Raw genomic sequence first — 72,089 nt, forward strand, 5'->3', positions numbered from 1 at the left:
GCAATAGGTTACATACCACAGCTAGTTTTTGTAGTTCTGTAGTTCCATGTTTGAGTTCCTTTTGGAACTCTTGGATTAATACCATCTGGTCCTGGTGACTCATTACTGTTTAATTTATCAGTTTGTCCCAAACCCTCCTCTATTGACACCTCAATCTGGGACAGTTCCTCAGATTTAAAAATATTAGCTCAGGTGTGGGAATCTCCCTCATGTCCCCTTCAGTGAAAACTGATGCGAAGAATTAATTTAGCTTCTCCACATCAGCCTTGTCTTCCTAGAGTGCTCCTTTAGCATCTTGATCATCCCGTGGCCCCACTACTTGTATGGCAGGCTTCCTACTTCTGATATAACTACAAAAAAAAAGTACTGTTAGTGTTTGTCTCTTATTGCTGTTTAAGTACTTTTTTTGGCCTGCCTAATTATGCTTTTACACTTGATCTGCCAGAGTTTATGCTCCTTTCTATTATCCTCCTTAGGATTTGGCTTCTAGTTTTTAAAGGATGTCTTTTTGCCTCTAACCACCTCTTTACTCTGTTTAGCCAAGGTGTCATTTTTTTGGTCCTCATACTGTGTTTTTTTTGTTTGTTTGGGGTATACATTAATTTGAGCCTCTACTATGGTGTTTTTAAATAGTTTCCATGCAGCCTGCAAGTATTTCACTTTTGTGACCATTCCTTTTCATTTTCATGTAACAAGCTTCCTCATGTTTGTGTAGTTAATCTTTTTGAAGTTTAATGCTACTGTGGTGGATCAAAGAGAGCTAAGACACGCTGCCTTCATATATGGTGGAGCAGTATTTGTGTGACTCATTTTGAAGTTTCATGTGTTGTATGGAGTTGTGATAAATAAAGGGGAAGGGGGTAAACAGCTAGTTAGCTATAAAATCCTTCTTGGTGTCTGTTATCTGCTTGCTTTACCTGTAAAGGGTTAACAAGCCTACAGGTAAAAGAAAAGAAGTGGGCACCTGACTAAAAGAGCCAATGGGAAGGCTAGAACTTTTTAAAATGGGGGAGGGAACTTTCCCTTTGTCTATTGTTCTCTGGAGAAGGAGCAGCAAGGCTCTAAGCAGGAATGCTGTGTAAGGTTTGAACCGGGTATGAAAATTCATCTTCCATACCTAGGAAAAATCATTAGACAGGGAATGTTTAAATAGACATGGTAAGGTTTATTTCATTATTTTGGCTTGTGGATTTCTCTGTGCTAAACCACAGGTGCTTTTGTTAGCTTGTAACTTTTAAGCTGGACCCCGAGAAAGCTATTCTTTGTACTTAATTTTTGGATTTGCTCTTTTAAAATCTAGCAAAAGCCTAAATTCCAGATGTATTTTCTTTTTTGTTTCTAATAAAATTTACCTTTTTTAAGGACAGAATTGGATTTTGTGTGATTAGCTGGTAGCTACAGCTAATTTTCTTTGTTTTCTTTCTCAGCTCTTCCCCAAATGGTGGTGAATGGGCTTGAGGGTACCCCACGGGGGGTGGGAATTCCCAAGTGCTCCCGTCCTAGGTTCAAAGGATTTTTTTTGCATTTGGGTGGTGGCAGCATTTATCAAACCACAGTCAGAGAAAAGCTGTAACCTTAGGAGTGTAATACAAGCCTGGAATGGCAAGTATTAATTTTTAAAATCCTTGCGGGCCCCCACCTTCTGTACCTGAAGTTCCAGAGTGGGGATTCAGCTTTGACAAGAGTGTATCAAGTGATTAAGCACAGTTTTTAGTTGATGAGCATCTGCAACACAATGAGAGCTGCAGGTGCTCATCTCCTCTGATTTTGCTGTCTAAATATGGATTTAAGTGATTAATTTTATACACTCAAATTTGACAATTCTGGACATAGCCTCTCTGCTCTTTGTGGTATGTAAAATTGGCATAACTACTTTGTGGCCATTTCGAGAGGCTTAATTCATGTTTCTCAAATACTTTGAGGCACTTCAGTTAAAATCATTTATCCTGGAGAAGGAATCTAGCCCAGTCTATTTAATTCCATTGACTCCAGGAGAGCTCTGCCAATTTACTTAGGTAGCCCTCAGTAACTAGATAGCTCAAACAACCCACTATGCAGAGAAACAGCACCAGCTATATCATCCTAAAGGATGCTGCAACCCCTACCACCTTCTTGATACTTCTTGCTTCATTTTGAGACAAGCTGAGCTGAGGCATAAAGACTTTGGTTGGAATAAGTCCTTGCACAAGTCACACAAGTAAAGGGTGTCCCCCCCCCCCCCGGCCCTTTAGGACCTTTGATAATGTTAATGACTTGAGTAAAGAATTACTATTTATATTCTTTCCTTGAGCAGAACCTTTAACTTTGTAATTGCTAGAGAATACAGTAGCCTGTAGGGAGATAATTTTTCCAGACTTCATTATACTAACTATGTACAGGCTCACTCACTAAATCAAAGATTTTCGTGCTCTTGTTTAAAGTAATACTACATAATTTAAAATTCTGCTATGATATATATTGCTGCATTGAAAAGAATGTTCCCAGGACATATTCCCATAAATGATAGAATATTTTTCTATATTAAAACAGATTTTAGAAAACAAGAATAAATCAACTCTGTCCCAGAAAATCAGTATAGATTTGGACATAGCATATGTTTTCAGGGTGGCTCAGAAGATCTCTCATAGCCCCTTCAGAAGCTGTATTCTAGCTACATTTAAAATTCCTCTTTTGTGGTCCTTTTTATAAGACTACTGGAAGTAACGTTTTTAAACCAAAGAGATTTCAGAAACCTAATATAAATTAATTCAAGGAGGTAGACATGATTTATATAGCTCATGGTGTTGCTATTTCTAGAACTAAATCATGTCTTTCTATTGGTAACTGCTGTTTGGTGTACATTGCTTGTTAGTACATTTTAAGGTAATCTCTTTATCTGAAATAATTTATAGTGAGTTGCTCTTTGTCATTTCCTATTAATTGCTATTTCAGAACACAGGGTTATCAAGCCACATCACCAAGGGCCCCGATCTATTACACTAATTCATGTTCAGTAGTACCTTACTCCATGTGTAATTCCACTGAAGTGAATAAGACTACTTGCATAGTAAGTTACTACTCTGACTCAGAGTGTCAGAATCAGGCCCCAGTATTTTAATGAGTACATTTTGATTGGACTATGCACCTTCCTTACTTTCTTGCACTGTCTGCCCAGACCTTGGCTTTGGCTATACAGAGGTAAGCCGGTTCTGATTGCCACTGACTAGGTGGGTGGGGAGGGTTTGGGAAAGGGTGAAGTCTTCCGGACCCCTCTCCCCAACCCACACCATGGGCACTCGTCAACAGAGATGACAGGGGTAGGAATAATTTTCTACTAGTATGGATCAGGAAGGTAGTAATGTTACTGGTTTGGACCAGCAGCAGATTACCCCTCTGGTGCAAGAAGGGATTTATGCCTGTCCCTGGAGCAGTTCACAATGTACCAACGTGCTGCCTCACACACAAATCTCATGCTAAAAACCTCAGTCTAACTCCAAGTGTGTGTGATTTTTTAAATGAATAAATTTTAGGCAAGGAATCCATTTCAGCAATCTGAAAGTCAAATATTTAGGCGCAAGTTAGTAAGTGTCTTAATTATTCTGCATTAAATATACCCCAGTGTCCTTTAAACACTTTTGAAAACCCACTACATTCATATCGTGTTTTAATTAAATTATCTTTTAAAAAGGTATTTAACAAAAAAAGTCTTTTCATGCCTCCTCTTGGGTTTAGTGACTTTTATTGCTGAAAGCGTGTCACATGGCAATTTATGAGGAAATCCAATGTTTGTTTTTATTCCCTTTGAAATGCTGGTTTTGATATCATTATTGAAGTACTGTTCAGCTTAATGGCTTTGCAGTAAAATTAACAACATAATGGTGAGGAAGAGAGATTTATTGGATCCATAATGCAAGCACAGTGATTATTGCAAAATTTAGATTATTCTATGCTATGTAAATATGATCTCCACATTTTGGCAATAATGGGCCATGTTCTTATCTGGTGTAAGTTGGTGTAGCTCCATACCAGTCAAGGATCCGGCCCAACATGATTTTAATCACATTTTAAAATACACACTTCTGGACCAAATCATCAACTCGTGTAAAATAGAGTATCTCCACTGAAGTCAATGGAGCTATGCCAATATATGCTAGCTAAGACCTGAATTCTCATTAACATGAACACCGCTATAGGCCACTCTGGCCACATAAGGAGGCATTAGTGTAAATAAGAATCTTGACCTGAGGATCAGGGCCTATACATTCAGGGCCCAATTCTACAACAGGGCATACAGTCCAAATTAAGCAGGCTGGGTACTCAGGGAAATGTACTCATGGCTGTGAAATGGACTCCTCAGCCCCAAGCTACTATATTTTGCAGGGTTGTATATTTCCATGCAGGTTATGGGATGACGTAAAGGGGGTGGCCTACTGCTCCACCCACTTTGCAAGGTTTTGAACTAGTGGATCTGCAAAGAATCCTGCATGGTGCTGAGCACCTTCAACTTTAGTTCACCTCACTGGGAGGCGTTCAGTGGTTAACACGAGGCAGTCAACACTGCAGAACAGAACAACAGTGCGGGACAACTGGCCGGCTTCCTGTTGTGCCCTTGGCCATCTTGGAATTCTCTCCTCTTATGGGAGAGCTCTCTAAAATATTTCTGTAATGTGTAGGAAGAGCAGTATAGAGTTACGGACATATAGCATTATCTCCTAATTACTGGTTCAGTATAGTTATTCTGCCCTGCAAACTATCCATTGTGCTCTTTACACCTTCTACTCTCCTGCACGGAGTGCCACATGAGAGCTTTGCTCTGCAGAACACAGTGGGTTGTATAGTCCCCAGAATATGTTCTCTGCTTTGTGAACCCTTCCTCTGTGCCATTGACCATGTGATATTTCCTCTGCATTTCAGGACTTTGCGCACCCACACAGAGAGCTGTAGGCTGTGGCTTCAGGCAGGCTCATGTGTCCCTGATTTACAAAGCCTCTTCAGAAGTGATATGTATGTTATATGGCTGAAAGCTGGGCAGCTCCCAATGGGTTAATCATAGTCTCAAGAAACATTCTGCCCCCAAAAAGTCCCCCTTTCCTAGAATAGTGATAATTAATAATAATTGGAACACCGCTTTGGTCAACTTAATATTCTCTCTATGCACACTCACATTATGCATAGTTTTGAAAGCTTATTGTGTCTAGTTTAAGATGAGGTATGATATGAAACTGTCAAGCGGTGCTGTTACCATAGCAACAGAGATAAATAATAATACAATCACATTAAAATGATCACTTGAAAATATTTGTATTAGTTTTTGTTTAACAACTATTTCAAGACGTAGAATGGGATTTCTTTGACCTCAAAGCATCACAACAATCTAATAAATTTGTATGGGTATAATTGAAATGTAATAGTGCAGGTGACACTTCCAGTCAACATCATAATCTTGTTCCTCCATTATGATGTATCGAGTGTGAGTGGATTACCACAGTCTTCATTGGCTTGGCATGTACACAGTTCTTTGCAGGGAAGATTGTTCTGACTACAGACAGAGTTGATTTTCCCAAGTACTTTTTCATGGCAAGTTAATTCTGAGGTGTTCTAAGCCTTCCAGATGCTACACACTGCATATGAGACTCTGATTGTCCAGGGAGAGTAAGTGACTTTACCATGGTTTAGTGGTATTTCTTGTGATGCTGGACTATCTGCAGACTGTTCTTGAAATACCACTCTAGCCCTTTAATGGACGGTATACAGTAGAGCCTCAGAGTTGCAACACCTCGGGAATGGAGGTTCGTAACTCTGAAATGTTCGTAACACTGAACAAAATGTTGTGGTTATTCTTTCAAAAGTTTGACTGAACATTGACTTAATACAGCTTTGAAACTTTACTGTGCAGAAGAAAAATGCTGCTTTACCTTTATTTTATTTTTTTAGCAGTTACATTCAACACAGTACTGTTCTGTTTGGTGGTGGTGGTTGTGGTTGTCTCTGCTGCTGACTGTTTGTGTACCTCTGGTTCCAAATGAGGTGTGTGGTTGACTGGTGAGTTCATAACTCTGGTGTTCGTATCTCTAAGATTCTACTATACTTTCCACCAGTGGTCTCTACATTGATGACTATATTATAATTTCCTTTTTGGATGAAATTTCCTCCAGTATGAAGTGGTACAATTCCATTTGGAATACATATTCTTCCCTGGAGACTTCCTATTTCAATGTTTTCAGCACTAGTGTTAAACTACCTCACCTCATCAGAATTGATGCAAATCCATGAAGGTGCAGTATGTCCATTACATTGTGAGACCCAAACTTATGGTGCAGCTGTGTAGCAAAGTTTATATGAAATGGTGTAATCATTTTGGAATTATTAAATACTCTGTACTCTAGTTCAGAGGCACATTCTTTAAATGTCTTCTGAAGGATGATACTCCTTGCTGGCTGAATAAAATGCTATTTTATCTGTCAAGCAAAGGACAAACTCCTGCATGAATTGGGGCACAAAAGTAGTTGACCTCCTGTAAACTATAATCATCTGGTTTTGTATAACATTCTGACACTTGTTTTTTGGCTATTGCAGACCAAAGGCTTGAAGTGGTATTGTACAAAACTGCTTGTTCACTTGAAAGCTGTTCATCGGGCTCACTTGCCTGACGAACATTCATAAAACATTTTGATGACATAAGTTCCTGCTTCAGATTACTAACAGCTTGTACAGCATCAGCTAATGTTATTGCACTGCATAGAACAATGGCAGATTTGCCTTGTCCATGCTGTGCATGGAATGAAATTGCAGAACCATAGTGTTTTTCTAATCTTGTCTGTAATTTGCTACTGGAATAGCTTGTCGTTTCCACATGTGAAGGAAGTAAGGCGTTATATCTTTGTAGCAGCTTGGACAGGAGAAGAGCTTTCTTCTTGTTTCATTGCATTTTATCAGCCGATTGAAGAGAGACCATGACATAAGGTGCAGTGCTTACAGTTGTAGTGTTACTAGATAGTTTTGCTTTAAGATATGTTTTACTCAAGTTGGAAGAAAGACGCATTGACTGATAAACTATATCCTAATTCTCTCCAGTGCTGATGTTTTTTACAGTTTTTTGCATTTTTGTTTTTTCTTGACAAAACACACTATTCAAAGTTTGCGGAGTGTCTTTCTCTTTGTAAGTTTTAAGGAGCTTGTATCCTCCCTCTTTTCATATAATGTAACTTCCCTGCAGAGGTAAAATTCTCAAAGTATATTGTTAGCATCACCACCACCATTTTTCATTTTTGTACAAGCATACAGACTTGTGCTAAATTAGGTTGGCATTTTTGTTTAGTGGTCACTTTGATTGAAGCCCAATATGATGCTGCTTATCTCTAACACGAATAATGACCTAGGCATAAGTGTCGCTGAATGGAAAAAGCTAGTTTCTAGATTATTTCAAAGGCTAGTACTGCATGCATAGGCAACTAGAAATAAACACCTTCTACCTGGCAGACTAGGTGCTACATTATATGTACAAAAGCTTACAAATGGGGATGTTACATTAGGAATTCATGTACATTTATATCTGTACACTGTACAGTACAAACTATATGGGCATGTAATCCGCTGCTACTGCTGCACAAGCTTCAGTGTCAGACTGATCTGGTCAGCAAGTTTCAACTGACAACATAAAAAATGATTGTAATCACTTGTGAGAAACTTTGACAATTAAGAATACTGCAAAATGTTGCTGTTTTGCCACATGCTAAACAGCTTCATCATTTTTTGAAAAAAAATATACTGGCCCAAGCAAAGCCATCTTTAATACATTAACATTTGGTAGGTTTGGTCCATAAACATTACAATAAGTGTTGAAATGGATTTAAACTCTAGATATTGCAGTGTTTCTAGACCTGTGCAAAAAATGACAGTGTCATTTTGGGTATCATTTTCCCTCGCCTAAACAATCGCAGCCACCACTTGACAACTCCACATCATACCTCATCTACATGTAAAGAAAAAGCTTTCCTATGATGATGTGGGGGTGTGTAGAGAGTACATTAAACTCCAAAAATATGCCCATTTTTGGACAACTGCTGCATGCCTGAGCAATTTGCTAATTATTTCCCTCTCTGCCATGGCTCAGCTGTGCTGACTGGTGTGTTAAAGGGGTGAAGTCAAGGCCCTGCCCACTCCCTGCACGCCTATGTGAAAGGAGAAGTAGCTGCCTTGCTGAGGCTGTTCTCCTTCCCTGCACTGTGACCTGCATGGTGAGTAGCCCACACAAGAGTGGCACACAGTGATCTTGCCCTTAGGTGCCAACTGAGGAAAACATATAAGCATGAGTCCTATTGTCTGAAAGTTGTGTGTACTTAAGTGCTTTCCTGAATTTGCAGAGAATAAGTGGAATGATCTGGAAAAAAGTGATAAAGGAAACCAGCTAATGCACAGAAGACGATTATGCAAGAGTTCAGCTACAAATTTGAACAAAAGTAAAATGCAGAAATATTTCAAAACACTGGGGCAGGCAGCCAGCCAAAATGTCTGTCTGAAAATGTAGTTTCTTTGGTACCATTCAGCTAGAATATTTTATGTTTTGAGCTCCCCCACAGTCTTTTTTTTTTTTTTTGACTTGAATGTCTTTTAGCTTTTGCCAGTGAAACCAGATAAAGGCCTAATGGATGTAGGCTGGGTGACTGGGCAGCAAAATGGCAGACGAAATTCAATGTTGATGAATGCAAAGTAATGCACACTGGAAAACATAATCCCAACTATACATATAGAATGATGGGGTCTAGATTGGCTGTTGCTCCTCAGGAACATTGGAGCCATTGTGGATGGTTTTCTGAAAACATTCATTCAGTGTGCAGTAGCTGTCAAAAGATCGAAGAGAATGTTGGGAATCGTTAAGAAAGGGATAGATAATGGGACAGAAGGTGTTATATTGCCTCTATGTGGGTCCATGGTACACCCAGGTCTTGAATGCTGTGTGTGGATGTGGTTGCCCCATCTCAGGAGGGATGTATTGGAATTGGAAAAGGTTCAGAAAAGGGCAACAAAATGATTAGGGGTACGGAACTACTTCTGTATGAGGAGAGATTAATAAGACTGGGACTTTTCAGCTTGGAAAAGAGACAACTAAGGGGATATGATTGAGGTCTATAAAATCATGACTGGTGTGGAGAAAGTAAATGTGTTTACTCCTTCTCATAACACACAAACTAGGGATCACCAAATGAAATTAATAGGCAGCAGGTTTAAAACCAACAAATGGAAGTATTTCTTCACACAACACACAGTCAACCTGTGGAACTCTTTGCCAGAGGATGTTGTGAAGGCCAAGACTATAACAGGGTTCAAAAAAGAACTAGATAAATTCATGGAGCGTAGGTCCATCAATGGCTATGAGCCAGGATGGGCAGGGATGGTGTCCCTAGCCTTGGTTTGCCAGAAGCTGGGAATGGGCGGACGGGGATGGATCACTGGATGATTTTGTCACTCCCTCTGGAGCACCTGGCATTGGCCACTGTCGGAAGACAGGATACTGGACTGGATGGACCTTTGGTCTGACCCAGTATGGCCACTCTTATGTTCTTAGCCCATCCCTCACCTCACTCAGTTTATGATGCTGACAACTTTTAGCTTTCTGGAGATGATAATATACAAGCTGGCTTCCTTCTATGATGATTGTGATGGTACCTACAAAGGATCCAGTGTCTCTTTTCTAGAAAACTTTACCCTTATGGTCATGTCCTCCTGGCAAAGAGGCCATGTGTGTCTCTGTTCAATATCACAGCTGACTTTTTTAAAAAAAGTCTATTCGGATGTTTATTCTAAAAGCTATTTCTATAAGAAAAGCTATCCTATCGCTCACATTTTTATCCTCTTAACTACAGAGAACAGTCACCATGCAAATCATTTATGGCATGATTAACATCTGCAAACCATTTGATTACTGTGGTCGCCAGTTCCAGTGCTTCTTGTCTATTCACTGCTTCTAATTGCTGGTGATATTGTAGTTTGCTGAGTAGATCTGCTTTTTGCAGTGCTGGACAAAAAAAAATGTGTGAGATTATGGCTTTGTAGCAAGAATTTTAACATATCTTAGAAGTTTAGCAGTAGCTGGTAAATATAAATGAGGGAATTCATAAAAAATGTATTACCTGTGACTTTCTAAATCTAATTGTGTTATGGTAAACTGAACACTATAGCATTTCATTTAGAAAGAGAAAATCCTGTTTCAGAGGTTAGGGAAGATTCAATCTTAACAAAATGTCTGTGTGGAACCAAGATATAATATGACTATAACTGAATGATACATGCTTCAGTAGCATGCAAGGGCTTAGGAATTAATTAGTTTCATGTTTGCAATGGAGAAAAAAATGAACCTTTTAAAATCACAATTAATTTTTTGTTTTTAAAAAAAGTTTTTCCCAAAATATTTGCAGGTATCAACTAGATCAAAAAGACAAAACAAACAAAACAACCACAGTAATTGAGCTATCAAAGATTATGAAATAATTATGAAATCATTTCTCAGTTTTGGTTTGTATGCTTTTTTCAAGCCTGTAGTTTCAGTCAGAATTGCCATTTTTAAGCTGCTATCTGGTAAAAGCCATGTAAATCCACAGTTTTCATGGTTACCTTGGTGTAATGACAGCAGCTCCCTGGCAAAAATGTTCGTCCTTTTTAGGAAATTGACAAAACCTGTTAATGTGACTGTCAGTCTTGACGTATGTATGAAATATGTCATACAGATTTAAAAGGCTGAGGTAACACTAAAGGGGAGCATATCACGGGGGGAAATTTAAGGCCAGCACAAGGCATCTACACCACTTGACCCCAATCTTGTTCAATACTATTACCATTTCAGTAATGCCTAGGAGCCCCAGACAAGGACTGGATGTTTTGTTAGGTGCGGTACAAACACATGTAACCCCTCCCCCAAGTAGTGTTGCTGTGTGTCTGGTTTTCGACCAAACATTCCGGTTGAAAAAGGAAACTGGCAGCATCCAGTCAGCTCAGCTGACCAATGCTAAAAGTCCAGTTACCTGCAGTACCCAGCCTGTGCCATCGGGGGTGGGATGAGCAGCAGCTGCTGATTGAGCCTGGAGGAGCAGATCTGCTTAGCAGTTGCTGCTCTTCCCACCCCCCAGCCTGACAGAGAGAACTGGCTGGCCCCCAGACTGGGGTCCAAAGTAGGTACTGGGGGAAGAGTGGGGGAGTAACCTGCCTGCCTCCCCCATGCTGCTGTGTCCCAATTTCCCCTCCTCAGCCCCTCGCTCCAGGGACCAACCCCCTAACCCACTGTGTCCCAAATTCCCCACTCCAGTGCCTCGTTCTGGGTACTGACCTCTGACCACATCAGCGCCTCCCAGCCTGGCTCTGCAAGTGGCAGGTGAGTCTTGGGGGAGCAAGCAATGCGGGAGGGGGTGGAGAGCGAGTGATTGAGGAGGGGGATAGAGGGGGCAGGGCCTCGGAGGAAGAGGCGGGGCAGGGGTGTTTGGTTTTCAGTTGGCAACCCTACCCCCAAGGTGTTCCTCAAGCCTTTTCCCTGCCTGGTGCTGGCACTTGCTATTTGGAGCAGCTGCTCCTCTCTCTTCATGTGGGCTGGGTTCTGGATTCTTTTTGTGATGCCTCTACACACAAGGTGATTCTTCACTGTGCCCAAGTGCTATTTCTGGGGGAAATGACTAGTGCTACTAACCAGCAGGAAGTATAAGACCTGGTACAAAAGGCATGATAAAGTACATCAGCACAAACCCCAAGAACAGAATGACACCCACCCCAAATAGGAGTACAACAAGAGGACTTTACTGAGAGCAGAAAAATAAGATCTGGGGAAGAAAAGGGTTAAGTTTAAGAAATCTGAACACATTCACAAATCAACCTGATCCCCACCTCCCAGCACTCTCAACTCTTCCCAACCCTGAGCTTCCTTTCTGGCACCTTCTCAGTAGCCCACCGAGGATGAATCTGGAGAGGAGTGCTACAGTGTTGTGAATGTTGTCCAGCTTACAGTGTGGTTTATCTTTGCCCTTGGATGGGGCAGGGTCCTCTCCTGACTCTGTGGTCTGGAGTCCTGTAGAGGTCTCAGCTGGCTCAGTAGCTGGCACCAGTTCAGATCTCCACCACTCTTGACTCTGGTCTCTGCAGGGCTGGAACTGCCTGACCCATGCACTAGATCCCACAGCAATTTGTAGACTTCCTGTGTGGGAAGGGGAAGTTAATCAGACTCCCTGAGCTGTTCTGCTTTTCTCTTGCAGCCCCATCTCCATCCCCAGCTCAAATCTGAAACCTGAGTCAGGCTGTCCCCTCCCACTGATGGGGCTAAACAGCCCTGTCTCATCATTGGGCCAGCAAACTGCTTATCTAGAACATCCCATGCAATTCCTCCCTATTGGTCTCGGCAGGGGTTTCTTGTCCATTCTGACCCTACCCCTGATTCCAAGCATGCTGGGAAATGTCAGAGGGCTTTGATAGCCATTATTGTCATAGTCCCTCAGGTAGGCCCACTAGAGGCTCAGTCTGTAACTCTAAGAGCTCAGCTGGCTAATTCCAAGTAGGGGTTATACACTGAACAAAGAAGATGGTTTTTACCATGAAGAATTTGCAATCCAGGATGAGAGACAACACACGCCTACAAGAAACAGGCTGGCGAAGCATCAGATAATGGTGAGACAATTATGAAGAGCAAGATAAACAATTATCACATTAAACATGTTTATAAAATAAGCCTTAACAGGATTGGAACTACAGGGATTAAAGTTATGTGAGAGTCTTGGGCTGGCCCTCTGCATATGGAGAATTTCACCCACAATGACAAAAGAGAATGTTGACAATGGAGACAGACAGGCAGGAGGGAGTCTTGCATAGACAGGTATGGTGCAGAACAATATTCATTCTATTCCTAACGGATAGCTGGAAGAGTGTGTGTATTAGAAGATTAAAATGCCTCACACAGGTAGACTAAGCAAATACAAGTTCCCTTGATCATTGTACTATTATTATTAGCAGTCACCTAAAATAGATATTTTTCTATTTCCCATATAGTATCAATAGATGTGTGCTGGTTTATTCTGGCTGAGGATCCATCCCTTGTTAATTTTTGCAATTACAAACAGATTTTAAGGGGACATTCTGCGTGCATTGTTATAGTTCATGGATGACAAGTGCAAATCCCATTTTCTCTTTTCAAAGGCAGGGTCAGCTCTCTGACCAGTAGCGGAGGAGTGTAAGCCAGCATGGAGCCCCAGTGTAATCCGGAATGAAGACATTGTGCCTCATTAGCTCCACAGGTATTTCTGCTGATGGTTTGAAGTTGCCTTTGCAGTATTTCACATGGTTAGATTGTTCTGTGCTGTGCTGCTCTGCCCTCCGGACCCTTATTTTCCTTTGACTCATCATTGACGTGGAGAACCTTTATGCTTCTGGAGAATAATAACACCTTACATTTAAATAACATCTTTAGGCTCAGCAGATCATCAGATTATTTTTAAAGTATATCCATGGGGATCATTTCACCCACTGAAGTGCAGCTGGTTATGATACTGGTTTTAGTGATGTGGGTCTGCCACATTCACTAGGTGCTGGACAGGGTCTGCCCATTCATTTTATATAGGCTACTATGGATAAAATTTCCAAAAGTGCCTATGTGGGTTAGGAGCCTAAGTTTAATTTTCAAACGGGACTTAGGCACCTAGGGCCAGATTTATAAAGCTACTTTGCTGTCTAAAGAGGCAGATAGGTGCCTTGTGGGATTTATAAAAGTTCCTAAGCAGGTTAGGATCTTAACTCCCATTGACTTCAAGTCGGGCCCTTGGGAGCCTGTCTCATTGACTTTCAGGGAGACTTAGGCTCCTAAGATACTTAGGTGCTTAGGAAACTTTTATCCTATAAAACTATCAAAGTAAATTTTGGGCATGATGGCCCAGTTCCACAAAGGTACTTACATGCCTAAGTCCTGTTTTTAGATGCCACAGCTGTGACAAATAGGAGGTTCTGTCTATACCAATTCTGCCTGATGGTTGATATTATGAAATTGTATCATAAAATTCCTGTGTCAGGGAAAACTTGTAAGTATGTGGATCCACCCTGAGTTAACAGGATTGTCTCACGTCTCTGCCAGGCCAGAGTGAAACTAACAGTCATCTGTTTAAAATAAAACACCTTGGGACAATGGGTTTGTTCCGGCTGGGAGAAGACACTTCCTCCTCTTGTCTGAAGGGACAGGGTTTCACAGCAGTGGGAAATTACCAAAAGGTAGAACAAAAGAAGCAGGTGACCCCAGCAGGCATCTATAAAGAGACTCATTGGGGGGAACTTGGAGAGAGCCATTTTGCACCTGACAAAGATGGAGGCTTCTGCAGGGTGAGGAAGGTTGCTGCAAGGTCAAGGTAGGCAAGGGGACCAAGGATCCTGCCTGCCTGCTGGATAGAACACATCCTTGACAAAATCTGAACTTTCTTGCAAATTCTGGGGGAGAATGGAAAAGGTCACTATTTTAACTGGTAGGAAGGTGCTGATTCTGCTAGGTGCTGATCACTCCAGCCCTGATCCAGACAGCACTTAAGTACGTGCCTAACTGTAAGCATGTGAGTAATCTCATCAAAGTCAATGAAATGACTGGTGAGCTGAAAGCTAGGCATGTGTTTAAATGCTTCCCTGGCCCAGGGCTAGAGCACTCAGCTCCTTGCAGGACTGATCCCAAGGTGAGCAAACAAAGCAAAAGATGAACTTGTAGAATACGAAAATCAACACCTAAAATCTTGCAATGCTTATGTATATTTTATGTAAACATAAAAATACTGCTAGTAGATTCAACAGTTTCAATTATATCTACTCCTTACTGAGTTTGCTATCATAGAAATTATTTAACTTTAGAATCATAATGTTTAAGTAATTACTTATTCTAATTACTTTCGGCAATGAAAGATATTTATACCTTTTTAACAGCAAATCCTTAATTAGCATATTTTCATTTATCAGAAAATGAATAATTTACAAGCACAGATGAATTATTCTAAACGAGGCTTTGTCTGCAAGGAGCAGTGCACCCAGTTTTGCCATGTAGCTTATTGAGCATAAACCCCATAGTTTTTTTTATATGCAGTACTGTCACCAAGGGAAGGTAATATCCTCCAGTTGGTACCTATATGTAACATTCGTTAATATAAAGGGCCCGACTCTCTGCCATGTCCAGCACCCTTCAGTTATGACTCTCTGATTCTCTGCATCAGTTCTGGCACAGGTTAGAGCTGCCTATAGGCTGCTCTACACTGCTTCAACTGGCATGTGGATTGCTGCAGTTTGGTGGAATTGGCTGAATCTCAATCTAGGGGTATCCTTAACTTAAGACTTATGGGCCAAGTTACGAAATTCACATCAAAACAGTTCCTAGACTCCTCGACTAGACCAGAGCTACTATGTATTAAGCACCGTACAAACATATTTTCAGTGTAAATGACAGTCCTTGCCTCTCAGAGTTTACTATTTTAAGCACAATTTTAAGCTGAGAGATCTGAACACATGGGACGATTGAGCCCATTGCCAGATTGAAATGAGTGGAGCTATGTCAATTTATGCCAGAGAATCTGGTTTATCATTTATTAAATATACAACTGAATATTATGTGAATCACAAAAGGGCCAGATAACAATCTCAGTTACACCAGTATAAACCCAGAAAAAATTCACTGGCCTTGATTCTGTTCTAGTCATTATTTGACAGTGGTGTAATCAGTTGGTTTAAATGAAGTTACACTAGCATAACACTAGGTAACAGGATGGAGAATTAGGCTTGTTGATGTAATTGGGAGCAGGTGTAACATGAAGTGGGAGGAGTTACTCTAGCTTTACACTGGTGAAACTGAGATGAGAATCTGACTGAAAAGCTGCAGTAAATCACTGAGGTCAGCAAATTAATATTATGCTTTTGTAGAATAGAATAAAATAAAACTAGACCGCTTAATTTGCTTACTGGTTCATTCTAAGGGCTTGTCTACACTTACAGTGCTGCAGTAGCACAGCTTAGTGAAGATGCTATCTACGCAAATGGGAAAGCTTCTCCCATCGGGGTAGGTATTCCACCTCCCTGAGAGGCTGTAGCTATGTTGACAGGAGAAGTCCTCCCATCAGTGGTGCAAGTGGAATCCATTTTTTACCAGTCCAGAGGGGGAGGGGTAGCAGCTAACAGGGGGCACATGACCTCCTCACCTGACCCTCCACACCTCTTAGTGATGTAGTGATACCAACATTGTTAGCGTAGACCAAGACTAAATGCCTCTAGATTAAGTGCCCAGAACTGAGAACTCTGTCAGCAGCAGGAAATCATATGAAATTTGCTTCAGAAAGAAGCATTTAAAAGATCCTTTGTTTACTTACACTACTATGTAACTTTCTGTAAATTGCTGCTTGTTGGCTAGTCCAGGCTCTGTAACAGTGGGCACAGGGAAGAAAGGAGAAGAGTGATGCTGAGTTCACCACACAGCAGGACACTCATAAGGGTCTTAATATGCAAATAAAAGGTGAATAAAGGTGTCTCAATATCTTCCTTTTTTGAGTTGTGGCTTAAGTGCAAGGGACTGTCATTGTTTTAAAAATATAGTTCCCAGAGGAAATGAAAGTCCATCCCTGTAATAGAGCTCTCAGAGGGCCAGGTGTTCTAGTGGGTAGTGCATCCAGTATTTAACCTCACTTTCCAGCTGGAAGGCCTTTCAAGCCAGCTTCTCACTCATACATGGGCTTTGCTTCACCTCAGGTTTGCAATGTCCTTGTCATCCTCCCAGAGGAGGGTGGGGTGGGAATGAGGCTTATGCCACTCCTGCAGTAGGTAGGGGAGTCCAGGCCCTTCCATTCCAACAGGCTCCAACCCAGGGCCTCTAGAAGGTCGGCACCTTGGAATTTTTATCAGAGTTACCCCCCTGGGTCACTTTTTACCATCTGTCTCTCCCCATAGCTCCAAGACCAATATAAGGTAACAAAGACAACTAAACTTTCAGCCCTAACTGGGCTCAGTGTACAATCCTCACAGGGAGGCTTCTTCAGCACCTTTGAAGTGTGGAGGGGTCCTTCAGGGTAGGTCTGTCTTCTTCCCCAGCCTCTTCTTTCAGAGGTGGGTTGCTCCCTTTTAAGCTTGCTCTCCAGTTGGAGCATGCTGTGCAGGTCTGGAGAGGCAGGGATACCTGGGCACATTGCTGTCCTTTAATTCTTTCAGGCTCAGTGTGGGCTTTGTACACCTGTATGGGTGCCTTATACTCCTATTTTTCCTCTATGGGCCAGGCTTACTGACTGGACAATATCTCCTATAAATGTATTCCTATCTCACCTCTTGGGAAGGGGAGGAGTTGCGTCACGGGAGACTGGCTGTGATGCATTATGGGGGATGTAGTCCTGTCCGGGATGGGCCTGTAGAAGAGAATGGGAGTATGCGCCATCCAAAATACAACTCTGATGAGGCACTACATTGTCATTTTGAATAAAAATATTTCTGTTTCTTGTTTTTATTAAATAAAATTTCATGGGAAGCTGATAATTTTCACATTTTTTTCTCAAAACCCGTTTTCCATTGGAAAAATAAACTTTCACCCAGCTTTACACATAACTGTCTTCCTGTTGCTGTTTTTAAAAGAAATTTGGAGACCATTTCCTATGCTCTGTTATATGTGGAACTAGACAGCCCCCTACCATCAATGTTCTCCATCAACTTCTTACTATTTTTCCAAACCATTGACTCAGCGGTTTGATTGGTAACACCATCCAGTCATAAATGTGCATTTGCCACGTACATGCCCATAGAAGACTATGGGTTCAGACTAAAGTCCATCAATTAATTAATCCAGCTCCAGTGAGAGTGGAATTTAGTGACCAGAAGTCACACAATTGGATTGAAAAAACATCAAATCCAAATTGAATATGAATGGGTCAAGAATCCCTTCTACGTACTATACAAGCAAAGTAAAACCAATCTGACTTCTTAGTTCTGTACACTTTAAGGCCAGAAGGGACTATTACATCATCTAATCTGCCTTTTTGTATATCACAGGCCATTAAATTTCAAACAAATATCCCTCTGAGCCCAGTGACATTAGTTAGACTAAAGCATTTCAGTCCTTGGGAGATTAAACTGTTGTAGGACTCAGGCAGAGAACCAGAGAAACCAAGGTGCCATCAATGCTCAATCCTTCTGTAATGGCAGGGAATTTGTTTCTGGAGTCGGAAGTGAGGAAGCCTTGCACCACCTTTTTGTTAACATGTCTGGAGGAATCACTCTATATTCCCCTACAAGTCCTCCCCCTCCCCCCCCCCGATCAGCCTGATTTTTTTCACCTCCCCACACACTTACTCTAACCACACAAACTCTGTGTTCCCTGCTGACTGTGCAAGGAACACCTATCAACCTATTTTTAGGATGGGGATTTAGCAGAATTCTCCAGTCTAACTATGGCCCCATTCTTGTAAGGAACTCCACATGGGGTATGCCCACTAGGAGCTCATTGCAGGATTGGGGCCTAAGTGTATGTTCTGTGGAGGCCCTTTAAAGCTTATAGGGCACAAAGCCCTGCCATAGGATTTGTTATTGTTTCTGTCTCATGGGGGCACTGCACTTCACCCCATGCAATCATGCCACTGAAGTAATTTTCAGGTTTCTTTGAAGTTCTGACAGGTCTCTAATAAACTCATGAGAGAATGGGGGAATCTCGTTTAATCAACGCAGAATATTTCTTTGCCTTGGTCAAACAACACAGAAATGTTGGAGTGCTATCAGTTCAAGAATGCAAGACATGATGTCATGGTCAGAGAGAAGGTAGGTCAAAGGCCAGAAGCCACATGAGATGATAGTAATCCTGGGTGTCCATTTAGCATCAATACCAATGCCTCTGCCATAGACTGACAGACAAGAGCAAATTTGACAGGTTTTGTCAATGTAAGTATAGAACATCATTCAGTGCATGTACTTTTAAAGGTACCTCTAATACAAGGCTAATATAAGTAATAAATCATAACTTGCCCAGAATTCAGGAGTGTGGGATCCAGGCTTTTGGTTCATTCTTTTATACATATAGGGACTAGCTGTAAATTTGGTTGACAATCCAAACTTTCCTAGATTATAGGAGGTTTTGGTTTGGGACCATCTCTACACATAGCGTTGAATAAGGTTTATTCCTATGTCCTGACCAAAGTCTAATTTGGCTAACTGCATTACAGGTTACCTAAATTCCCTCAATTTCATGATTGTGATATGGTCCCTCACTTCCAACCCTAAACTGTTGTATAGCTTTGGTGTTTGGTGGTATATAATTGCTGTATTCTGCCCCAAAGCAGCTGTTCTTCATTGGTGAGTGGAACGATGGCTCATAAAGTACGATGGGATCTTCCTGGGTGAAAGGTACTATATAACCATAAAATCAATCAATTATTCTCAGATCCATTTAAATCCCTCATTAGCCAGCAGTATTTTTACAGCTCTAAAGTTCTTTGGCTCACAAGGACAACATTCTAAGCCTGGCCAACTACATTGAATAATCTGAAAAGAGAAATCCTCCAATTCAAGCACATGCCTGACTTTCAGCACATGATTGTTCCACTTGAAGGCAATATCAGAGGAAGTGGGTATTCACCCACGAAAGCTCATGCTGCAAAACGTCTGTTAGTCTATAAGGTGCCACAGGACTCTTTGCTGCTTGAAGGCAATAGGGTAGCAAAGTACCTTGCTTAATCAGGGACTAAATCGTTAGGTACAAGCTAGCTAAAATAATATAACAAGTATGGAGTTATCTGTGTGGCCTGTCCCTATTTAATGTAGACTAACCCTAAGTATTGTAAAAGGTGATGTGGGATGGGATGGACAGATACTTCTCTTCAGTGTAGGGCATACATAGAAAAGGGAAGTGTTTCTAGAGATAAAAGAACAGAGCCTATCACAGCATATAGAGAAAACTACAGGGGGGCTAAAGGAAGCAGGTGTTAGGTTTTAGATTTCAATTGAAGTGCAGGCCAATTCTGTGACGTGAGAATGTTTCAGAATATTTTATGGACCTGTCACTTTTTACAGCTTACATTTGCTACTCTTATGCCTATTCATATGTATGCTTGGTCTTTGAACTGTGAAAGCCTTTAAATTACAGCCCACACATCATATGATGGATTTTAAGGTAAGGAAATGCTTGATTTACTTATTTATCGCTCGTCTTGGTCTAGTTAAATCAAATGGGTTTTGGTTTTCCTTCTGAAACAATTAAGTTACATGACAAGGTGAACCTTTTAAACAATTTGTCTGGGCAGACTTTTCCTTTAAATTATACTGTATAATAATCCTACCAACCAAAATATTTGCAGCCCTTTGAAAGTTTTGAATAGCATTGAATCCGGAGGGGTTTCCTGAAAATAATTTTGAATCTATCTTGACTTTTTTTAACGATCTCAACTCAAGTCCCTTACTCCAGAACTTGATGTTGGAGCATTAAATATTATGCAGTTGGCTAAAAAACAGAATCAAACACATCATGTTTATATTAGTTCTATCCTTTTGTGCCACTGGGAACCTGAAGTTTTGGTTCTTAACTAGGATAAGTGGACACAGCACCATAAAACTTGAGTAAAGTTACATCCATTTAGGGCTAGTCTACACTGGCAATGTTAAAGCACTGCCGTGGCAGCACTTTAACGTGGCTTGTGTGGTTGCAGCACAGTGCTGGGAGAGAGCTCTCCCAGTGCTCTTAAAAAAAACACCTCCATGGGGGGCATAGCTTCCAGCGCTAGGAGCGCGGCTCCCAGAGCTGGTGCACTGTCTACACTGGCGCTTTACAATGCTGAAACTTGCTGTGCTCAGGAGGGTGTTTTTTCACACCCCCTGAGTGAGTTGTAGCACTGTAAAGGGCCAGTGTAGACAAGCCCTTATACTAGCTAAAGATAAGGCCTAAAATTCTGTTTTAGGGGAATGCAGCATGAAATGTGTATATTCTAAAAAGAGGATTTTTCTCATAGAATTTAATTTAATTTTCAAAGCTGTGAAGGACAAATAATTTTCAAAGTTAGCATAGACAAGCATAGTAAAAGCTAAGTTCAGCTGGTCTGAGCCTGAAGTCTTTGGCAAATGCTTGTTGTTGTTTGTCTGTAACACATAATACTTAGGAACATTTTTGTTGCCCTACAGCCTCAATTTTTTAGAGAGCATGCAGACCGTTTAAGAATCCATTTTCATTACCCAGTTAGACCCAGCATGTCCCAAAAGAAACTTTAGCAAGCAAACTTTTTTTGCAGGCTATAATTTAGATAGCATCAAAGAGATCCAACTTTTTTATGTGTTTAAAAAAAAGTGCACTGGTTTGTTCAGCATGAAATGGCCTTGGCACATTCTGGACAGTTCTATGTACTGGTATTTAACAGTCAGCCATTGTAGAATGCAAGCAAATGATGAGCAGGAAGTGAATGGTCACAACAAATCTGTTTTCTGCCCACATTTTCTTTTGATAACTTGATTATCTGACAACTACTTTTCCCTTGGCAACAACCATTACTCTTTGCCTTTCACTATAACCAATCCCTCCCTTTAATTCTTGGTTGACTTTTTAAAAAACCAAATGTGTGCATCTGAAATTATTTCTTTTGATATTTTTAAAATGTTTTTCTTGATGTAAAATACATACATAAAACAAGTATTTATTAGTTCCTCAGACACAACAACTTAAACTGATCGACAAATTTGTAGTCAGGAAAGAAGGTAGGTATTGTTCCCCATGACATGTTGGAAACGATTTTTGGGAGGATTTTTATCGCTCATTTTGCAGCATTGTGCAGGGAATTTTCTGTTAGGATCAGACAAATATATTCTGCACAATCTGTTTCCAGCAATTTCAAAGAGATTGCCATTGTTGGAAGTGGGGGATGTCAGTCAGGATTTCAGGTGGGACCATGTATCTTCCATCACTTTATAGATGTTTGTTAATTAAAGGCACATTTGAAAGTCAGGGTTTTTTTGCTGTAGTTGCTGTGCTGTTCAGTGAAGTATTCCCACTACTTCTTTATATTGCTCTAGTAGAATGTGTGTGTATGAATCTGGCACAACTAGCCTGAAATCTGGTGCAGCTAGTAATAGATTCTTCACTCAGAAGGAATATTTCATTAATTCTAGTTACTGATGGACTAAAGCAATGGAGATAATGTTTGATTGCGTATATAATAGCTGATGTTTGAGAATCACTGGACTAGATCTCTTTTTTTTCATTGACCACTTGAAAATTTCTGAGGGTCTCGTCGGACCACTTAATGATTTTTCCAAATGTTAGCTAACTATTGTAAAGCACTTTGGATAAAAGTGCTATGTTTAAAAAAAAAAGTAATAATAATTGTGTGTTTTTATTTGTAGAACAAAAAAACCCTCATATTTTAATATGAGTAGTCTGACCTTTCTAATGAGATGGATGTGCCTTCTCTTCCCCACCGCAGCAGCCCCCAAGCTGGAGCTGGGAAGGGGAGGGGGTCTCCCATGCTGCGGCAGCCCCCGAGCTTGGGAAAGTCACCTCTTTCTCTGGCCGCCACAGCCTTGCATGTCCCAAATTCCACCCACTGCCCCCTCCCACCTGCCCCCTATTCGCTCCAAGGCCACCACCTCACCTTACATATCCATCTTCTCCAAAGTCCAGGCACCTAATTAGTGGAGCCATGCCTGCCAAAAGCAAAATCCAGTTCCAAACAGCTCCAAATGTTGTGACTTCAACTAAATTTGAGTTGTTCATACATGTAGGTAAATACTTCATCATTTGACTTTTTCCCGCCTCTTTTTTGGTTCAAATGTGAAACTGATGAAATGTGTATACTCTCCTATCTTCTCTGTTGGACACCAGATTTGTTCGGTCACTTATACTGTTTTAATCTCAATGAGACAAGCCCTGTTCTCATATTAGTACATAGATGGACTAATTCAGTGAAAGTCAGTGCTCCACAATTATTTCAGTTTACCTGAGTAAAATTTTGGCTAATATGTCAATTTTTGTGGACTGTTTACTTTAGGATCATAAGCAGATGATTCCCTCTTAAACTAGGGTAGCTTGTTGGCTATAGGGATTACAAAATATAAGCTTTCTCTGTGCAGCTATTGATGTACTTTGGCCATACTCTGTGTATTCTTCCACTTATAGTCTGAATATTGGGGTGGGGGGAAGACATTTGTTTATAATATATTAAAAAAAAACTTTAATATTTTAAGATGAATTTGACACTTTCAGTCAATTGCAGACATTGTGAATGATTCCTTAGGAAAAATGTTTAGTAAAAGCAACACCATGTTAGTCTGAAGACCAGGGTATTATTGGTGTAATGAGAGTAACTCAGAAGATATCACTGCAGTTACTCTAGATTTATTCTACCATATTGGAGAGCTGAATCTGTTCCTGGGCATTTCATAGAATATCAGGGTTGGGAGGGACCTCAGGAGGTCATCTAATCCAACCCCCTGCTCAAAGCAGGACCAATCCCCAACTAAATCAAATCAGCCAGGGCTTTGTCAAGCCTGACCTTAAAAACCTCTAAGGAAGGAGATTCCACCACCTCCCTAGGTAACCCATTCCAGTGCTTCACCACCCTCCTAGTGAAAAAGTTTTTCCTAATATTCAACCTAAACCTCCCCCACTGCAACTTGAGACCATTACTCCTTGTTCTGTCATCTGGTACCACTGAGAACAGTCTAGATCCATCCTCTCTGGAACCCTCTTTCAGGTAGTTGAAACCAGCTATCAAATCCCTCTTCATTCTTCTCTTCTGCAGACTAAACAATCCCAGTTCCCTCAGCCTATCCTTATAAGTCATGTGTTCCAGCCCCTAATCATTTTTGTTGCCCTCTGCTGGACTCTCTCCAATTTATCCACATCCTTCTTGTAGTGGGGGGCCCAGAACTGAACCCAGTACTCCAGATGAGGCCTCACCAATGTCGAATAGAGGGGAATTGTCATGTCCCTCAATCTGCTGGCAATGCCCCTACTTATACAGCCCAAAATGCCGTTAGCCTTCTTAACAACAAGGGAACACTTGACTCATATCCAGCTTCTCATCCACTGAAACCCCTAGGTCCTTTTCTGCAGAACTGCTGCCTAGCCATTCGGTCCCTAGTCTGTAGCAGTGCATGGGATTCTTCCGTCCTAAGTGCAGGACTCTGCACTTGTTCTTGTTGAACCTCATCAGATTTCTTTTGGCCCAATCCTCTAATTTGTCTAGGTCCCTCTGTATCCTATCCCTACCCTCCAGCACATCTACCACTCCTCCCAGTTTAGTGTCATCTGCAAACTTGCTGAGAGTGCAGTCCATGCCATCCTCCAGATCATTAATGAAGATATTGAACAAAAATGGCCCCAGGACTGACCCTTGTGGCACTCTGCTTGATACCAGCTGCCAACTAGACATGGAGCCATTGATCACTACCCATTGAGCCCGATGATTTAGCCAGCTTTCTATCCACCTTACAGTCCATTCATCCAGCTCATATTTCTTTAACTTGCTGGCAAGAATACTGTGGGAGATTGTATCAAAAGCTTTGCTAAAATCAAGGAATAACACATCCAATGCTTTCCCCTCATCCACAGACCCAGTTATGTCATCATAGAAGGCAATTAGGTTAATCAGACATGACTTGCCCTTGGTGAATCCAAACTGACTGTTCCTGATCACTTTCCTCTCCTCTAAGTGCTTCAGAATTGATTCCTTGAGGACCTGTTCCATGATTTTTCCAGGGACTGATGTGAGGCTGCCTGGCCTGTAGTTCCCCGGATCCTCCTTTTTCTCTCTTTTAAAGATGAGCACTACATTAGCCTTTTTCCAGTCATCTGGGACCTCCCCCGATCACCGTGCATTTTCAAAGATAATGGTGAATGGCTCTGCAATCACATCCACCAACTCCTTTAGCACCCTCGGATGCAGTGCATCCGGCCCCATGGACTTGTGCTCGTCCAGCTTTCCTAAATAGCCCCGAACTACTTCCTTCTCCACAGAGGGCTGGTCACCTTCTCCCCATACTGTGCTGCCCAGTGCAGCACTCTGGGAGCTGCCCCAGTAAGGGGCCCACACATTCCTTGACTTTCTTCTTGTTGCTAACATACCTGAAGAAACCCTTCTTGTTACTCTTAACATCTTTTGCTAGCTGCAACTCCAAGTATGATTTGGCCTTCCTGATTTCAGTCCTGCATGCCTGAGCAATATTTTTATAATCCTCCCTGGTCATTTATCCAATCTTCCACTTCTTGTATGCTTCTTTTTTGTGTTTAAGATCAGCAAGGATTTCATTTAAAATCTTTTTATTTACTAATCACAAAACTAGCCTCTAGAAATTGAGGTTCTGTGACTATCTATGTACCATTTACCATGGCAACATAGGTTGCCTATCAGAGATGCACTTTTTTTTCTACAAGCATGTTTAAAAATATGCAGAATCTCATTAGTAAATCATGCTGATGTCATATTGCATCAGATTATGCCATGACTTAACAACATGCTCTGATGTGACCTGATGTAATGTCCCGTACTATATATGAACCATAGTTTCACCAAATAAAAACTACTAGAACCTGGCTATTATAATGACTCTTGGGTATCTGACAGGTGTTTGACACTGAAACAGTTAAAAATCACTTGCAAGTAGCAGCAGAATAGAGGGGAGAATTGTTTCCTCTCAAGTTTCAGGCACGTTTTAATGTACAATTACAATTACTACTGAGGGGCTCCAATGGGGAATTGAAGGTCTGATTTCTAGTGTTTGGTGATGTAACACTCTGTGGTAGGGAAAACAGGAAGTGTGAGGTGTGTTTGTCTTGCTGGGTTGCCCCTGGAGCAGTGCTATGCCAAACTCCCCCCCCCCCCCCCCATGCAGGCCTTATTACTATCTCAGGGCTCCAAATTGTCTTTAGCACTTTATTTTCCTCATCTAGAATCTTTTTTAAAAACAAATAGATTTTTTTTCTTTGGAAACCTTTTTCAGTCATTTTTAATTCATTAGGTTCCTGTAAGTTTCCTTGTGGGTAATTTAGGCCCAGTTGCCTCAGAGACAGACACCTTTGGAGTTACACCTCTACCCCAATATAACGCTGTCCTTGGGAGCCAAAAAAATCTTACTGTGTTATAGGTGAAACCGCGTTATATTGAACTTGCTTTGATCCTCCCGAGTGCGCAGCCCCACCCCCCCAGAGCACTGTTTTACCATGCAATATCCGAATTCGTGTTATATCGGGGTAGAAGTGTATTCTTGACTTCCAATGGCTGGCACCTTGGATTCAATCTTTACAAAACTAAACGATTTTGATGAAAAATTCAATGGAATTATTTCTTCTAGTTGTTAAACATGTTGTATAATATTTATCATGAGGCGAGAGACAAACATCATTCCACAGAGTATAGTAAAGTGCCCCGCAGCATCGCAGAGACCTGCCAAGTGCAGACAGCTGCCTCCGCTGACTGCACAGAAAGGTTAACTTATGGAGGTGAAGTTATGCCTGATGCTTCATTTCACTATGCAGTTTGAGTTTCATTAGTAAACAGCAATTTAATTGAATTTGCTGTAGCTGTGTTTGTGCCTGTGAACAAGTTGGATTCACACCTCACTCCCCTGGCTGCTCACAGGGATAGACACAGCAAAAGGGAATGCAGGTTTTTATTTAAGTGAATATTGATGATGGGGAAATGTTTGAGGTATTCACTTGGCTCTGGTGGAGTTGGGGAAGCTGCTCAAAAACCCTTCATTTGGGCTACTCTTCAAAGAAACAGGAGCTACTAGAAGATTAAAACTGTGGTGACAGGGTAGCAGCAGATGTTCACTCTTGAGGACAGTGATGGAACAATAATTACAGCACACATCGGGGTCATGTAGACAGTAGAAGAGTTTTATTGGTAACTGTACCAAGATACATCCAGATGGATATACCACCACCATCTCACCCCATGACATCAAAGCTGTGAGCAAAGAGAAAGAAAGGGACAACGTCTTGCATATAAATGCCAAAGTTATGTTAGACAAGTGAGGAATATCACAAGAAGAAAATATTTGAAGGCAGCTTTCTGTTCATAGTATCATAGTGAAGTAAAAGTCTAGAACTGAAGCATCTGGGAAAAGAATCCAACACATAGGTCCAGAAAATTGGAGACAGCTTCCATTTCTCCAGAATTCCTATGTTAATCCTCATGCTGGAGAAGAGATGACAACACTGAGGGCAAACAGGAAAACAAATCAAACTACCATTAAAATATACACCTAATTTAATGTGTAAACCCATGCTTATATATGCTACATGCAAATAATCAACTATACTGAGTCAACTCGGTTTTCAGTCTCATCTTTGTTCATAGAATTCAGAAGTAAAGGTTGTTGGGTTTTTTTCAAACATTGGTATGAAGCTTCAAAGGTGTGCCTGACAGAGAGAAGAAAAAGTACCTTTCCTTGAGGAGCCTAGAGGGGTAATCCTGCTCCTATTGAAGTCAATGGCAAAACTCTCATTGCCTTTTCTTGAGTTGCATAAAGCCCCAGGTGCATGGAAATATGAAAAAATATTGAAATATATACCATCATAGTATGCTAGACACATCATTACATTGCTCAATTGCCAAGGGACTGCCTGTAAGCTGTGTACTTGATTAGCAAAAAGTCATTTACTTGATAACAAAAGTATAAAGTATGAAGTTATTGGGAAATTTGCCATTGACTTCATAGGGACCAGGATTTCGCTTTAACCCTTTAACAAATACCTATAATTGTAATATAGTAAATACTTTTAACCTGGAGTATCTTGATTTTCTCTAATGCAGTTTGTCAGTAGCCTATATCTTGTTAGGATTTCTTTCAGTACTGACGATTGTAATGTAATGCAGGATTTATCTGGGGTGTGGAAGATAACAGTTAACGCGAGACATCCAATTTCAAGTTATAAGAAAATAATTCTTTCCCTGCATTCTTCCTGCAATTCAGGCATTAAGCAGTTCAACAGTGAATAATGAGAGAGATCAGGAAGAGTTGGGCTTGAATACAAAATGCCATCTAAGATATTGCACAATAATAGACTGTTTTGGGGAGCCCTGTTTCCTGTAGGTTCTAGGCACATTATTCCATGTGTGCATGGAACCTAGTCAAGGACAACAAATTAAAATACTTTTTTCCCTAAATAGACAAAGCTGTCAAATTCTTTGCTGAGAAAAGAAAATACAAATGAGATGTTGAGGACTAAACGTAAATGGTTTCCTTTATATTTCCACTGGAGTGTTAAATTCTGAGCATCTTGAAGGTAAAATATTTAAGATGAATTTCACGTGAGTTTCAATAAACTGTTCACCAGAGTCCACTGAAGGAATTTTTTGAAAGCTTATCAGCAGCAAGAGTCACAGGGGTGGTATGTCACCAATGTTACCCCTGCCTGTGAGTCCTGATTTATCCATTGGGTTCATCATAGCAAAGAGAATTTTATAAATATAGATAAAATAAATATAGGTAAAAGACTGATATTATTATGCAGTTGGTAAATGCTGGAGGCTATGTAGTCTAGAGCTAGAACACCCGCCTGACGAGTGGGACTTCTGGGTCCTATCAATGGGTAACCTTAGGTATGTCACTTAACCACTCTGGGATTCTCCACTGCCTTGTACCTTCTATAGTCATTTATATCTGTGCAAAGTGGGTGTAGAACGGGTCAGCAACCTATGACATGCATGCCAAAGGTGGCATGCAAGCTGATTTTTGATGGCACGTGGCGGTGGGCAGCCCACTGCCACTCTGGGGTTTCCACCACCAGCTCCTGCCCGCTGGGGTCCCGCCGCCAGTCCCACTCAGCACCCGCTGCTGGCCTGGGTGAAGGAACCCCAGGCTGACAGCCAGCTGAGACCCCGGCTGGCAGGAGCCAGTGGCTGAAACCCCAGAGCAGCAGCGGGCTGAGCAGCTCAGTACGCCACTGCTCTGGCGTTCCTGCTGCTGGCCCCTTGCCAGCCGGGGTCTCGCCGCTGGTCCCACTCAGCGCCCGCTGCTTGCCTGGGTGAAGGAACCCCAGGCCGGCAGCGGGCTGAGACTCTAGCTGGCAGGAGCCGGCGGCCGGAACCCCAGAGCAGCAGTGGGCTGAGCCGCTCAGTCGCTGCTCTGGGGTTCTGGCTGCTGGCCCCTTCCCAGCCGGCGTCTCCGCCACAGCCCCACTCCCCTTGCTTCCAGTTGGAGTTCCAGCGCAGGCCCCCTGCCAGACAGGGTCCAGGCCTCTGGCCCTGCTCAGCCCTACCAGCCGCCAGCTCCACTCACCTCAGCTGCCAATCTGGGGTTCCAGCTGCTGACCTCCTGCCAGCCAGTTAACAACTGATCACTCAGAAGTCTGTGTGCAGCTTAAAGTATCCAAATACGTGCCAGACATTGGAAAACTCAGCAAGGAAAAGCAAGGGCAAGGATCACACTAAACTGATAAGATCTGCATTTTAATTTATTTTTAAATAAAGCTTCTGAAACATTTTGAAAACCTTGTTTACTTTACATATAACTAGTTTGATTATATAATATATAGACTTATAGAGAGACTTTCTCAAAAACATTAAAATGTATTACTAGCACGCAAAGCCTTAAATTAGAGTGTAACCATGAAGACTTGGCACCCCACTTCTGAAAGGTTGCCGACCCCTGGTGTAGAATGTTACCAGATCAGAATTCTCCACTCTCACACTCCTAGGGTCAAATCCTGATCTTACAGAAGTCAATGGTCAAATTACAATTTCCTTCAGTGTGGCCAGGATTTCATACATGTTACTAGCATGGCATAGGTATAGTGACTACAAAAGACAGAGGGAAGTCTGGCTGTATGTGTATGTGTGTGTGTTGTAAAATGAAGTATTCTGTAGCTTAGTTGACAGGATAGATTCAGGCCTTATCCGCAAAAAGAAATGGAGCAAGTGTAAACCACACACATTCTGGGTGGCACCGAGACCACTTAGAGAGAGAGATAAAATGAGTCTGCTCTACAGCCTTACCTCACAGCCAGTTGGCTTTTAGCTCGTGCTGTAGAGGCTCATGCACTAAGCTCTAGAGGTCCTGGGTTCAGTCCCGCCCGCCGCCGACCAGGGTCTGTCGGTGTTACACAAGGCCACAGTGGCAGCAGATAGTCCACCTCTGGGGGGAGGGTTGTGGCACCACAAAATATCTGCAACCTACATGGGACATGGAGTCAGCCAGCACTGGTTTAACAATTCCCTATGGCAATTTCCTCCTACTGAGCTCCAATCACAGTTGAAAGCTGCCCTTCCTCAACACTGCCCCAGGCAAAGTGGTTTTCAGGACACAGCAGGCCAGGGAATTGCATCTCCATGCCCATGTCAGAGTTAATTGAGCTTAGTGTTTACAAAGTACTTTGAGATCCTTAGGTGAAAGGCACTACATAGAGTGGGCCAAACCTTCAGCTGGTGTAAATCAACATACCTTCAGTGATTTCAATGGAACTACATTGATTTGCACTAGTTGAGGATCTGGCCCATTATGAAGTAAACTCTCTTCCCCTGGAAATATTCAGCTATATGGTTTCAAGTGTGAGGTTTCTATACATGTTTTTGGAATTGGGGGACAAATGAATTTCAGATAAACTCTCTGAGAATGTCAGGTTGTCTGTATTGCACAATATTTTCATAGATCAAGTGCAGCCTTTTATCACTATGGGAAAGAGCAAATGCTGTTGAAGTGCAAAGTTACATTCTAAATAGGATGCATTATTAGGAGCTCATTGCAAAGGTTTGTGTGTCTGAGTGGACATGTAAAATCTAAAGCGGGTTTCTGTTTGATCGTATGCTAGAGAATGAAAAGAAAATGAGAAGTGTGGATTAACACCAGCATAGCACTTTGTGAGCTTAAAATAACACATCCAAGAGACTAAAACACAGAGCACGAAATGAGTAAAAACAACGCTGACAGGATAAACATGGTGATTGCAATTTACAGAATGTTTATTTTTATTTGTATTTTTTGAGTTGTTTATGATCAGTAAGCTCTATACCACTTTTTTTTCTCACTGGAGTTTCTCCAGTGAGAAACTCAAACTAAGCTCATGATGGGAGTTTAGCAAATATGAGGACTTTTCCTTTTAAAGTAAGGCTGCCTGTGAGGTGGATCTTCTCAAATTGTCACAAACCTACAAGTAAGGGTATGTCTACATTAACCACTGGATTGGCGGGTAGTGATCGATCGATTGGGGATTGATTTATCACGTCTAGTGTAGATAAAATTGATCCCCAGTCGCCGTTGACTCTGGAACTCCACCGCAGTGAGAGGCGGAAGCAGTGTCAACAGGGGAGCAGCAGCGGTCGACTCGCTACCATCCTCATGGCCAGGTAAATCGACCTAAGCTATGCCGTGTAGCTGAAGTTGCGTATCTTGGGTGTAGACCTAGCCAGTGTAGACCTAGCCTAAGACTCTGTCTACTTCTGTAGCTCATAGCTTTAAGACACTTTCAGAAAAAAACTGTATACTGATTTTTATGGGTGAAAAATGAGAGTGGACATTGCAACATAAAAGTAAAAACATTTCTAAAGATAGTGAATGGATAGTCTAGAATTTATTGAGGGCTCTCAAGCCCAGTCATTACATAAAGTTTAATATGCACTAAACTGTAGAAGTTCCTATATATCTTTATGCTTATGGGACATGTACAATTCCTTTTTTAAAGATTAGTTTTTGTATAATTGGAATTTAATAAGAGTATGTTGTTCTTTTGCCTAAAATGCAAGGCTATAAGGCAGGATATTCTAGTGCTAGTTCTATCACGAACATCCTGTCTGACCTTGGGTAGCCCCAAGTCCCATTTATATTAAGACTCTTTTACACCATTCTGCCAGTCTAAATAGAGATTGAAGGGGGAATACACTATATTTACTAACAGGATGGTGTAAAGGCACCTTAGTGTAAATAAGCATGAAATCCTCTGTCTCCTCTCATGTGTAAAATGGAAATAATAATACCTATTGTGTCTCAGGGGTATCAAGAGAATGAACAAATTCATGTTTGTCAAATGTCTTGAGTTCCTCAGGTGTAAGAAACCCATGTTGCATTGATACTGTTGACTGTGATTTTCCTGGAAGGCCTGGAATAACTCTTGAATGGTTTTGCTCATTCCTTTTTGGGGATATCTCAAGGGGTGGTTTTGGGTGGTTGTTCGTCTGCCCTGCCAGTTCTTTCATGTAAGATACCCCACAGGCTGATTTTTATCACCTTTTTAGTTCAACATGTATATGAGATTGCTAATAGAGTTTGACCTAGTCTACACTTAAAACTTAGATCAATATAGTTACAGCACTTAAGGGGTGTGAAAATTTCCCACCCCTGAGCATCATAACTATGCCAATCTAAACCCGGGTATAGATACAGCTAGCTTGATGGAAGAATATTTCTGTCAACCTAGCTACCAGCTCTCAAGGAGATGTAGTTCCTACAGCGATGTTGTAGATAGCTTCTGTCGCTGTAGTGGGTGTCGACATTTTGGGATTGCAACTGTACAGTAGTGTAGACATGGTCAGAGTTAGTGAGGAAACATGGGCAGCAGTGTATTCACTGCATTGATGGTACTAAGCTCTATCTTTTATTTTTTATTTTTTTGGTCCAACCTAGTTGGTGCAATAGAACATGTAACTCAATATCGTTATGAAGCTTAATGATGGATGAGGGTGAGTTCGCTGAGGTTTAAGCCAGGGAAGACTGAAGTAATTGGAAGGTTTGGGGATGCAACTGGGCAAAATTCAGGATGTTGATTCATGCATTGCTGGTTGAAGGAGCGTGTCCTGCATTTGTGACTCAGGTTTGCAGTGCTTGAATTTTATTATGTCTATTTCTGCTTTGAAATACTAGCAGTAGCCCAAACACCATTTCTTGCCTATGTCTCGCTAGAAGAGGGTGGTGTTTTCTTTGAAAGGTGGGCCTTACTCCAACTCAACTATACTTTTTGGCTTGAGGATTAGGTTGCTCAAATGCCCTTTTGTCAGGGTTCTCTTCCCACTCTGAACTCTAGGGCAGTGGTATAGCCAGCGTAGGGGGAGCAAAAAACATAAAAAAAGGCGCCCCCCTTGGCTACCCCTCTGGCCACGCCCCCTTGGCTCCCCTCGCCCCTCTGGTCATGCCCCCAGACCGGACCTCCCCTCCCCCGCTCACCTTCCCTCCTGTGCTTCCATGCTGGCCTGCAGCCCTGTGGCTCCTTGGCCGTGCGGTGGGCAGCGCGGCCGGCAGGCGCCGCTTCCGCGCCGGGCTGCCACTGCCGCCCCGCGGCTCCTCTGGCTGTGCAGCCAACAGGCGCCGCTTCCACACCTGCCGGCCTAAGCGGAAGCACCTGCTTCTGCTGAATCCCACCAGCTACGCTACTGCTCTAGGGTACAGATGTGGGGACCTGCATGAAAGACCTCCTAAGCTTATTTCTACCAACTTAGGTTACAAACTTCCCCAAGGCACAAATTCTTCCTTGGATGGTATACTCCCACCACCAAGTGAGTTAGCCAAAGATTCAGGAAAAGGACCACCTGGAGTTCCTGTTTCCTCAAAATATCCCCCCAAGCCCCTTCAACCTCTTTCCTGGGGAGGCTGGAGAATAATATACCGACCAAATAGGTAAACAAGGTGAGCACAGACCAGACCCCTGGGTTTTGAGGACACTAAAAACCAATCAGGTTCTTAAAAACAGAACTTTATTATAAAGAAAAAAGTAAAAGAAGCACCTCTGTAAAATCAGGATGGAAGATAATTCTACAGGGTAGTAAGAGTTAAAACACAGAGGATTCCCCTCTAGGGAAAACTTTAAAGTTACAAAAAATAAACCTCCCTCTTAGCATAGGGAAAATTCACAAGTTAAAACAAAAGATAACCTAACACATTTCCTTGCTATTACTTACAATTTGTAATCTTTGATGCTTATTTCAGCTATGGCTTTAGGAGATGTATTTTTCTTGCCCTGGTCCCTCTCTGTCCCAGAGAGAACAACAAAGAGAGCACAAAACAAAAACCTTCCCCCACAGATTTGAAAGTATCTTCTCCCCTTATTGGTCCTTTTGGTCAGGTGCCAACCAGGTTATTTGAGCTTCTTAACCTTTACAGGTAAAGGAGGGATTTTATGCTACCCTTAGCTGTATGTTCCCGACACCTTTAATTAAGATTGCACAGTAGGATCATTAAGAAATCTAAACTAGAGCAGAATGTGATTTCCGACTTGCTGAGATACTAATACCCTAAGGACATGTCTTCACTGGCAACATTAAAGCGCTGCTATGGCAGCACTTTAACATGGCTTGTGTAGTCGCGGCAGAGTGCTGGGAGAGAGCTTTCCCAGTGCTCTAAAAACCCCACCTCCATGAGGGGAGTAGCTCCCAGCACTGGGAACGTGGCTTCCGGTGCTGGTGCACTATCTACACTGGCGCTTTACAGCTCTGAAATTTGCAGCGCTCAGGGGACTTTTTCACCCTCCTGAATGAGAAAGTTGCAGCGCTGTAAATTGCCAGTGTTGACAAGCCCTAAGAATTCTTCCGATAAGTTTCCAGATAGCATTTAAGGGGCTGCTCTTAATACAAATCCCTGAAAGGTTTGATATTGGTTACTCGAGGTACCGCCTGATTCCGCATAACAAAACTGAGATCAGAGGGCATGCTGCAAAGCTCATCTTTTAAAACAGACATAATAGGAGATTGGGAGGGTTTAGGAGGGTTGAGACTGAAGGATAATTAAATGGGGTTTTGGCTGAATGGAGAATCTTGGGTTTTCTTTTGTGAGAAAGTTTATATTTAGGTATTTGTGAAACTGGAGATGTTCCTTCAGATTTCACACCAGTAAACATTAGTGGGTTTTTTAATGATTTGTTGAAAATTTTGAGCTTATCTAAGGTGTGGATAGGCATAAGACAAACTGAAAAATTAAATAATAATAAGCCGTCAAATTGTTCCTGCACTTTGTTTCCCCACCCCCACACTTCGGTCAAACAGAGAACTGCCATGACAGCAATTAATGGAGTGTCTCTGAGTCTCAGTGTAGCAGAAGGGAGATCACTCATCAGAGTTGTCAACCCTAGGGGAGAATAAAAAATAAAGACAATTTAAATTGTCTTAAACTGTTGTAGCAAATATTTCTGGATCAATGATTGCAACTGGCAAGAATCTGCTACAGGGCATCGTATGGTAGGTTAGCAATATGCAATTTTCTCTATGAGCCCAAGTTGCAGCTATCTAGTGGAATTATATATCTTAAAATAGTGGAATCCATTAAAATGCTCTGTTCATCACCATGAAATTGATTCTGGTGAATGGAATGCTAACTCTCTAATTGAACACTTTTTTTTTCATATTTCTCTTAATTGCTAGCACTGTTCATCTGACCCAGAAATTCTGAGTACAGCTATTGCACCTTCGGAGATGATGATAATCTTAACGTTTTGTAAACACTTCTTTTAGAATGAATAGCATTCTGATTATAGAGTAGCATTCTATGTAATTTACACCATTGCATTTAGCTAAATATTCAGAAACCATTGCTATTACTTAATCAGAATACCACAGCCGTGGATTGAAGAGTTAATTTTTGCCTGTGAACATTCAGTACAATTCTTCTGTAATTTACTTCCAACAGCCTAGAGTTTCAATCAACCATTCTGTACATACTGCCTGTAGTCAATTATACTGTATATTTTCAGTGTTCTGGCTTTTAACATATAACTCCCATTTAAGCCAATTTTTCCATTGAGCTGGAAAATTGTCATAGAAATAGTTTATATTGGAAAATATCATTTTGATTATACCAATTTTTTCATGAACTCACTGATTTTGAGAATATCATTTTTAAAAAATTGTGAAAACATTGTCTTTTGAGATGTTTTCAGAAAAAAAGTTTCAATTTTTTTTGGAACAACTATTTGTAAAATGAATTTATTTTGCATACAGTTTTTAATTGTGAAAATCAAACAGTTTTGAATTCATTGAAACAAAATATTTTGATGTTTCTGAAATTATTTGATTTTTTTTCACACAAAAAATGAAATTTTCACTTTGTCCCTATTTGGTCCACATTTTAAAAAAAAAATCTCAAACTTTCCTGGGATGGAAAATCCATTTTCTTATGATTACTAAAATATATCCCTGTGGCTGCACCTCCAAGCTACATCTAATAGCATGTTTACCCTAAATCATGTGTTGTCTACATATGAGATACCCTTGATGGCAGAAAGTGCTATCTCCTGAGGCCTTGGCTACACTGGTGCTTTACAACGCTGCAACTTTCTCGCTCAGGGGTGTGAAAAAACACCCTCCTGAGCGCAGCAAGTTACAGCGCTGTAAAGCGCCAATGTAAACAGTGCCCCAGCTCTGGGAGCGCAGCTCCCAGCGCTGTAAGCTAATCCCCTCGGGGAGGTGGAGTACCTGCAGTGCTGGGAAAGCTCTCTCCCAGCGCTGGCGCTGCAACCACACTTGCACTTCAAAGCGCTGCTGCGGGAGCGCTCCCGCGGCAGCGCTGTTCGGCTGCAAGTGTAGCATACCCTAAGAGTAAATACCTACTATCCTATAATAGCCTCCCTCTCCTTGTGTTGTAACAGTTCTCACTCTCATTTGCCAAACTTTTCCTTAACCACTTAGGGCTTGTCTATATGGTGGGATAATGCACACTATGGCCTGGTCTACACTAGGACTTTAAGTCGAATTTAGCAGCGTTAATTCGAACTAACCGCTCAACCGTCCACACCAGGAAGCCATTTAATTCGAACTAGAGGGCTCTTTAGTTCAAATTTGGTACTCCACCCCGACAGGTGGAGTAGCGCTAAATTCGATATGGCTAGCTCGAATTAGGCTAGGTGTGGATGCTAATCAAACTTAGTAGCTCCGGGAGCTATCCCACACTGCACCACTCTGTTGACGCTCTGGACAGCAGTCCGAGCTTGGATGCTCTGACCAGCCACACAGGAAACGACCCGGGAAAATTTGAATTCCTTTTCCTGTCTGGGCACTTTGAATCTGACGTCCTGGTTGGACATCGGGGCGAGCTCCGCAACACCTGCAACGATGCAGAGCTCTCCAGCAGAGGAGTCCGGGCAATCCAAGAATAGAAAGAGGTCCCCAGCATGGACTGACCGGGAAGTCATGGATCTGATCGCTGTGTGGGGCGAGGAGTCTGTGCTCTCGGAGCTGCGCTCCAACAAGCAGAATGCAAAGACCTTCGAGAAGGTCTCCAAAGCCATGATAGACAAAGGATACAGCCGGGATGCGATGCAGTGCCGCGTGAAAGTCAAGGACCTGAGACAAGGTTACCAAAAAGTCAGAGCGGCAAACGGACGCTCCGGAGCACAGCCCCAGACATGCCGCTTCTACGAGGCACTGCATGCCATTCTCGATGGGTCTGCCACCACTGCCCCACCAGTGACCGTGGACTCTGAGGATGGCATAGTGTACCTGGACAGTTCCTCGGCGATGTTCGCCGATGGGGAAGATGAGGAAGGGTTTGTGGAGGACGGCGCAGGCGACAGCGAACACAATACCGCTTGCCCTGACAGCCAGGATCTCTTCATCACCCTCACAGAGATCCCCTACCAACCGTCCCCGCCCGTTAACCCGGACTCAGAATCAGGGGAAGGATCAGGCGGTAAGTGCTATAAACATGGAAACATTTATTTTTTAAAAAACAGGTATAGAAAAAATAGAAATACTATATAAAAAATTTTCAATGTCAAACTATATAAATAGTAGGTCCACACATATAGGGATTGAACAATAATCCTCTTGGGACAGTTCAACAAAGCTCTCAGAGAGCTGCTCGAAAAGCCTCCGCAGGAGGTTCCTGGGGAGAGGTGCCTTATTGGGTGCTCCGTGGAAGCACACTCTTCCACGCCAGGACATCCTAATGTAGAGAGGAATCATCGCCTCCACCAGCATTGCTGCATATGGTCCTGGTCTGTGCAGGGCTTCCCTTAGCATCCGCTCTTTCTGACTACGAGTGACCCGCCTCAGGGTGATGTCATTCTGGAAAGGCTGCATCTAAGTAGGGCAATTAGTATATTGTTACTATTGTTAATGGTTTAAAATTAGGTTGCATAACAACTACCCTCGCTTAACAGCCACGTGTTGGAGGCCACAGAGAACAAGCATACATTGATCTTTCCCGTGCACTGGCGGGAGGGGCTGGAAAAGGCTCAGCCTTTCTGCTTTCCAGATTGCCTTTAGCAGGAGAGCACAGCTATCCACTAACTGATAAGCATTATCTACTTTAAGGCTTACCAGGACTGTCTGCAAGACGGATTCAGCTGTCTCTCCCCGCTTGTCCGCTCTCCTGTGCAATGGCGCCGCCAATGAGAGTGTATTCCGAAATCTCGAACTTGTCCTGAGATCTCGTGGAACTTGGTGCCCTGTATGGTCTTGTTCAGAGAAACTGACTAGACTGTGTTCACTGTTCGCAAATATGTATCTGTTCAAGGAAATCACTTAATGTTTCCCATCACACAGCTTCTGCTCTTTCCCGGACTGCCCCGGCATCCCCCTCACAGAGGCTGGCTCAGATTTGGCGGCGAAAGAGAAAGACTAGGGACGAGATGTTCGCTGAACTGATGGCCTGCTCCAGAGCCGAGGCGGCCCAGCAGAGCCAGTGGAGGGAGACCCTCTCTCAGCAGCAGCGCTCACACAGCGAACGGGAGGACAGGTGGCGGCAGGAAGACCAGCAGGCGACTCAAACGCTGCTTGGGCTAATGAGGGAGCAAACGGACACGCTCCGGCGCCTTGTTGATGTTCTGCAGGACCGCAGGCAGGAGGAGAGAGCCCCCCTGCACTGTATCTGCAACCACCCTCCAACGCCAAGAAGTCCTGTCCCCCCCTCACCGAAAATTACAAGACGGAGGGGCGGTAGGGGCCGTGAGAACTGTCACTGCACCACAGCTGAGCGCTAATGTACCACACACCTCTGACGCTATAACTGTGTAGAAGCGCTTCCCTTACAGGATCACCCAGTCCCAAATCCAAGTTTCATCACCCCACTATGTAGTAGATTAATAAAAGCTGTTTGCTGTTGTTCACTCTTTCCGTCACGTCTTTCGTGTCAGAAGACTGTGTATGTGGGGGGGGGGGGGGGAAGGCAGGGGATTTATAATTGCACGGGATAGCCTACATTAGCAGGGTACAGACTATCGGGGGCAGGATCAACTGCAGGGCACACACAGACTGCAGTCAGTAGTCACCAGGGTCACTCTGTGTGGTGTATGCTGCCCCGGGTCATTCTGTGATGTGTACGCTTGTCCACGGTCCTAGCGCCTGCCACCCCCTAATGTTAAGGCATGCTGCCCTTACCATGCACTTCCACCGTAGGCGCGATCCTCTCCGCTGCCCTGAGCCCCAACAAGAGCCCTCATCCACGGACAAAAAAAAAACAGGAGTACTTGTGGCACCTTAAAGACTAACAAATTTATTGTAGCATGAGCTTTCGTGAGCTAAAGCTCACTTCTTCGGATGCATAGAATGGAACACACAGACAGGAGATATTTATACATACAGAGAACATGAAAAGGTGGAAGTACGCATACCAACAGGCAGAGTCTAATCAATTGAGATGAGCTATCGTTAGCAGGAGGAAAAAAAACTTTTTGAAGTGATAATTAAGATGGCCCATAGAAGGTGTGAGGAGAACTAAACATAGGGAAATAGAATCAATTGGTGTAATGACCCAACCATTCCCAGTCTTTATTTAGACCACAGTTAATGGTATCTAGTTTGCATATTAATTCAAGTTCAGCAGTCTCTCTTTGGAGTCTGTTTTTGAAGTTTTTTTGTTGCAAAATTGCCACCTTCAAGTCTGTCACTGAGTGGTTAGGAAGGTTGAAGTGTTCTCCCACTGGTTTTTGAATGTTATGATTCCTGATGTCAGATTTGTGTCCATTTATTCTTTTGCGTAGAGACTGTCCGGTTTGGCCAATGTACATGGCAGAGGGGCATTGCTGGCACATGATGGCATATATCACGTTGGTAGATGTGCAGGTGTACGAGCCCCTGATGGTGTGTCTGATGTGATTAGGTCCTGTGATGGTGTCACTTGAATGGATATGTGGACAGAGCTGGCATCGGGCTTTATTGCAAGGATAGGTTCCTGGGTTAGTGTTTATGTTGTATGGTGTGCGGTTGCTGGTGAGTATTTGCTTCAGGTTGGGAGGCTGTCTATAAGCAAGGACTGGCCTGTCTCCCAAGATCTGTGAGAGTGAGGATCATCTTTAAGGATAGGTTGTAAATCTTTGATGATGCGCTGGAGAGGTTTTAGTTGGGGGCTGTAGGTGATGGCTAGTGGTGTTCTGTTATTTTCTTTTTTAGGCCTGTCCTGTAGTAGGTGGCTTCTGGGTACTCTTCTGGCTCTGTCAATCTGTTTTTCACTTCAGCAGGTGGGTATTGTAGGTTTAAGAATGCTTGATAGAGATCTTGTAGGTGTTTATCTCTGTCCGAGGGATTGGAGCAAATACGGTTGTATCTTAGAGCTTGGCTGTAGACAATGGATCGTGTGGTGTGTCCGGGATGGAAGCTGGAGGCATGTAAGTAAGTATAGCGGTCAGTGGGTTTCCGGTATAGGGTGGTATTTATGTGACCATCGTTTATTAGCACAGTAGTGTCTAGGAAATGGACCGCTTGTGTGGATTGGTCTAGGCTGAGGTTGATGGTGGGATGGAAATTGTTAAAATCTCGGTGGAATTCCTCGAGGGCTTCTTTTCCATGAGTCCAGATGATGAAGATGTCATCAATGTAGCGCAAGTAGAGTAGGGGTGTTAGGGAACGAGAGTTAAGGAAGCGTTGTTCTAAGTCAGCCATAAAGATGTTGGCATACTGAGGGGCCATGCGGGTACCCATAGCAGTGCCACTGACTTGAAGATATATATTGTCCCCAAATGTGAAATAGTTGTGGGTGAGGACAAAGTCACGGACAGATACTCACCCTTCCCCCACACCCCTCACCCCTTCCTACGCCCAAACCCACAGCCCAGAGCCTGCATCCAAATCCCTATCCAAAGACGGCACCACTCGCCCCTTCCTGCAAACCCACCCCTACATGCACAACCACTTGAAACCGTCCCCCACCCCAGAGACCTATGTAGGAGCAGGAGGCTGTCCGTCCTGTATTGTACAAGCGGTCTGTACATCAGTGCACACCGTACCCAGCACAGTATGCGTCCATGTTTCAAACCCTGAACAGAAATGCAAAGTAAAAGAAAGATTTATTAACAATAACTGTTCCGTTTAATTTGTTTTAAAACGTGTTTTGGAAGTGGGGGAAACTTGGAGAACGGGGTATGTAACCGCAGATCTCACTCAACACATAGAGACACAGGCCCAGGATCAGCTTCTCTTAAAATCAAGTGGAGAGTCATAGGTTACCCTGCTCTCCGAGGAAACTTGCTTTCAAAGCCTCCCGGATACACAGCGCTTCCCGCTGGGATATTCTTTCGGCACGGGTGTCTGGCTGAGTGTAAACAGCAGCCAGGCGATTTGCCTCAACCTCCCATCCGGCCAAAAAGTTCTCGCCCTTGCTCTCACAGACATTGTGGAGCACACAGCAAGCAGCAATAACTACGGCGATATTCTTTTCACTGATGTCCGAGCGAGTCAGTAAGCTCCGCCACCTCCCCTTAAGACGTCCGAAAGCACACTCCACCACCATTCTGCACTTGCTCAGCCTGTAGCTGAAGAGTTCCTTCTCACTGTCCAAGGCGCCTGTATAGGGCTTCATGAGCCAGGGCATTAGCGGGTAGGCTGGGTCCCCGAGGATCACTGTAGGCATCTGCACATCCCCAACTGTTATTTTGTGGTCCGGGAAGAAAGTTCCTGCCTGGAGGCGTCTAAACAGACCAGAGTTCCTGAACACACGCGCGTCATGAACCTTGCCCGCCCACCCGACGAAGATGTTGGTAAAATGTCCCCTATGGTCCACCAGTGCTTGCAGCACCATTGAAAAGTAGCCCTTTCGGTTAATATACTGGCTGGCCTGGTGGGCTGGTGCCAGGATAGGGATGTGAGTCCCATCTATAGCCCCACCGCAGTTTGGGAATCCCATCGCGGCGAAGCCATCTATGATGACCTGGACGTTTCCGAGAGTCACTACCTTTGAGAGCAGTTGCTCAATGATTGCGTGGGCTACTTGAATCACAGCAACCCCCACGGTAGATTTGCCCACGCCAAAGTGGTTCGCTACTGACCGGTAGCTGTCTGGCGTTGCAAGTTTCCAGAGGGCTATGGCCACTCGCTTCTGCACACTCAGGGCTGCTCACATCCGTGTGTCCTGGCGCTTCAGGGCAGGGGCCAGCAAGTCACAGAGTTCAAGGAAAGTGCCCTTACACATCCTGAAGTTTCGCAGCCACTCTGTTTCATCCCAGACCTGCAGCACTATGTGGTCCCACCAGTCCGTCCTTGTTTCCCGGGCCCAGAATCGCCGTTCCACACCATGAACTTGACCCATTGCCACCATGATCTCCACTGCGCGGCGTACCCTGCTTTCTGAGACGTCTGCGCCACTCTCCTCACCGCGCTGCCGGAGCCTCCTCGCCCGATTTCTCAGCAGCTGACTGTGGAAGAGGTGGACGATAAGGTGCGAGGAGTTGACAACGGCCGTAAGTGCAGCGATGATCGCAGCAAGCTCCATGCTCGCAGTGCTGTGGCGTCCGCGCTGTAACCGACCAGAAAAGGGCGCGAACAGATTTCCCGCTGGCGCTTTCATGGAGGGAGGGCGTGATTGACGGTTCGATGACGACAGTTACCCAAAACCACCCTCGACACATTTTTTCCCCCAGCAGGCATTGGGAGCTCTACCCAGCATTCCAATGGGCAGCGGGAACTGTGGGATAGCTTCCCACAGTGCACCGCTTCGAAAGTCGATGCCGGCCCTGTTAATGTGGACTCAAAAATTCGAATTAGTGTATTTACTGTGGATACACAAATTCGACTTCATAAGGTCGAATCCACAAATTCGACTTAAGTAGATTCGAAATAGTCTTGTAGTGTAGACAAGGCCTATGAGAGTGTGATTTCTCGGGTGTATTAATGTGTTGCGCATTAATTGGTCCATGTAGACCCTGCTGGTGTGCTTGAACATAGTGCTGTTTGAAATAGTACTATCTAAAAACTCACTAGGGAACCTTTTGTGTGCATGTACCAATTAATGCACAACACATTAATACACCCTAGCAATCACACCCTCATAGTGTGCATTATCCTGCCATGTAGACAAGCCCTAAGCGGTTAAGGAAAAGTTTGGCAAATGAGAGTGAGTGCTGTTTGTAATAGTTCTATGTTCAAGCACACCAGCAGGGTCTGCATGGCCCAATTAATATGCTCTAGAAATCATACCCACTGTAGTATGCATCATCCGACTGTATAGACAAGCCCTTAGTTTACCTAGCCTTCCTATGTCTTTACGTGCTCCCACACTCACACTTTTATGGGTAATTATATCAAGCCAACTTAGTCTGCAAGTAGGGTGACCAGATGTCCCGATTTTATAGGGACAGTCCCAATTTTGGGGTCTTTTTCTTATATAGGCTTCTATTACCCCCACTCTCTGTCCCGATTTTTCACACTTGCTGTCTGGTCACCCTATCTGCAAGCTTCTATGAGCAGAGAGCTGGAGAAATTGGGTCAGATCCTCAGGTGTGCCAGACTTCTGCATGTTGCATTTGGTAGGAAGTGTGGGCCTACATTCTGCCCCACACAACTCCACACTCAGATCCTGGGGACAATGGGCTTATTCAGGCCTTTGCACAAATAATAGCAGCTTTTGCACTGGTTGGAATGTTGGGAATGTTTGAAATCCAAACTCTACTTAGATCCAAATTTTGTAAAAGGCTTTTGTAAGTGGGCTGAACCAAAACTTTGTATCTGAATTTTCAGGTGTTTGAAATCTAGACCTAAATTTCATGTCTTCAGATGATGCCTATGTAATGCCGACACACCCTGGTCATCAGTGGGCGGGATCGAATCTGGGACCTCTGGAGCTTAGTGCGTGGGCCTCGACTGCATGAGTTAAAAGCCATATGGCTATTAGCTATGGCTACAGAGCAGACTCATTTTATCTCTAAGTGATCTCAGTGCCACTAGATAGGACAGAACTCCACACCCAGAAGATGTGTGGGTTACACCTACATTATTTTTGAGTGATCTATAAACTCCACACTGTACTTTGCAAACTGCTATTTTAGCAAATCAAAACTTGTCTTATTATTGTAATTGTTGTTACTAACACTTATATCGCAGTAGTGTCCGGAGTCCTCAGTCAGGATCAGGGTCTGATTGAAGGGTGAGTTGAGGAGGGATGCAATCAAATATATGCAATTTTTATATTAATCTGTAATTATTATCAATAGATAATCATTTGCCTCTCAACCTAGCCATTGTTAATTGGCTGGTTTTCTTATAGGTGTCCAGCTACTGGAAACACAAAATTAATAATAATTCATATTGTGTGCTTGATACACTGACATTTGTTATATTTTTGTATCATGGTAATTTGATATGTGTATATAAAAAGAATACCCTAAATATACAGGCTTGTGATACATACCATGGCTGATAAATCCTTGTTGCCTTTCCTTCGGAATGGAGTTTTTTCTTTATGAATGTGATAATGCAAGCATGTTTTTCTCATGGTATGTGAATGATTTTCTTTTCATGGCATGTGAAAAAGATGGTTTTACTCTTGACGTTTTCAACTGCGTAAACAATTCACAAATGATGCCCTAGCACAGGGGTCGGCAACCATTAGGAAGTGGTTTGCCGAGTGTTTATTTATTCACTCTAATTTAAGGTTTTGCATGCCAGTAATACATTTTAACGTTTTTAGAAGGTCTCTTTCTATAAGTCTATAATATAACTAAACTATTGTATGTAAAGTAAATACGGTTTTTAAAATGTTTAAGAAGCTTCATTTAAAATTAGATTAAAATGCAAAGTCGCCCCCCCCCCCCACCGACTGATAGCGAGGACCCGGACAGTGTAAGTGCCACTGAAAATCAGCTTGGCATGCATGCCATAGGTTGCCTACCCCTGCCCTAGTACATAAGAATGTGAGGCATTTGGGCTTGCAGGCATGCAGGAGGCATCATGGGAATAACATATGTCCTAAAAGTCAGCTTGCCATCACTGGGGGCCTGGTGACATGTTTGAGGCTCTGCTGCTGACATTGCATGCTGCTAATGAATGACAGTGCCAAAATGCCAGCACTTACCTTGTCACCACCAGAGTTACAATTAAATCACCCCTTAAAGAACTGAAAAGTGAGGAAAGGGGTTTCAGCGAAGGTCATGAGTATCTAGAATTTCTATTCGCTTTGAGCACTGTTGTAATTTCTGATTTGCCACAAAGAAATAACCTAGCAGTCTTCCCACAGAAATATTAGATTACCGGGGCACCGTTAGTACTAGATTTATAATATTACAACATATTGCATTGTACCAAAGTTTACATATCAAAACTATTCAGTGTCCTTAACAGTATTTCTCTCCTATCCCACAAAATCTCTAAAAAGCTTTAAAAATGCATTTACATTTTTTCTTGAAAAAGAACAAGAGGCTTTTCTGCTAAGAAAGACAGCAATTTATATCTTACCCATGCTCCAGTCTTATGGGATCATACAACAAAGATTTGACTGTGTATCCACTGACAATTGAAGATGGAATGAATAAGAACATAACATAAGAACATAAGAAGGGCCGTACCGGGTCAGACCAAAGGTCCATCTAGCCCAGTATCTGTCTACCGACAGTGGCCAATGCCAGGTGCCCCTGAGGGAGTGAACCTAACAGGCAATGATCAAATGATCTCTCTCCTGCCATCCATCTCCATCCTCTGACGAACAGAGGCTAGGGACACCATTCTTACCCATCCTGGCTAATAGCCATTTATGGACTTAGCCACCATGAAATTAACCAGTCCCTTTTAAACATTGTTATAGTCCTAGCCTTCACAACCTCCTCAGGTAAGGAGTTCCACAAGTTGACTGTGCGCTGCGTGAAGAAGAACTTCCTTTTATTTGTTTTAAACCTGCTGCCTATTAATTTCATTTGGTGACCTCTAGTTCTTGTATTATGTGAATAAGTAAATAACTTTTCCTTATCCACTTTCTCAACATCACTCATGATTTTATATACCTCTATCATGTCCCCCCTTAGTCTTCTCTTTTCCAAACTGAAGAGTCCTAGCCTCTTTAATCTTTCCTCATATGGGACCTTCTCTAAACCCCTAATCATTTTAGTTGCTCTTTCTGAACCTTTTCTAGTGCTAGAATATCTTTTTTGAGGTGAGGAGACCACATCTGTACACAGTATTCGAGATGTGGGCGTACCATGGATTTATATAAGGGCAATAATATATTCTCAGTCTTATTCTCTATCCCCGTTTTAATGATTCCTAACATCCTGTTTGCTTTTTTGACCGCCTCTGCACACTGCGTGGACATCTTCAGAGAACTATCCACGATAACTCCAAGATCTTTTTCCTGACTCGTTGTAGCTAAATTAGCCCCCATCATGTTGTATGTATAGTTGGGGTTATTTTTTCCAATGTGCATTACTTTACATTTATCCACATTAAATTTCATTTGCCATTTTGTTGCCCAATCACTTAGTTTTGTGAGATCTTTTGAAGTTCTTCACAATCTGCTTTGGTCTTAACTATCTTGAGTAGTTTAGTATCATCTGCAAACTTTGCCACCTCACTGTTTACCCCTTTCTCCAGATCATTTATGAATAAATTGAATAGGATTGGTCCTAGGACTGACCCTTGGGGAACACCACTAGTTACCCCTCTCCATTCTGAGAATTTACCATTAATTCCTACCCTTTGTTCCCTGTCCTTTAACCAGTTCTCAATCCATGAAAGGACCTTTCCTTTTATCCCATGACAGCTTAATTTACGTAAGAGCCTTTGGTGAGGGACCTTGTCAAAGGCTTTCTGGAAATCTAAGTACACTATGTCCACCGGATCCCCCTTGTCCACATGTTTGTTGACCCCTTCAAAGAACTCTAATAGATTAGTAAGACACGATTTCCCTTTACAGAAACCATGTTGAATATACCTCTTGTGCTGCTATTAGTCTGAGCACAATCCTGCAGTCTTTACTCTGTCCTTACTCAGGCAAAATTCCCATTGACAGAGGTCACAGGACTTGGTCCCCTCCATTTAAATGGACACTCTCTCAAAATGATGAGTCCTCATTACACTAAACTTTAGGCCTTGCTCCTGCAAACACTCATGTGCTATATTTTACTTAGATCAGTAGGCCCAGCTAAGTCAGTGAGAGTACTTACAGTGTGTAAAGTTAATGTGCATAAGTCTTCGCAAGACTGGAACCTTATTTTGTATAAGAGGTTCCCTCCCATACAGACTGTATCCAAAAATGCATAAAGTGAAATAATAATTACCACATGAAAGATGAAAAGTAAGTAGTAGAATGGGAGAAAAATAAAGAGCTATTGGGCAAGAAAGAGAAATGTTGTCAGCTGAGATTTGAAGATAGACTACGTGGAGGGTCAGTGAGGTAGAGAGGCCGGAAAGCCCTTTCTCCAGATGGCAGAAGTTGGAGAGTAGAGATCTGTCTCACTAACAATAGTGAGATTGTGTGAGGCTACAGAGAGGAAGTCAGGGAATGGAGCAGGCAGGGAGGAAGCCTGACTCTGAGGTAGGCAGGAGCAAAGTCCATGGAGAGCTGAATTTGATCATTCGATGAATGAGGAACCAGAAAGTAAAAGAGAGAGACATCCACACATGACAAACGCTAGTTAGGTCTCAGTGCACTTCTGGAAGGATCTTTATTATGGTGATGGAGCCAGTGTAAGAACCTGAACAGAACAGAATGGGAAGTTATGGGGTGGGAGAGTGATGTGGTCACTGTTCTTCACACTTTTATGACAGTGACATTTAGATTATAAAATGAAAGAGTTTTTAAAGTTGAATGAACTTGTCGTTTTTTATTGTTTCCTTTTCTTGATTTTTTTCACTCCAGTTTATTTTCATTAGCCAAATGGTGTCTCTGTCGAGTTTCTAACCATGCCAATTGTCTTGCACTCACACAATGCTGTTGTCACTTGATTTCACATTGCTACAGGATTGATATTTACATAATAAATGTTTGATTTTTTCCCCCCCAAATCATTACAAATGATAATCTGTTTGTGTTTCTAGTATTTGTTGGGTTGATTCTCCATTTCCAGTGAAGTTACACTGGCATGAAAAAGAAAAACAGTGCAAATCAGGCCCATCATTACTATGTATTATCTAGTACTGTGGGTGTCAGTGGCAAAACTTCCATTGATTTCAATGGGAGCAATATCCGACCCTGGGAGTGAAATCCTCATCCTATTGAAGTCTATGGCAAAACTCCCATTGACTTCACTAGGGCCTGATATTCATCCCAAGTGTGTAATTAAAGTCAAATTCTGCTTGCTTGGCTTACACTGCTAGATAGAGTAGTCCTGTTAGGTCCTGATGTAACTCAACTGAATACAGTGGATTTACAGTAGGGATGAATTTGGCCCAAAGTGACTATTCAAGGGTCCTGTTTTGCACACTCTCCCTACCAGGTGCTGTGTTTGCTATAGTGAACAATCCCATGTGACCACGTGAGCAAGATTTGCCCCACATTTTACAGCTATAGATAGGTCAGTGAATTCATCATGATTTGGAGAGAGGAGGTGTATAGATGTGTGCTTATGTGTATATATAGTGTGTATGCTACTCTTCTGTATACAAAATTCATAAAGGAACATCTTAATAGAAAATGTAAACTTTGGAACTAAAAGCTGGCTGCAGGTGGGTTGATGATACTGTTTGTTGCTTGAATTTTTCATTGTTGCTACAAATACATATATTTTTCTGTTGTGTTGCACTGAATTTATTTCATTATGTCCTGCAACTGTTAGATGCAGAATGATGCAATCTGTGATGTATGCAAAGACAATAGATCTTCAGAGTTCTGTCCTGCCTTGCTGCTGGATGGGTGCATTAAGGCAAGAGAAGCTTCTTCTGCCTTTAACTTTCAGGGCACTGGCATAAGACAATATTTGACCTTATCATTTCAAGTGACACTTTTCAAATATGGCTTTGAGAATCCTATATCCATTTGAATCTTTCAAGCATAAGTGTCTTTAAGCCTGTTTCTGGATTCCATGGGTCAGATTCTCCCTTGTGCTAGGTCACTTTGCACAGCACACCCAGCATGTCACCAGGCATGGGAGGATCACTGCAGTGTAGCAAGATCCTCTGTGGCATAGAGTTGCATAATAGTTCTTATATCGCCACTGCCTGCATTTGGCATAGGGAACATGGCATGGGAATGGGAGGGATATGGCTAGGTATTCTCTACACTCTGGTCATTCCCAGGCATTTTAGCAGGCCATTGGGGATGATGGCAGCCAGTGCAAGTCAAAGCTGGCCTAGAATCATGAAGAGCACAAAGGTGTCTCAAAAGAACATTTGCAACTGCCTCCTGAGTTGCACTTTGTGCCTCTCCACAGCAGGGCCGGTGCAAGGAAGTTTCGCGCCCTAGGCAAAACTTCCACCTTGTGCGACACTCCCAACCAGCTAACCCCACTCCCCATCCGGGGAGCCTGCCACTCCCCAACCCGGGGATCCCCCACCCCCAGCAGCTATCCCCCTCGCCGTGGCAGCTAACCCGGGAAGACTTCCCCTCCCCCCTCGCCGCGGCAGCTAACCCTGCCTGGGGAGCCCACCCCAGCTCACCTCGGTTCCGCCTCCTCCGTTCAGCACGCCGGCGCCGCTCTAATTCTCCTCCCCTCCCAGCCTTGTGGTGCTGATTGGAGGAGACTTAGAGTGGGCGCTGTGTGCTCAGCGGAGGAGGAAGAGTGGAGATGATCTGGGGCAGGGAGCAGTTCCCCTATGCGCCCCCCCCCCGTTACTGCGGGCGGCCCTCCCCACACACCCCGCCCCAGCTCACCTCCACTCCACATCCTCGCCTGAATGGGCTTTTAGGCGCCCCCAACCACTAGGCGCCCTAGGCAGCCACCTAGTTTCCCTAAATGGTTGCACCAGCCCTGCTCCACAGCCAAGGATCAGGACCAGAGAACTAGATCCTCAAAAGTATGTAGGCAACTGACTCCCATTGCTTTCAGTGAGAGTTAGGCACCTAAATACCTTTGATGATCTGGGCCATAGTATCCAGAGCAGACTTATTAAAGCATAATGCATATTAACACCAGAAATGGTGCAGCTGTTAATATCCATTTTATCATACATAAAATCAAGCAGCAACTCTGTCTTCACCTTCCCGCCGCTCAGATTAACCAATTTATAATTTACTGTCAGATTTTCTAGGCCACCCCCGTAGCGAACTAGAACTTTGCTCCAGAGCATAATTTATTTCTAAAATCTAGTATGTCTAAAAAGTGATGCACATCTCCAAATGTGAGTACCCTTAATTTTAAAATCTTACTCATTAATTTGCAATAATGAGATGTAATGAATATTTATAGAAGATTTTATCTATACCTATTAATTTGCCATGGTATGCTACTGATATCCCTGCACTTTGAATTAATAACATGAGAGGGAACTAAATGAAAAGCTGCTAAAAATCCTATTCACCATGTGAGACTTGACTACTCTGTTAAAAAGGGTAATACGTTCTGTACAAATGGAGGCTTACTATATAATTCACTGACAGCATCACAGGGAACTAAGTGATTTTGTATGCACATACATTTTATTGCTGATATGGATCATCATTTTTGACTTTTACTTTAAGCCAAAAAAAATTGTCTCTCCTCACTTACTGGAAACCAAATGTCCTCACCTCTCTTGGTAATTGTGAGTCCTCCAAGAAATCTTTCACTTGGATTACAGATCAGAGGAAACTGACTGCAACTCATCTATGATTTCACTAAAGGGTTTGAGAGATGGCTTTGCTCTCAGTTACTGAACATTACACTTATGTCTGTATTTAGTTTGGCAAGCTTCCCCCTTTTTAATTGTAATTTTATGTTTGCTGTTACGGTACATAATTTGCAGGAATAAGAATGTCTCTTTATATTTCAATTTGCCATTTAAATCACAGATCACAGCAACCATGTGGATGTGCTTAGCTCGTTTCAGATAGTGGAATTCAAAGAATCAGCAGAGTGGGTCAGAAAATGGGGAACAAAAATTTGCAAACATTTTCCAAATATTTTATACTCCCTTTTTTTTTTTTTTTTGGTCAGACTCTTCCAACCAGCTCTAAAAACCAGGGCTGTCAGAATAACCCTTGGTCTGCAAGACTCACTGATATGTTGTTTTCTGTGACTGCACTTTTCACCTTGGAATGATTCTCAGCTATTTCAAGCAACTTCACTAGACTAGAGCCCTACCTACAGTACAAAACTAAGTATGTTTGAACATGGTAATGAAACTTGGTGGTGGCCAAATTATTAATGTGGTTTATTCTTGCCTAGATGAACAGAAAGCACATGGTCTTCTAATATAACCATAATGCATTTTCTTTCCACACGGCAAGACTAAGCCATGTTTGGCCACAGCCATGTTTTAAATAGGGTAGATTACACTGGTGCTGGAACTAGGGGTGCTGGTGTGCTGCCACACCCTCTGATTTTAAGTAGTAATAAAAAGTAATAACCCAAATACATGATTTCCATCTTCAGCACCCCTACTATAAAAAATTGTTCCAGCATCACTTGTAGATTATGTAGCGTAGCTTAAGACAGACTTAACCTTGACTATATCAAACAGAGGCCAGTGTTTCCTAGCCTGGCATATGTTAACCCCAGCATGCCCAGAGGAATTCTGACTAACTCAAACAGAATGGGGAAAGGAGATTACCTTTGGGGAGAAACCCCCCCTCCCCACACCCAAATATGAGCTCTGGGTATAAAAGACAGACTAGAGCCTTCAGTAAGTTCTTCATATATTAATTTCTTTTTCTGTAGTTTGTAAAAGAAAAGAAGCCAGCAAATTACTTTTTCCTTCATGGGCAGGTACAATCTCTGGGAATTCTGAAATCCATAATGTATGTCTTCCAGGAGGTGAGTGGAAAAGTAAAAGTTTATGACAGCAAAATATAAACACCACCTTTTTTTGAGCATAAACAAGTTTTTCCGTCAAAAACATACTTTTGAAGCTTCAGGTGTGGCTGCATCTGCTCAGGTCAAATGCTGCAAAAACAGCCTGCAACATTAATTTGAAAGCCAAATGGCTGCTCATTTAGACTATGTTAATGCCTGTTTTTTTCCACCATCTGCCAAAACTTTCACAAGAGGTATTTGTTCCTACAGATGTTAGGAGAAAGGCTCTACCCTTTTTCACCTGCAAACATTGGTAGTGGTAGATTCCAAAGGGGACTCACTGTGCACTCTTTGTTGTTTGTCTTTCATTATTTTCCAGTTTTCCAAGTTAGTTATCCAATCAGGGAGAAGAAAAAATAGCACTTGACACAGGCGACCCATCATACAGCATGTATAACAGATGGCAAGCAGTCAACAATTCACAAACAACCTATAGAATGAAAATTATTCCGACTAAGACTGGATTTGTTAAAATCAGGATTGTTTCATGAATGACTCATGAATGGAAATGAGAGTAAATTTTGTCAGCTACAACTATTCATGGAGACTGTACTACCGGTTCTAGGCTGCATAGATTCATCCAGTATACTCTCCTGTGATGTTATGGTGCTGCTTCTGGAATGCAGGGTGTGCTACACTTTTTTTAAAGTGAGGGACACCATCTAATCCCAATGAGCAATAAACTAACATCCCACTGGGGAAAATTCTTCCTCTGACTTTTCTCCCCCCTGTTTCCTTTCCATAAATGACTACAACTCTAGAAACAGTGTAACTGGTGTCATCCTGCTGTGCAAGGATAGCAGGATATGCAGACAGCTGCCAAAATGCTGAGGGTGTGAGATTACTTCTGAAATTTAGCCATCAGAAATCTGTGCGTCGTAAGCATCTAGCTGCATTTATACTGGGAGAGCCTACTAATGTCCAAACAATTTTCATTTTAACTTGAATTTTGACCACTTCTTAATCTTGACAAGAAAAGGCAGGAATCTAAACCTTTTTTTAAAAAAATAATAATAATAATTCCCAGGACTGTCAAAATGTTTTCTTGTTGCAGCTTAGTTTACATCAGCCTCTATCAAGTGATTGGTATTATTCTTTGTTCACTTCCTGAGAGGAAAGGTACTTAAAATAGCTCTTCACTGGTTTAGAAATGAAGCAGGCTGGGGTTGCTCTTCATTATACATGTAATTGAGTAGCAGCTAACCTCACATGCCAATTTACCATTTATCCTAGTTTTGTGTTATCTGATGTGGGGCCAACACCGTAGTGAACTAGAACTTAGACCTACAGAATGATTTATTTCTAGCTCTAGCATCCAAAATGTGGCATGTCTTCATGTGTGGCCATCCCTAATGTTTTTTTCTGACCTTGGTTTGAAAACTAGAACTAAATGGAGAAAGAAAAATCAACCCGGTTGATTGACTTGTATGAAATACTATTGTGAATCCTTGGCTGCTACCTTCCTGCCTCAGCCCCTGAATGAAAACATTCAAGAAAAAGCCATTGCTGAGATGAAGCATATGTACTATACAAAATAATGGCTCTGTAAATAATACTCTAATTATGCTGCTGCTGGTAGAGAGAACTGTAATGGCACAGCTGCAAGAAAGTAATGTAGTTGGACCTAACCTTCTAAATGGACTCTCCTAAACAATGCATTACTCTAGCTGAGAAAAAGCATACAATTGCTGATCTTATATCACCAACACCAAGCCTGTCATACTGATTTCTAGAGCGGTAGGGGGAGGGAAGAAAAGGCAAGGTGGCCTGCCTTTGTGAAACCAGAGCTTGGTTGCCTGGCAACTTGCTGACCTAACTTGGTATAGATTGTTTTAGTGGCCTGAGTAGATGCCCCAAAAGTCACCTGAGAATTTTTAAAGAAAAGCTTGGGCAAAGTTGAATTATTAATGCAATAAACTAAGTGTTATGCTTCCTGTTTGCTTCTTACAAAAGGGCAATTTCTGAGTGAAATTCTCTGTATAAAAGGAAAAAAAAGTTCTTTGTGCCAATTAAAAAGAACATAACAGTCCAGAAGATGAGCAGTGCTGTCTTGCTTAATAAAAACTTTACAAATGTGTGTAATTTTCCAATAATGGGCTGAAATTTACATATGTTCCATGGCAATGCATTTAGTATAACTCTTGTCAGGGATGCAAAAGGCTACTTCTCCAATATACTCTCCCAGTGGAGCAGACAAAAATAAAATGGTAGATCTAGGCAGGAGATGTTTTGAAGCAGTGTTCCAAATAAAGTTAACAGTGGAACCTGCCCATTCGACAAGTTAATGAAACACCGAACACCGTGGTATGTCTTTACTGTGCTCTAATAATAATAATACTCGGTTGTGTGGCAGGGTGTTGGCCTCAGGCTTAATATTTTGGGGAAATTTCAATCAAAACTATTTGGATATTTTCAAGAATGAGATTAGAGGAAAAACACGTTTTGTCCGTGTTTAAAAAATATATATTCTGGTGACCTTTTCTTTGAGAAGCTCAAAGGCCCCCATGCTTTGGAGTAGGGGCTTTAAAATTTGGCTGGGGGTTGGCTTTTGTTTCAGAGATGTGCTTTTTGCTATTCCTGTGAAAATCCACCAAAATTCAGCAAAGTTATACACCTTTGAAAAGTTTGCATGTGCTCACTAGAGATTTGGTAGTACTTCACAGCTAAAATCTCAGGATTCTGTCCACACTGAGCATGCTGCAATCTTGGACTGTGTGGACTTTATCTGAAATTGCTATTCTGGGATGCTGTGGGCTGTTCCAGAGCTGGGTACTGAAACTGAGAGCAGAGAGACTGTCTCTCCTGTATTCTTATTGTCCCTCTGCTGATGCCCAGGGTGCATGGAAGAGGAAGCTGCCTGATTCAAATGCCAAGAGGACAAGAACCAGAGCAGGGAATGTATTGCGATTTTGGAGATGGGGGAATAATAGCACTAGAGGCTGGCAGGAGATGTCGGGGGGGGGGGCGAGATAACTGACATTGGGAATTGTGGAGATTGGGGGGCTGGGGATTGAGCAGAGGAGACTGGCAATGGTTTCACAAGGAGACTGGGAGTTGGTGGAGGCTGGGGAAAGTGGGCATGGGAAGGGACAAGAGATGAAAGATATATCTAATGAGGAGCTCTGAGAGGGGAATTGGGAAGGGCTGAGCCAGGAGAATGGGACTGGGAGTGGGGTGAAGACTGGGACTGAAATTAAACCCCTTAGGAGCGGAATCTGGGACTGACTAGGTGAGGAGAATGGGACTGTGATGAGAAGCAAGAGGTAAGGAAAAGCCAGGACAGGGACAGGTTGGAAGGAATAGAATAGAAACAGTCAACTTTTTGGGGAATAAGCAGAAAATTCTGTGCCCACTAGAACACACTCCCCTTCGGAGCCTGCAATGGAACCCGGTAGTTGTAAGTATCACTATTTCTGTGCTTTCAGCAAACATTTGTGAACCCACTGGCCAATTGTGTGTGTCATCCTCAGCTAGTACTAGTCCACCTAGGGGATGACAACCTACTATTGCTACTATTAGTTACTCCCTTTGCTCAAGTGGCAGAGGTCTGTGCAGTGAATCTAAAGGTTCTACCCTTGCTGATGATCTATGTGGGGGTTGATATTTTACCACATGATAGAATTTCTGGGGGTGGGGGGGGTCTGTTTGCTTTTTATAAAAATCTTGAAAATTACACACAATATATTTTTAAAATAGTAAGGTTGCAAAGTCAAGTTTTCAAAAGGGAAGAAATGCCAGAATTAGGATACCCATGTCATTGAATTGAAAAATCAATTATTCGCTCAGCTCTGTGGGACGTCCAAATTCAGGTGTCTGTTCCAATGAATATTTAAGTATTTTATAAAAAATGGAACAACTTCAACAGGCAAGAGACCAGCTCTGCCAAAATACCCCCAAGTATCTAGGGCTCTGTTGTGGGATATGAGAGAGAGGGGTTAAAGTTCATGGTCCATATCATCTAGCACAGGGATTTGAACCCAAGTCTACTATTCAGGTAAATGCTCCATCATGCTGCTCTAGCTATTCTTTGTGCAGGGCCTGAGCTGGTGGACAGCTACTAAGCACACCGACTGGATTAGCTTTTACAAACCAGGTAGGAGGGGGACAGTGCCTAGTTTGATGATCTGCTGAGGCTCAGAAATGAGCTGAGAGTCAGGACTGAGGTAGCTGAATGCATGCCCATGCCCATGAGCAGAAATCTAGGTACCTAGGGGATTTTCCCAGCAGGAACTGAGGTACCTACAGGGTTAGAAGACGAGTGTTTTTTGTTTTGTTTTTTTTTATTATTATTATTATGATGATCCAAACTTTGGATTTAGGTCCCTAAAGTGTCAGTTAGGGACCTAAATCCCTTGGAGGATCTAAACCTCATTCTGTAAGTAAATACAAGATGCTCTCATTTCTAGATGGCTGGGCAGCTTTAGTTCCGACCCTTTAATGCATTCAGAATTTCCTTAGTAAATGTTGAGAAATAGACATGATATGAATTGAGGCGTCTCTGAAGCAATCAGAGAAGCTGTTTGTGGAATTTTTTTTAATAGCCCTTTATTCTTCTTCCAGGAGAATGAATTTAGTCCTGAGTAGCATTAAAAAAAAAATCCTTGTTAACTGCCGGTTTCTCTACAGTTCACTGTGATTTTATCCTGAGCCACACCTACTTAAAAGGCAGACACCAGGAGCCTTGGGCTGAAAATACAACTGCAAGTTTCAAGACACTTTTAAGGAAGGTTTCAGAGTGACCACTCTAAAGCACCTAGGATCCTAGCAGCCTGGAGTTCAGAGTGAGTATTTATGCATTTTAAATTAACTGAAATTCATTTTTTAAAATCATTTCAAACAATATAGTTTTTAAAGCAGGGACTCCAATTTTTTTTTAAAGATTAATTTATTGCTTGTGCAAGGTGCTAGGCACTGGCCCCTGAATACCAGGCCAAAGAACAGACAGCTACAGTAGAAACTCCCACTTACATGCCTTGTCTGTGATTTACAAGGGACCACTTCTAAGGGCAAGAGAATAGATTGATCTTTATGTGACAGTCTTCAGCCCTTGGGCTCTCCGAGACTGCCTGTAAGTTGTCACCTAACATAGGGGGAATCCTGCAGTGTCACAAAGTGGTCACCTGCCTGTCTCCGCCATGTGTAGGGAACATGTTGGGGCTGGGGGGGGGGGTGAAAAGTCTGGGGTAGGAACTATAAGATTCTTCCTACCCACCATTTCTCCTTAGCTGCACTAAATTTACATTTGACACTGCTGAGAACTGAGCATTGGAACTAGCCTGAGATCACCAACTCATTTCATATGTGTTTCTGGGCAGCCTTCAGAAAAGTGATGTGCCGTTACTACCAAGGTGGGCTTGAGTTCATCAAGAAATTAAAGATTCCTATTCCGTTACCAATTCTCTAAACCCACCCTGTCCCTCACAGTGGGTTTTTAATAATACCTGCTACTGGATGTTTTCATTCTTGGCCTCTTCGGTATTAAGAAGTACAAATTGTCATCCAAATTTCAGTGACTCTCTAGGAATTGTTTATTTCTTTTAGTTTTTCCTGGTCTGTAGTAACCTGGCATTTGCTTATAAGACAACATCCCTTTTGTTCACAGGTCTTTTTTCAGAAATTAACACTCTACAAAAATAATGAGCTCAGTGAATCTTATTAACACAAGCTGCAGCGGACTGACAAGAAAGTACATAGCTGTCATGTAATCTAATAGTGGTGTCATAATTCAATTACCTATTGATTTTAATTGCCAATACTGTAGTCTAGTTTAATATGAAAAAAAATCTGATATAATTGTCCTTGGTTTTGCCGTGGTGTATTACATGTAATGCATACTATAGCAGTATTGAATATTAGCCAAGTGCAGACATTATGTAAATGTGTGTATGAGTAGATGCAATACAAATATTTTTGTAATCCATATTTTACCAGCTGTGAGTTGTATTGCTCAAGCTAATTATCTTTGGATGTAAAATGGGCAATAACTGTTGCTTTTCAGTATATTGTACAGTCTACACCTGTTCAAAGCAGGCATGAAACGTTACCATTCTGATTGGTTAGGGTTCTCCACCCACTTTGCACAGGTGTAAATGACAGGGTAAGGCAGTGGGGAATTGGGTGCAAAGAATGGAACGTGATCCTACTTTAAAAATACAGGAATAGATCACCAGGTAAACCACGACTCGGTATATTTCTTTGCACTCCCCTACTCCTGAGGATTTGGGTAGGCTAACACAGCCCCTGGCTTAAGTTATTTATAGCAACTCTAATTTATGCCTGATGTTAATCATTCCCCCAGGGCTGTTATATGTTATGGGCTCATTGGAACACCACAGCCATGCTCCCTCATGCCCCTGGCACACCTCGTCTGATGGGGTGGACTAAGAGGGGACACTCTTTGGAGCAAGTTACATCCACTCTGCTCCAGCCATGGATTCTCCTGTGCAAGGGAAAATTGCAGCCAATCTGTGACCCAGAATAGTGCAGAAAAATGTGCTGGAAGCTGAGGATCTCACCTGTAGGATTGCATTTGCAAAGAGTGACTTCAAGAGCCCTATTTCTGGTAAGGTGCCGAGTGCCTCCTGTGAGCTGCTTGGACTCCACTGACTCTCAGTGGGCCCCACACTCAGTTAAAAATAACTGAATGTGCCCTTATGTTTTGGTATCTATTTATTTTTTTTGGTTGAAAAAAAATGGTATGACAGTCAACCATGCTCCATTGACTCAGTCAGTGCATCTGCCGTGTACACCTGTTAATTCACTAGACAATGCACAAATCTCAGTGCCTTTCATATTTGATGCATCAGATGAATAATCAACTGAAATGGTTTTGGCTTGCTGGTCTGTCTGCACTTATAGCAACAGTTTGAAAGGATCAAAGAATGATGGAGGCAATTCAAAACAAGAGCCTTTGATGATTAGCACAGATAGTTTAGATGTATAGACTAATATACCACAATGACTTATTAAAAAGAAGAGTCATTTCAGTGAATTACTTCTTAATGGCGTAGTTCACTTCATCTTTCTTTCCAATGTAGTCCCAGCCCAGGCACTTTATTTTATTACTAGCAATGCCAGAAGAAGCAGATGGCCACTTAAGTAAATAACTGTAAATAAGCCAGATTCTATCTAGTTTGGGGATGTTAACATATTTCCCCACCCTCACATGGGCACATACAGCATATATACACCAGTATGTGCCTCATTAAGGGAAGCAGAAGTGAGGTGGATATCTCCTGGCGTGCACTAATTGCCTTTTGCTGAATTTTCTGGTGCAGCTATGATGAGCCAGAATTTTGCTTAATTCTGATGCTGAAAATATAACTAAAAATAATCTTCTGTCACTCCCATTAGCATTCATTTCCTGAACTCATTTTAGAGAAAAAAAAATCTGTCCAATCAAATGTTACTTTTAAAATATTCTGATTATATGGCCTTAAATTTAACAGGCCTGACTCACCATGGTGTTGGACAGTGGCGTTTAATGGCATTACAACATTGTAAAATTGCAGTGTAAAAGTGGTGAATCAAGCCTGGCATTATCATATAGATAGTGACATCTTGCCCAAAGACAGCTTCCATTTTAGATGCTTATGGCTATATATATATATAGAAACAAATCCCACTAAAATAGGGTTCCATAATTTATAGTACAATTTAATGTGCACCTGAACTGTATAAGAAATTAGAAATCACATCAGTAGACACTACTCTATTATATTGTTGGTTCTTTTAAGTATTAATACAATTTGGAGAGACTGGGATTTTCAAAGGTGCTTTAAGGAGTTAGGGGCTCAACTCCCACTGACTTTCAATAGGATTTGGACTCCTAACCCCATTGATTGAAATTTACGGGGAAAAAAAGAGCCTAAAGACCCAGAATCTGGCAGAACTATGGTCAACGTAGGACCAGAAGGTATTAAAGGTGGATTGCTTCAATTAGCATCAAAGCTTTGGGCCTTATCTTCAAAGCCTTCCAGGTGACTGCTCCAAATAGGTGAGCTTGTCTTCCATGATAGCTAAAATGGAACTGTCAAAATGAAGAATGAAATTTACATATGTAGGTGTGACAGGACAGAGCACAATCCAGACCAGTGGGGGCTGTGCCATCCCTGCCCTTCAACCTTGGTGCCTTACAATGCCCTGCTGTTGTAGCCCCCATGTGAGCTGCTCACAAACAGACTTCCAGCATGCAAGCCACACCCTGAGTGTCTGTGTTTAACTGCAGCCTCCAGCTACTACCCTGGCTCTCATCAGCCTTGGTTATACTGCAAGGTGACACACACAAACACCCTACACACACCTAGACCCAGCTCTTCTCCCAGAAATGTATGTCCTGTACTGCCCAGCCCTCTCCTGGATAGTACAAATACATTAAATTCATTATTCTATTAAGGGAATAATACACTGGTTTATTATTTTAAATAGAATACTCAGATACTGCAATTTAAAAACACTGGAATATATAAAATAGTAAAATATGTTTATTAACTACAAAGGTTTCAATGAGGCATAAAAGTCAGAAATGGCTACAAGAAAAAAGAAGATAAAATGCTTACTAGTATCTACTTAAGAAACTAGCTCAATTGTAAAGCAAACTTTCTCATCGCATGCTCCAGCGGATTATCAACCAAACTCTCAGGTCAGGACTCTTCCCCCAGAGTTCAATGGCTGTTTCCTTTTGTCTTCTCAAGCACAGAGAATGAGGTGGACAGGGTTGGGGGTGTCACTTGGAGTGTTTGTCCTTCCTTTTTTATAGTTTCAGTTCCCCTCTTCAAAACATTTCCAGCTAAGATCCAGGAGATGAAGAGTCTATGGGGAAGGATATTCCCTTCTCTTTTTTTTCCCCCTCACCTGTTTGAACTTCCTTTGTTGTCCCTTCCTGCTTGATGACTTTGTGTACTGCTTAAAAGCAAATTAAGGCAGGCACTAGAGTTGCCAACTTTCTAATTGCAGAAGACTGAACACCTCTGCCACCTCCCTGAGACTCCGCCCCAGCTCACTCCATCTCTTTCTTCCCCTCCCCATCACTTGCTCTCCCACACCCTCGCTCACTCACTCATTCCCACCAGGTTGGGGCAGGGGGTTAGGGTGCGGGCTCTGGGGTGAGGCTGGGGATGAGTGGTTTGGGCTGCAAGAGGAGGCTCCAGGCTGGGGCAGGGGGTTGGGGTTTGGGAGGGGGTGAGGGCTCTGGGGTGTGGGTTCTGGGGTGGGGCTGGGAGGGTTGGAGTGTGGGAGGGAGCTCATGGCTAGGGAAGAGGGTTGGGGTGCAGGAGGGGGTGCAGGCTCCAGGAGGGAGTTTGGATATGGGAGTGGGTTCTGAGCTGGGACGGAAGGTTGGAGAATGGGAGGGGTTTCAGGGTTCAGGCTTTGGCCAGTGCTGACCTCTGGTGGCCCCAGCATTTCCCAGGGATGAAAGAAGTCTGCGCAGCTCCTGGGAAGCAGCAGCATGTCACACCAGCTCCTAGGCAGGGGGGCAACCAAGGGGCTCAGCACACTTCCCCCATCCACAGGCACTGTCCCCACAGCTCCCATTGGCTGTGGTTCCTGGCCAATGGGAACTGCAGAGCCAGCACTCGGGGTGGTGCCTGCGGGCAGTAGCAGCAAGTGGAGTGCTTCTGACTACCCCTGCACCTAGGAGCCGGAGGGACATGCTGCCACTTCCCAGGAGCTGCACGGAGTCTGCCTGCCCCATTCGCACTGCAGCCAACTGGAGTTTTAGCGACCCAGTCAGCTGTGCTGCCTGGACCTGCCATGGTCCCTTTTTGACCAGGCATTCTGGTAACCTAGCCACTCTAGTATTGCTTCCTTTGTTTAGGACAGAGCTGACTTCTGCCTGGGCAGGGCAGTGAAGTTTGAAATGTATGTTCATAACATCATACAGGGGAATCTATAACTCTATATACAGTGTTGCCACTCATATTTTATCAGGTCAATACTGACCAGCAAATTATGAGCTTTCAAATAATACCTTACAAAGCATAGGTTGTACAAAGATCATTTCAATAGTGTATAGGGTGTCACAGCAAGAGACAGAGCTTTCACAGAAACTTTTCATGTATTCAGTGCTCATTACCAGATGAGACCAGTGTGGCCACACAGCTATACAACTGCAGATGATAATGAAAACCTCACTATTTCACCCAGGCTTTCCTGCATTAACACCAAAACCCAATGCATAAATAAATTACCCGGAAACTGGCAGGATGAGAGTTAGAAAAATACATCTCTATTAGGGTGAGTTGACATTTTCTGAATTTCAATTTTTCACTATTTTTATCTGCATTTTGAATTTCAGTGAAAAAAGATTAGGAAAAACATCAAAAAAAATGTTCATGCCCAGCTCTATGTGGCTGAGATTTTCAAAGTTGACCTAATGGGTCTGAGACCCCAATTACTATTAATTTTACTCCTTGGAAGATCTACCGTATGTCTATGTAGAGTTCCTAGTTTTCTGAGTTGCCCAGTTACCAAAGTCATGGGAATACACTAATACCCTAGAAAGATAGACAGATCAATCACTCTCTGAAGCCCATTCCCTACCATTAGAGCCCAGACTTCTTTTCCTGCCCTACTCCATTGTGCAACCAGACAGTGGTTCACTACTTTTGAGAATGACCATGTCAAGGTTTAGCGAGCATGATCTCTTCTTCCAAAAGTGGATATTGTGTGTCACATCCTATCAGCTCTCAGTTTCTGCCACCAGAGAAAGCAGGCACATAAAACTGAATGCTGATGGCAACAATAGTAGCTACTGGCAGAGTCAACAAACTTTCTTCACTTATATTCTACTGCACTATGGGCATGTTATTCCAAAATGCATTGAGAGAACATAGAATTGTTCAGTGTGTGCTATCTTGCATGAATGTGTCATACATATTTGAAAAACAAAAAGTTGGTTGGATTTGGATTCACTAATTCAATGCAGATTATCTGTGTAATTTGAGTGTTTATTTTCAAAGAAACTGTGTGGAAAAAATGTGTGTGTGCAATTCTCAGGAGAGTCTGATTGCAAAAAGCAGGATTGGAGCTGATTAGCCTTTTTACCCTGCCTGTTTTCACACACTGCCATATGAACACTCTAGTGCATTTCCCCGAGCAGATTCTGGAGGATGTTGACACAGAAAATAAAACTCAATTTCATTTGTAGCCTGTGGTTGCAATCAGCAGAGGGCTTGAGCTGGAATTTCTTGGCTATAAATGGGAGAGCAGCTAACAGAGCAATCTCTGACAGATCAGTAACTTTGGAACTTGTTCCCTCATTTTTGCCTGCCAGAGCCTAGATTTGCTAATCTTCTGGGCATAATGCAAAACACATCTTTTCCCCCTAGGCTTTTGTGGAGGGTTGCAGGAGGTGGAGTATATTCTATTTTCATTGTTGAGGTTTTTTGTGGTTTGTTCTTTTTTGCAAATCTTTAGACACACACACACACACACACACACACACACACGCTACATATATGTTAAAGAACGTTATTAAGATTTCAAAACTGAGCATTCCAAAGCTAGGAAATGCCAGTGTTAAGAATGCCTGTGCAACCTTAATTTGGCCCTCTTGTACATACGAATTATGATAGTAATTAATTACATTACCACATATTTTATCCCCTATCCCCTACTGTCTTTTCCCTGCCCCACTTGCTCCCAGCCCTGCATTCAATCTCCCCCAATTCCCTTCCTGGTTCCCACTATCCCTACCCAGCTACTCCCAATCCCCCCTTGCCCCAACACCCTGTCCCAGTTTACCTCCCGCTGTGAGCCTTCAGTCCCCATCTCCCCTATGTTCTCTGTCTCGATCTAATTCCCCTGCATTCCACCACACACACCAGATCCAGTTCTTGTCTCCTCTGCTTTCAAATCAGGTGGCTTTCTTCCTCCATGTTTCCAGTGCCCAGCAGGAGGCTCACTGAGAGCACAGGAGAAACAGGCTCCCTGCTCTCAGTTCCTGTGCACAGCCCCAGCATCACATGGCCTGTAGCAGCCCAGAATTGTACTTTCTGTGATGGTCCGACTCAGCCTCAGGTTGGAGCACACCCAGCATGGATGGAGTCTTCAGGGAATTTAGCTGCGAAGTGCTACCAAGTCTTTTTCCAAAATGGGGGAAGGATAGCTCAGTGGTTTGAGCATTAGCCTGCTAAACCCAGGGTTGTGAGTTCAATCCTTGAGGGGGCCATTTAGGGATCTGGGGCAAAAATTGGTCCTGCTAGTGAAGGCAGGGGGCTGGACTCAACAACCTTTCAAGATCCCTTCCAGTTCTAGAAGATTGGTATATCTCCAATTATTACCTAAAAGGGTTATTACTTGGTCAAACAGGAACAGCATAAGGCAAATTCCCAATACAAAGTCAACCCCACTGCCAAATTTCAAGTGCCTGTTCCAAAGCATAGGGGTACTAGAGCATCTCAAAGAAAAGGTCACTAGAATTATTTTGGCATGAGCAAAACAATGCATTTTCCCCTAACCTTGTTAATCAGAAATAACTGAAGCATTTTGCTGATTTAAAAAAAAAAAGATATTCAAACTGAGGCATAGAACCTTCATGTAAAATTTCAGCCCAAATGGTTAACATTGGCAAAGTTATAAGCTACTGAAAACAGCGTCTTATGAAGGTTGCACTTGATAATATGCAGTGCTAAAAGCTCTCACTGTAACATCTAGGTAAGATAAACAGTCCTTTACCTTGTAGGTTAGATTTATTACATATTTTTATTTTGGAGAATAAGCACCCAGATCATTGGATGGACACCTATGCAGGTTTTTATAAATCTATGGCTCTGTCTACACTGGCAAGTTTCTGCGCAGTAAAGCCGCTTTCTGCACTGTAACTTCCAAAGTGTACACACTGCCAAGCCACTTAGTGCACAGAAACTGCACAGTTGTAGCGCTTCAAAAAAACCACCCCAACAAGAGGCGTACAGCTTTCTGCACTAGAGCTACAGCGCTGTGGTGCCAGTGTAGACACCGTGGCGATTACAGCGCTGTGATTGGCCTCCAGGAGGTGTCCCCTGAGTTAGAGCGCCACTCAGAGAGTGCTGAAGGGAAACTGCTGTTGTGCTTTCACACTGACAGCTGCCTGTGCAATAGCGTGTTCACACTCGTGGCACTTGCAGCGGTATTCAGGAGGTGTCCCACAATGCCTGTTCTCACCTCTCTGGTCATCAGTTTGAACTCTATTGCCCTGCCCTTAGGTGACCAACTGTCATCCCCACACCGTAAATTCCTTTGGAAATTTGAAAGTCCCTTTCCTGTTTGCTCGGTGATGTGTGGAGTGGTTTGCCTCCTGCACCTTGTGGTAGGCATTCCTCAGCTCCTTCACTTTGACCCTGCACTGCAATGTGCCCTGCTCATGGCCCATTTCTGTCATGCATCTGTCCATAGGTGTCATAATTCATATGGCTGAAGCGCAGCTGGGACTGGACAGCCTCCTCTCCCCAAATGTGGATGAGGTCCAGCAGCTCGGCATTGCTCCAAGTGCGGGATCACCTGGTGCGTGGAGCAGTCAATTTGCCCCGTGAATGGCTTCATAAGCCATGGCATTAAGGGGTAAGCGGAGTCTCCCAGGATCATAATGGGCATTTCAACTTCCCCTACAGTTATCTTCTGGTCCAGGAAGAAAGTCCCTGCTTGCAGCTTCCTGAACAGGCCAGTGTTCCTGAAGATGCGTGCGTCATGCACCTTTCTGGATCAACCTGCATTAATGTCTGTGAAAAACCCATGGTAATCCACAAGCGCCTAGAGAACTATTGAGAAATACCCCTTGTGATTAATGAATTCAGTGGCTAGGTGATCTGGTGCCAGAATTGGAATGTGCATGCCATCTATCGCCCCTCCACAGTTAGGGAAGCTCATTTGTGCAAAGCCATCTACAATGTCACGCATATTGCTCAGAGTCATGGTCTTTCGGTGCAGGATACACTAAATGGCCCTGCACACTTCCATCAACACAAGTCCAATGGTCAATTTTTTCCCACTCTGAGCTGGTTAGCGACCTATCGGTAGCAGTTTGGAGTATCCAGCTTCCACAGTGCAATGACCATGCGCTTCTCCAATGATAGGGCAGCTCTCATTCTCATGTCCTTGTGCCGCAGGGCTGGGTGAGCTCATCACACAGTCCAATGAACGTGGCTTTCCTCATCCGAAAGTTCTGCAGCCACTGCTTGTCATCCGAGACATGCATGATGATGTGATCCCACCACTCAGTGCTTGTTTCCTGAGCCCAAAAGCAGTGTTCCACTGTGGTCAGCACCTCCATGAATGCTATAAGCAATCTCATGTCATAGCTAATATGCGTGGTGAGATCAATGTTGCACTCCTCTTGCCTTTGTAGCTTAAGGAATAACTCCACTGCCACGCGTGACGTGTTGGTCAGAGCAAGCAGCATAATGGTCAACAGTTTGGGATCCATTCCTGCAGCCCATAAAGGCACGGCGCACAGTACACAAGCCATTGAAAGTTGGTGCCAAATGCAGACGGAAGCATAGGGATTGCTGAGATGCGAAGCAATGCATCATGGGGTATTGGGACAGGACCCAGGATGCTCCACCATCCCCTCTGCCTTCCCACATGTCTTAGCGGCAGAAGAGAAAGAGGTGCTCTGTGGGATAGCTGCCCAGAGTGCATCGCTCTGAATACCGCTGCAAGTGCCACGAGTGTGAACACGCTATTGCACAGGCAGCTGTCAGTGTGAAAGCACAACAGCAGTTTCCCTTCAGCACTCTCTGAGTGGCGCTCTAACTCAGGGGACACCTCCTGGAGGCCAATCACAGCGCTGTAATCGCCACGGTGTCTACACTGGCACCACAGCGTTGTAGCTCTAGTGCACTGTAACATTGCAAGTGTAGATGTGCCCTAAATAAATGAAAGTAATAGGTTACGCAGCTATCTTTGCACTGTTCTGGCAACGTTAAGGGGCCTTAAAGTAGGTGTTACATAATTTATGTCCACTTTAATGCTCTTTAACACTGTTAGAGTGGTGTAAAGAGACTTCTTAGCATAGATGTGCATCGGGCCAATAGAGTACAAAGTGAACCACCAGAGGAAATGAGTGGGATATTCTAATTTAGTAACATTTGCACTCCTTTTGCATAGGTGTGAATATGAAATGCAAGGCAGTGAAGAATCAGGCCCATTAACTAGAAGATGTGCAGGCATTTAATACCAGTGAAGAAGTGGAATCACAAGTGCCAGCACCAATAGGCAGAAAGAGCTCCTGATTCTGATTTATTCTAAAGCCCTTATAGATTGCCCTGGCAGTGTAAAGGAGCTTTAAAAGTGGATGGAATGTAATTTACTCCCACTTTACGGCCCCATTGCACCTAATTGCTTCAGCTTTCATCAACACAAATGCAAGTACAGTGCAATCGCAAACAGAAGATATAAAAGGATGTGCATTTTTAAAGGCAAATGATTTTATATTTCTGCAACATGTTAAGGGACAAAAAATGAAACTTTGAGTCAGTGTCAATTTGGGTGTCTAAAATTGATAGCTCTGCACAAACTGGTAACTGTAAATTGCTTGCTGGCTCTCTTGTGCATCAGCTCATTTTTAGCATGATATTCATTTAGGCATACAAAGTATGCTGCCTGGAAGTACCTTATTTATGCTAACTGTTTTTTGCATAACTTTTCACACTGAAATAACCATGCAAATGCTGTTTCTCAAGTACATAGCTTAATGGTAATGTTTTGAAAACACCTCATACTTTTGGACTTCTGAGACTTTCCTTCTCTCTTGGTTTTATACTAGACTGATTTGTTTTCTTTCAAAACTTCTGACAAGGGCCTGAGATATTTTAGTGGAGTCACGTAAAAGTGATGCATATACATAATTTAATCTAAAACTGCACAGCTGAACTGTACTAGCAAATAGTTTGCAAGGTAGCATGTGGGCCAGACTCTGCCAGCCTTACTCACATTGAGTTAGTACCATTAAGAGTCGTCCCATTGACATCAATGGGCCCGTACGTCAAGTAAACTACTGCTGACTGAGTGTAAAGTTATCAGATTCTGAACCTTTGTAATTCAGCTTTCCAAACATTTTATTATAACCTTTGTGTTTGGGATAATATTCAGAGAGGAATATTTAACGATATTAAAAAATATGCAGAAAAAAACCAAGAATCTGAAACATCAGCCAGCTACTTTCTTCATATTTCCTTGTTGCCTGGAGTTTTAGATTATAATCCCCATGCTACTGGTGGCACTTTCTCAGTTAGGAATGTAAACCTAACCAGACTTGTGTTCTTGTTTTGTTGGTGGACATCCTAAACATAGCATTGAATTTTGTAGAGTCATTGGCCTCCATATAGCCCATTAAATTCCAAAAGATAATCTAGTGATGAGGGACCAGGGACATAGGCCTGGTTTGTCATAGGCCTTTAATCTTCTATAGTGATTTTTACCAGTGAAAAATGTAGTGTTTCACATCTATGACACAGTCTTTGATTTGATAGCATCTCACTTTTACTTTGCACTGGTGTAAGTGACCACCAAGGCCAGCTCCAGGCACCAGCTGACCAAGCACGTGCTTGGGGTGGCACCTTGTAAGGAGCGGCCAATCTTGGGGTGATGGGGCGGTGCTGGGGGGGGGTTGTTTGTTTCAGCAGGGTGGCACTTTTTTTTTTTTGGTGGGGCGAGGCGGCACTCGGGGCTTTTTTTGTTTCGGCAGGGCGGCGCTTGGGGTTTTTTTTTGTTTCGGCAGGGCGGCGCTTGGGATATTTTTTTGTTTGTTTCGGTGGGGCGGTTCTCGGGGGGGGGGTTGTTTCAGTGGGGCAGCGCTTGGTTTTTTGTTTTTTTTGGTTTGGCAGGGCAGTGCTTGTTTTTTTTTTGTTTTGGTGGGGTGGCGCTCGGGGGGTTGATTTTATTTTGGTGGGGCGGTGCTCGGGGGGGGTTGTTACGGTGGGGCGGCACCTTTTTTTTTTTTGCTTGGGGCAGCAAAAAAGTTAGAGCTGGCCCTGGTGACCACACAAGGTGCAGGGCAACAGTGACTCAGGCCCAGAATCCCCTCTTGTGTCAAGCTCTTCTTAATATGGATGGAGAAGCAAATGTGGCTGTGTGCACTCTTTCTGCCCCACAGCGCCTCTACCCCACCTGGGGATTCCTCTACACTGTGGAAAATCCCTGACATCCTGCTTCAGCTACCTTTTCACCTGCTTTTTGCTGGTGGAATGGGGCAAAATGGACATACAGAACAAAGAGGTCGGGGAACAAGATCTGGCCTTGCTAGTCTATATAAACTCACACATTTATTGACCTTTCACTGTTGCTGGGTGCCGCAAAATATAACCAGAATGGTAAAGCTTCAGTCAATATGGTAATCCTGATGAAATGTGGACTGCATCATCCAATGATGCCTGCCCTAGGAGCTTTGGGAAATTATAGCCTTTCATCCACAGAAGGAGTGAGTTTTATGCAGAGTATAGTGGAATTTAGATTTCCCATTTATAAACTTGGTTTCTGGTATGAGTACCATTTCAAAGATCTCAATGATGTTTTAAGTAAGTTTTGGTTAACCAGCTGGAGCAGGTATTTCCACGTTTCTATAGATATCTGTACTTGCAGAGTTTTAGTCCTGGCAAACCCATGTTATAAAAATTACTCTTTTATAAATCATAATAACATACAATATCTTACCGGAAAAGTAGAGACAGCAAGGGCAAATTTATTACTTTCTGTGAGCCATCTGAATGTTGCTGGCGTCCTGGACATTCTGCAGTGCAGCTGCACGCTGTACTCCATTACTGAACAGATTTGTATCTTTTAAGTGCCTAAACCAGTAAAGAAGTTTTATGTGAAGTTTAATAGGATCAGTATTAGCAGCATTAACATTGATACTTAAATTCAAGAACTGATCCTACTCTAAGCCTTTGGAGTCCTGAAGACAATACTTATTAAAGCAACATAAGTATCCTCTTCAGTGCCATTCAAAATATATACGAATACACATCAATTTCAGTGTCAGGAGACTTTCTGTAAAGATCAACAGTAATTCTGGCTCTAGATCTGTCTAGAAGCTTATGAACATAGAATATCAAAATGTGAGCTATACAGAAACTAAAGTTAGTTGACTAGTATTTACTGAATATAAAATGTAATAAAACTTGGTTTGGCTTTCCAATGCATTCACAAACCAGTCCTGTACAATGGGGATTTTTTTCTGTAATCCAACATAAACTGTGAAGAAATAACAGTATGAGAATTATTTGCAGAGTATTCCATGGTATTTGCTATTTGAATGTCCAGCTTGGTCACTCAATACACTAGTGGGTCAAATGCATCTATTCAGCTATTCCACTGAGTCAAGCAGATTGGTTGCAAATAATAAAGGACTTGAGTGTGGTAGAATTGAGCTAAGATCCTCATATTAGCAAAAGACTGGGTTCACTGGTAGACTGCGGCTGCTTTGTGTCATTCAGGCGATGCAAGGCAACCATAAACCCCCCTTAATCACCCAGGTATGCCAGGTTTATGGCTGCTTCTCAGTGTTAGAGGGATACAAAGTAGCTGGAGACTATTGGTGAACCTAGTTGAAAATATTCACAATTATTGTTTAAAGTATTTAACCTATAAATACTATATACTTTTTAACTATAAAAAAACCTATAATGTATCTAGAACACAAATATACATGTAGACTTAACCTTCTTTAATAATCCTGAAAGCAGGGCCAGCTCCAGACCCCAGCGCGCCAAGCGTGCGCTTGGGGCGGCCTTTTACCGGGAGGGCGGTAGGCGGCTCCGGCGGACCTTCCGCAGTCATGCCTGCGGGAGGTCCACCGGAGCCGCGGGACCAGCACACCTCCCTCAGGCATGACTGCGGAGGGTCCGCTGGTCCCGAGTCTCTGGTGGACCTCCCGCAGGCATGACTGCGGATGCTCCACCAGAGCCGCGGGACCAGTGGACCCTCCACAGGCACGTCTGCAGGAGGTCCCCCGGAGCCGCGGCACCGGCGACGGGCAGCGCGCCCCCTGCGGCGTGCCACTGTGCTTGGGGCGGCCAAATTACTAGAGCTGCCCCTGTCTGAAAGTACCAGTAGTTATTTTACCTAAACCAGCGGTTCCCAACTTTTTCAGACTACTGTACCCCTTTCAGGAGTCTGATTTGTCTTGCATACCCCAAGTTACACCTCACTTAAAAACTACTTGCTTGCAAAATCAGACATAAAAATACAGAAGTGTCACAGCCCACTCTTACTGAAAAATGGCTTACTTCCTCATTTTTATCAGTTGGAATATAACTACTGTACTTACATTTAAGTGTATGCTATATAGAGCAGTATAAACAAGCCATTGTCTGTATGAAATTTTAATTTGTACTGAATATGCTAGTGCTTTTTTGTACCCTGTTGTAAAACTAGGCAAATATCTAGATGAGTTGATGTACCCCCTCTGTGTACTCCCAAGGGTACACATACCCCTGGTTAAGAACCTCTGACCTAAACTAAGGCATTAGGTGGTTAAGGCTGTATTCACAAAGAAACTTAGGTGTGGTGATGCTGAGCAGGGCCGTCCTTACCCATACGCAAACTACGCAGCTGCTTAGGGCGCCAGGAAATTTGAGACACGAAATTGCCCCAAATTTCCTGGTGCCCTACACAGCTGCGTGCTACTCCAGCGGCCAGCCTGACCGCCGGGCCCCAGTAATTTATACCGGCTTCCCCGCCCTCTCGTGGGCCCTGTACATGAGAGCAGCCAGCCCTCAAGTAAGTGCCCTAGCCACTGGGCTGTGGGATATTCTGATGTGGGGCTCACTGCGTCTCTCCTCTTGAAGCTGTTCCCCTGGGGATAAATAATTTTTAAAATGTCATTGGAGCTGGGGCACTGGATTATAGGCCTCCCTTTTGAGTGCGCTACCCACCAGCCTTCAACATCATCTCCATGCTGGTGTGTTCAGTCGCTCATTCTCTCTCTCTCTCACCCAGTGACTTTTTATTCTTTATTCTCAGTAAAACAGCTTCAACAGGAAAGACCGAGGGAGCCCCACGTCAGCATATCCCAGTGAATAGCCCAGTGGCTCGGGTTCTCACCTGAGAGGTGGCAGGTCCCTGTTCAAATCCTTTTTTTTTCCCCCTTCAGGTGGACTTGACTTGAACCATGGGTCTCCCTAGTCCCAGGTGATTACCCTCATCACTGGGCTAAAAG

The 72,089-nt window shown here is 42.9% G+C and overlaps 1 long non-coding RNA gene across 1 annotated transcript; it reads left to right on the forward strand.

Annotated features, from left to right (window-relative positions):
- Positions 1-18,621: 18,621 nt before the first annotated feature.
- On the forward strand, positions 18,622-58,366 carry LOC120400148. Its single transcript, XR_005595567.1, has 3 exons — positions 18,622-18,750; positions 56,579-56,733; positions 58,251-58,366. It is a non-coding gene; the product is annotated as an uncharacterized LOC120400148 (long non-coding RNA).
- Positions 58,367-72,089: the final 13,723 nt, after the last annotated feature.

Source organism: Mauremys reevesii, linkage group 3 (genome assembly GCF_016161935.1).
Source record: "Mauremys reevesii isolate NIE-2019 linkage group 3, ASM1616193v1, whole genome shotgun sequence".
Classification (NCBI taxonomy): domain Eukaryota; kingdom Metazoa; phylum Chordata; order Testudines; family Geoemydidae; genus Mauremys; species Mauremys reevesii.